General features: G+C 43.7%; 8 protein-coding genes across 12 annotated transcripts; 5 read left to right on the top strand and 3 right to left on the bottom strand.

Moving 5' to 3' along the window:
- Positions 1 to 317: 317 nt before the first annotated feature.
- Positions 318 to 2,419, top strand: LOC115768738 (N-alpha-acetyltransferase 20). 2 transcript variants are annotated; one of them, XM_030713422.1, is made up of 6 exons: positions 318 to 447; positions 515 to 630; positions 685 to 814; positions 875 to 1,011; positions 1,317 to 1,378; positions 2,013 to 2,419. In XM_030713422.1, exons 1-6 carry the CDS (start codon positions 395 to 397, stop codon positions 2,055 to 2,057), a joined length of 543 nt encoding a protein of 180 aa, XP_030569282.1. In that variant the 5' UTR covers positions 318 to 394; the 3' UTR covers positions 2,058 to 2,419. The 2 variants fall into 2 exon arrangements, 1 of the variants encoding a protein (XP_030569282.1); XR_004018617.1 differs by having other exon boundaries at positions 319 to 447; positions 1,317 to 1,887.
- Positions 2,420 to 5,776: 3,357 nt separating this feature from the next.
- On the top strand, positions 5,777 to 10,323 carry LOC115768746 (putative uncharacterized protein DDB_G0282133). The gene is made up of 3 exons (XM_030713433.1): positions 5,777 to 5,931; positions 6,867 to 7,827; positions 8,571 to 10,323. Exons 2-3 carry the CDS (start codon positions 7,017 to 7,019, stop codon positions 9,506 to 9,508), a joined length of 1,749 nt encoding a protein of 582 aa, XP_030569293.1. The 5' UTR covers positions 5,777 to 5,931; positions 6,867 to 7,016; the 3' UTR covers positions 9,509 to 10,323.
- Positions 10,324 to 11,357: 1,034 nt separating this feature from the next.
- On the top strand, positions 11,358 to 15,955 carry LOC115768751 (alpha-(1,6)-fucosyltransferase). Its single transcript, XM_030713439.1, has 4 exons — positions 11,358 to 11,953; positions 12,900 to 13,428; positions 14,409 to 14,833; positions 14,907 to 15,955. The coding sequence occupies exons 1-4, from the start codon at positions 11,664 to 11,666 to the stop codon at positions 15,544 to 15,546; spliced, it is 1,884 nt and encodes a 627-aa protein (XP_030569299.1). The 5' UTR covers positions 11,358 to 11,663; the 3' UTR covers positions 15,547 to 15,955.
- Positions 15,956 to 17,132: 1,177 nt separating this feature from the next.
- On the top strand, positions 17,133 to 18,061 carry LOC115768741. Its single transcript, XM_030713427.1, has 2 exons — positions 17,133 to 17,653; positions 17,741 to 18,061. Exons 1-2 carry the CDS (start codon positions 17,548 to 17,550, stop codon positions 17,974 to 17,976), a joined length of 342 nt encoding a protein of 113 aa, XP_030569287.1. The 5' UTR covers positions 17,133 to 17,547; the 3' UTR covers positions 17,977 to 18,061.
- A 73-nt stretch (positions 18,062 to 18,134) lies between these two features.
- Positions 18,135 to 29,216, bottom strand: LOC115768740 (phosphorylase b kinase gamma catalytic chain, skeletal muscle/heart isoform). Of its 3 annotated transcripts, none has more exons than XM_030713424.1 (10): positions 28,827 to 29,216; positions 27,328 to 28,117; positions 24,565 to 24,743; positions 24,212 to 24,496; positions 24,050 to 24,140; positions 23,845 to 23,981; positions 23,658 to 23,755; positions 20,915 to 21,538; positions 18,860 to 19,018; positions 18,135 to 18,759 (listed from the first exon to the last, which is right to left on the bottom strand). In XM_030713424.1, the coding sequence occupies exons 2-10, from the start codon at positions 27,417 to 27,419 to the stop codon at positions 18,625 to 18,627; spliced, it is 1,800 nt and encodes a 599-aa protein (XP_030569284.1). In that variant the 5' UTR covers positions 27,420 to 28,117; positions 28,827 to 29,216; the 3' UTR covers positions 18,135 to 18,624. The 3 variants fall into 3 exon arrangements, with proteins under 3 accessions (XP_030569284.1, XP_030569285.1, XP_030569286.1); XM_030713425.1 differs by lacking the exon at positions 20,915 to 21,538 and adding an exon at positions 22,517 to 22,600 and having other exon boundaries at positions 28,827 to 29,212; XM_030713426.1 differs by lacking the exon at positions 20,915 to 21,538 and having other exon boundaries at positions 28,827 to 29,213.
- Positions 29,217 to 29,690: 474 nt separating this feature from the next.
- Positions 29,691 to 45,722, bottom strand: LOC115768749 (pneumococcal serine-rich repeat protein). 2 transcript variants are annotated; one of them, XM_030713436.1, is made up of 6 exons: positions 45,632 to 45,722; positions 43,565 to 43,886; positions 37,980 to 41,125; positions 35,692 to 35,865; positions 33,725 to 34,040; positions 29,691 to 30,291 (listed from the first exon to the last, which is right to left on the bottom strand). In XM_030713436.1, exons 2-6 carry the CDS (start codon positions 43,863 to 43,865, stop codon positions 29,984 to 29,986), a joined length of 4,245 nt encoding a protein of 1,414 aa, XP_030569296.1. In that variant the 5' UTR covers positions 43,866 to 43,886; positions 45,632 to 45,722; the 3' UTR covers positions 29,691 to 29,983. The 2 variants fall into 2 exon arrangements, with proteins under 2 accessions (XP_030569296.1, XP_030569297.1); XM_030713437.1 differs by lacking the exons at positions 29,691 to 30,291; positions 45,632 to 45,722 and adding an exon at positions 30,771 to 30,840 and having other exon boundaries at positions 43,565 to 43,959.
- Positions 45,723 to 46,002: 280 nt separating this feature from the next.
- Positions 46,003 to 47,511, top strand: LOC115768739. Its single transcript, XM_030713423.1, has 2 exons — positions 46,003 to 46,469; positions 46,535 to 47,511. Exons 1-2 carry the CDS (start codon positions 46,438 to 46,440, stop codon positions 47,265 to 47,267), a joined length of 765 nt encoding a protein of 254 aa, XP_030569283.1. The 5' UTR covers positions 46,003 to 46,437; the 3' UTR covers positions 47,268 to 47,511.
- Positions 47,512 to 50,543: 3,032 nt separating this feature from the next.
- On the bottom strand, positions 50,544 to 55,296 carry LOC115768754 (tyrosine-protein phosphatase 10D; the record flags this gene model as incomplete). The annotated part of the gene is given in 6 exon segments (XM_030713441.1): positions 50,544 to 51,091; positions 51,176 to 51,837; positions 52,612 to 52,740; positions 52,812 to 53,070; positions 53,150 to 53,832; positions 54,870 to 55,296. Coding segments are annotated over 6 exon segments (2,667 nt in total), but the record flags the coding sequence as incomplete, so codon positions are not given.
- Positions 55,297 to 55,302: the final 6 nt, after the last annotated feature.

Raw genomic sequence — 55,302 nt, 5'->3', positions numbered from 1 at the left:
GACGATAAGAGTTTAAAAATACTAACGTACAAATAGCTCAAGCTGGTCATTTTTGCAATTTGTGGAGATGTAAATAAGAGAGCGACGATTCTATAACGACTTAAAGTCGTCATATTAATTGATTAATAAAATATTACTAAAAATGACTAATTTGTGACAAATAACAAGAATTGCAGACGTAAAAATGCAAGTCTCCGCTTGTTTGAGGCCCAACAGGGCAGCTTTGATCTAAACGGAGATAAACGGAGATTGGTAACACTGGCCGTGTGTTATCGATAGCGGTCAGTGTGGGCACACTGTGCAATCGATAGACAATGATTAATTATCCCTAATATATAGACCGCGACGTTGACGGGCACCGGGTTAATCCAAAACAAATATTAAATTAACAAAAATGACTACGCTGCGACCATTTACCTGTGATGACCTTTTTAAATTTAATAACGTGTAAGTGACAAGTGTGCACACAATGCAATTGGCATCCGTCCAATAACAGTGTGCTTGTCTATTTCAGGAACTTTGATCCGCTTACAGAAACATACGGTCTCTCGTTTTACACACAATATCTGGCCAAATGGCCCGAATACTTTCAGCTGGCCGAATCGCCCAGCGAGCACATCATGGGCTACAGTAAGTATTGGCTAAATCTAAACGCCATGCCATAAAACTAACTTGCCTTCACAGTCATGGGCAAGGTTGAGGGACATATGGACAATTGGCACGGACATGTGACTGCGCTGACTGTCTCGCCCGACTACAGGCGCTTGGGTCTGGCGGCGCTGCTGATGAGCTTCCTGGAAGACATATCGGAAAAGTAACTGGACGCATATATAAAGATATATATATTTATGTTGAAACTGTCCGTGTCTTGCAGGAAACGCGCCTACTTTGTGGATCTGTTTGTGCGCAAAAGCAATAAGGTGGCCATCAACATGTATACAAATCTGGGCTATATTATATATCGCACCATACTCGAGTACTACTCGGGTGACCAGGACGAGGATGCGTATGGCAAGTGCTATTCCACAATTTGCATACCCTGAACCCAATGGAAACTGGCTTGAGAGTAGGCAAACGTATCATTCAAGCATCTCCGACCACGACAAACTGGGTTGACCTAGTCAGATCCGTACGTCTGTTTGTTTGTGTGTAGATCCCATTTGCAACACGAAGATTTGGAAAAGAAGATCTCAGCTTAAAGATAGATAGGAAGCGAGAATGTTTGCAACTGCAGCTTGACGCTGGGTTCAGGGTATCTGCTGATCGGGCATGCCCGACCTAATCTGCCCTGTTATTAATTTCCGGCTCCTTTACAGATATGCGTAAGGCGCTGTCCCGAGACGTGAACAAGAAATCGGTTATACCGTACACACAGCCTGTACGATTGGAAGATATAGATATGAATTGATATCCACCCAATACTGCCCGCATTCGCATTTATGTTTAACTGAACATCATGATAATTTACCATATACGATTGCCACAAAATTGCATTCAGTTCGGCGTCGTGCTGCCGTTCTTCCAAAATTTTAGTTAATCAATTATCAAGCAACAACAGCAACAAAAAAAATTGTATCTAATCCGGAGTTCTTAAGTTTGCCGTTACACACACACACACACACACACACACACACACACACACACACAGACAGACACAAAGTTCTAAATCCCCAATCTATTGCTAACCTCTCGAAACCCAAAACCCGTACAAATCCAAAAGATACCCCCAAAAAAAAGAAAGAAAGAACAAATTCCAAGTTGGATTACAATCGATATTGCGTTCATGTAATCCGTTGTTATGTTAATAATACTTATTATATATATTTCTATATGACTTTGTTATCAGTTTTAAAAATGACAAGCCGATTGTAACTACTGAACTTCAAGGTAAATAATATAGTTTTGCATTATCAATGTCCAATTACAAAATGTATCTAACCCTATCTATAATTATGCATCTATCTATCTATCTATCTGAAGAGCTGCCCAATAATACGAGACATATTTTGCAGATAACAATGCGCGAGTTGCGCCACCAAATGCGGCACGAGGCTTAGTCCGCATCGAGGATATATCTTCTATATACCCAACAGATCATCTGGATAGGATCAGGCTGCCTTTTTCTTTGTTTAGCAACAAAATTATATTGAAAATTTGTAGTTTTGCAAGCGAATACACACACATGTTTATAAATTGATATCAATGTACTAGCAGTTATTACCCGGCGTTGCGCGGGCATAGATTGAGACTAGATGTTTTTCGAACTGAAATCAACAACAAATCGATATATTAAGCTTTTGTGGCTGATCTTGTGTAACTCATCAATCTGTCATTTCTTCAGTCAGTTAAATCAACTAAATTATTCATATATATATATCTTTGTGTGTGTGTGTGTGTGTGTCGTTTGCATAACAAAGAGGTTTTTCAAAAATAAAAGTAAATTACATTTTGATTGAAAATTAGAAATAAATAACTTTCAGAGCTCTACAATATACGTTTTAGATACATATTGAAAATAAATGCTCTTTTATTGAAGATTTCTAAAACAAACCGTTTCTCTTTATCTAGATTCAGGGATGAGCAAAAACCGGCTTCAGATCGAACCTTTTCGAGCCCGGAACTCCAATATTCCTTCAATGCCTTTAACTGAACCAAGTCGAAACGTACGAATTCTCTTTTACAAAAAGCTTGGCCTTTACATAAATACTCTAGGAGTTATTCCACTAAACTTGGCCCTCAGCTTCTGATGCCAATTTGGGGTTCAAAGCAAAATGTAGCCCGGCTGTTTCTATATGAAAATATCTACAGATAAGTTCTTAAATACAGTAGAAATATGATTTGTACCAAACTCTGGAACTGGAAACCGGGTTCCGGCATTAAGAACCAAATTTATATTCTTGCGTTTTTCGGAACCATCAAAAATTATATTTTGGATATATAGTCTTGATCGAATATTGGGCGAAATTATGCTAAAAAATGCTCGAAATTCGGACTCGAACTGTTTTCCCTGCAGAAAAAAAAGAACTCTGCATTTGGCTCATTTGCTTTGAGTCTCGCTCAAGTTAAACTATTTCAAATGGAACCATCTAAAAATTCTGGAAAATTGCTGTCACAGGCCTCCATTCCCAGGCAATTCGAGTATTGGCAAAATATAATTACAGCACTTAACATAAATATTAGATTTGAGCAAAAACATTGCTGCATTATTATTTTTGTACACGCAGGTCGAACTAGGTCTATAATTTATTCCTGACCTGAGCTATTAATTGATTTCTTGGCTTAAAGAAATACTTCAATATTAAATTAGATGAAATAAATTCTTCGATAAAAGGTTTAATTTTCCTTTAAACTTTTTTTTAATTTACCCATAATTTTTTTTTTTTTTTTGTAAATTTCTAGAGAGGATTAGCTTTTTTCTTTCCACTCACCCCTCAAAACTGTCGACAATTCCTATAAGCCATATTTTGCGAGAGGTCCCCAATTGGGTTCAAGTCCGAGCTCTATGAAACCTGAAGTTTTTCTGGAGGCTTTTCGTGAATTGGGACGTTGACCTGTTGATATATCCAATAATATACTTATAGCTCATCCAAAATAAAAATATCTAAATATCCTAGTTCTAGTTGGGATGATAGATAAACGGGACTTTCCCCTTATACCCCAAAGTAGTCCATATCATCGTGTTGTCGCTTGAGTCCCGCAAAGATCAATCGTGACTTGATGGGGACTAATGGAAGGTATATTTAGGATATAAATGGATCTTGTTTCGAGACGTCGAACTTCCCGTTTGCAACGGTTTTCTATAATGGTCGATCTACCCCCCTTCCCCCCTTAACCGACCCTCCCCCTTCCGGTACGATTTTGCCCTAAGAATCGGGATTTTTTAGAAAGTTTCCAATTCCTATCTCGATATAGTCTATCTGAGTTAATCAAAACTTGCCAAATTCTCACTGATCTGTTTGAACACATATACTTATGTACATATTTCCCATGAAATAGGTATAATAACGGTACTTCGAATGAAGAAGAAGACTTGCATAGGCATTGTAAGAAACAAGTACAAATACCATTAAAACATCTATGCGCACATATACATACATATGTACCTACTATATGTTGGAGGGTACACACATACATGCATGCATATGTATTACATTTGTACAGGGCTCTGTAAATGGATCTAAACAAATTTCCAAACCCAATATTCGCCGCTTCGGCAGTACGAAGAGCCGCGCACAGCAACGTGTGGATTGCCTTCTCCCTTTCGCGTGTGTCACGCTCGGCATGTGCATGTGTGCGTATCTGTGTGCGTGCGTGTGTGTGTGTGTGTGTGTGCGTGTATGTTCTGTATCTGGCGCTTTGTAAAAGCGTCGTACAGCTTGCTTTTGCTATTGTAGGGTATCTTTGGCGCAACGAAGCGGCCAACCATTTGTCTTCTCATCTAATTATCATTAATAATTTTGCAGTAGCAATTGTGGGCATGACAGAGCCACATTCAGATTCAGTTTGAGATTGAGACTCAGTTTCGGTTTCATTTTCACATTTCATGCATGTAAAACTCGTTTCAAGTTGAATTTTGTGCACGATGTGGCAACGCTGCGGCCCAGCAACAGCAACAGCAGCAGCAGTAGCAACAACGCTGAACATGACGGATACAGATGTGCCTCTGTGTGCGTCGTGTGTGTCTATGTGTGTGTGTGTGTGTGTGTGCGAGAAACCGAACATAGGGTAAAAATAAGCGAACCACAAACAGTCAACGGCTACAGAGCTAAATTGCAGCTGCTATACGCGTCGCCGACGACGGCAACGACGAATAGGGTAAGTAAAAAACAGGCAACAACAACAACGACAACAACGAATCATGCGGCAAAGCGCAAATGACGCTAAAGCAGAGACGAAAGCCGCAGATGGCAAAACGAACGAACGAAACGCGAACACGAACACGAACGTTACAGAAACAACAACGAGCGTACATACATTCAGTGTATGTATGAATGCAAGCATACGAAGCGATAAACTGTCAGGGGCGTTACGAACGGGGTACAGCAACATGTGTACATTGATAGATGACGGTTGGATGGATGTACGAATGCGTGTGTGTGTGTGTATGTACATGAATTGCGCATATATGTCGGAAAGTAATTAATTTTATTTGCCGCTGTTGTTGTTTGTTATTGACAGTCGCTTAAGTCGCAACAAGCACATGCAACAACCCCTATAAATGCTGGCTGCGACGCCGCTGACGCTGCCGCAGCCGCAGCCGCTTGTAGCGAACAGCGGACAAGCATTGAATACGAATGAACGTTCGAAAGTGGAAACGATGATAAAGCGGTGCGCACACAGTCGTGCGGCAACGAGGGGTGAGCTGCCGCCGTTGACTCTGCTGCTGCTGCTGCTGCCACTGGCAACTGGCAACTGGCAATTGAAAGATACAACTTCAGTTCCACTCAGAGTCATACGGGGCGAGCAGTCAGAGATAAGGCGCTCCTGCAGTTCGAAGTTTTGTCTAGCGCGCAAGCATACAGCTGCATCCTTTTGTTTTTTTTTCTTCCGTTCATTTCGTTTTTCGTGCGGCCCCTGCTCGGCGACGCCACTGGCATTCAAGGCAGAGGCAGCGACTACTGCTAGCTTCATAGCTGGCTGGCTCTGGCACTGGCTGTTTTGCTGACTGCCTCGCTGTGGACAGAACGAAAGACAGGCGGCAACTAAAGCGGCGGTCTCAAGCGAAATTTGTTTAATATTAAATACAAATACAAATACAGCAGCAGCAGGCAACGACGCTAGAACTATAATAATAATAATAATAATAATAATAAGAATATACATCATAAAAAAGAAAAGGCAACGGTGACGAAAACGGGAGACGAAACGGAGCTGCGCACAGGCTATACGAAAAGTTTTTTTTTTTTATTTGAAAAAAAAAAACGGCAAAAGGTAAGCAGCAGCTGCATTCGCATACGAATTACGAATTACGAATTACGAATATTCGCGTTCGCGTTCGAAATTCGCAAATCACAAATCGAAAATCGCATTTGGCTCTGGCCTCCCTCTGGGTAACCGTGTCTGCGACTTGGACAAGCAGCTCTCAAACAGAAACTGCAGCTGAATGATGTTATGTTGTTTAGTTGTTGTTTAGTTGTGGTGCGCAAATACATATTTCAATTCGTATCGTGCTTCGTATTATTATATCTCATCTTTTTTTTCTTTTCCAAAATACACAATATATATATATATGAAAAGAAATTTCGTTGCCCCGTTTCGCCTTAATGGTGGTAGTGTGTGCGTGCGTGTAGTATGTCTCTGTGTGTGTGTGTGTGTGTGAGTCGGTTTGTTGTGTATATGTGTGTAAGCGAGTTGCTTGCATGTGTGCGTGTGTATGTGTGCGCGCGTGTGTGCTTGCGCTTGTGTGACTGTGACTGTGTGCGTGCGAAAGACCGACGACGACCAGTAAAAAGAACCCGACTGACTGTTGGTGTGGACTGCGACTACTGCGGAGAGTAAAATTCGATTTGCTGTGCCCTGAAAAATTGCAAATTGCAAACGAAATGTGATTATCGGGTATTGAAAAAATTGCTGACAAATTGACCAAAAAAAAATTATAAATAAAAATCAAAAAAAAAAAAACAGCCAGACAGTGAATGTAATTAATTAACGGTGCATGCAAACAGCATACGGCAACGCTGTCATATTTTTTCTTCTTTTTTTTTCTGCTTCCTTTCTTTCTGTAAATGTTTTTTTTTTAACTGTAATGCTAATTTGTGTCGCATCCATTCTCTTGTTCTTACACTCTATTTTCATGCCAACGTTTCGCCGGCAACAAAAACAACAACAACAATAATCCAATCGAACCGCATCGATAACGATAACAGCCGTGGGCTAAGCGATAGACATACAGCAGAGAGCAGAGAGAGGCAAAGACAGCGTCCAAGCGGTCAGTAGCAGCAACAGCAACAGCAACGCTGCGCCACTCACTCATCCAATCTCCAATAGCACAACTGCATCCACATTGAGCCAGAATCATGTCGAACGGCAAGGCGACGGCTTCGTTCTTTGAGAATGGGAGCACCTCACAGTTCGAGTACTGCTATCAGCTGTATCCGCAGGTGCTGAAAATGAAGGCGGAGAAGCGCAGCAAGAAGCCACAGGAGCTGATCCGTTTGGATCAATGGTATCAGAACGAGCTGCCCGGCCTGATCAAGGCGCGAGGGAAGGATGCGCATTTGGTATACGATGAGCTTGTTCAGGCCATGAAATGGAAACAGTCGCGCGGCAAATTCTATCCACAATTGTCGTATCTGGTCAAGGTGAATACACCGCGCGCCGTCATCCAGGAGACTAAGAAGGCCTTCCGCAAGCTACCCAATCTGGAGCAGGCGATCACAGCTTTATCGAACCTCAAGGGTGTCGGCACCACAATGGCATCCGCCCTACTGACAGCCGCCGCACCCGATTCCGCGCCATTCATGGCCGACGAGTGCCTGATGGCCATACCAGAGATCGAGGGCATCGACTATACGACCAAGGAATACCTCAATTTCGTGCAGCACATTCAGGCCACAGTCGAGCGACTCAATGCGGAGGTTGGCGGCGATACGCCGCACTGGTCACCGCATCGCGTCGAGCTCGCCCTCTGGGCGCACTATGTGGCCAACGACCTCAGTCCCGAGCTGCTCGAAGATATGCCCCCGCCAGGCGCCGCTGCCGCCGCCGCCGCCAACACAAATGGCAGCCTCAGCAAGACGAACAGCAGCAGCAGCAAGGTCCTCGACGGCGAGGAGGACACCAACGATGGCGTGGCCGTCGATGTCGATGAGGAGAGCCTCGGCGCAGGTATGATCACATCCCGATACCCTACCGGCACAAGTTGTGCAAGGCATAGCTTAAACAACTGGCGTTCGCTCGTCCCTCTGTTCATGTTTCGTTCAGTTTTCTAGCTAACTTGACGAAACTAGCTTCGTTCTACTGCGGATAGAACATATATTGGAGATCGGCCTACTATATCATATGCCTAATAAGTTTGTCGGTCCATGTTTCGTTCAGTTTTGTACCTAACTTGACGAAACTTGCTACGGATAGAATATTTCGCTCAAAATTTCGCTCATTTTCTCGCCAGAAGAAGTGGATTTTGTGAAAACTGTGAATAGCCTCTCAAATAGGTTTCAAGATTTCACTTTTCTTTCCACTCGAACGGGTGGAAGTATCTAAAAGCGCGTTTCGGCTTGCTTTAGCTTAGCCCTTGCGGCTTTCACACGTTTCAGTCTTTAGACACTTAATCATGTTATAATAAGGATGAGTTTGAAACAAGGTTTCGCCCCTTTTTTTCGCCAAAAGAAGTGGAAGTGAAAGGGGTTGCGGAAATCGCGACTCAAATGAGTTGTTCTCACGCTGAGATTCCGATCAATGTCGATTCCACGACTTTTCCACTCTACAAACAATTCCGCTCTAACGGGTGGAATTCCCCAAATGCCCGTTTTGGCTTGTGTTTAGGACTTTGCTAGACATGGTATTTGGACTTCGGCCAGCCGAAGGTAAAGTTTTGAACCCCATTAATGGATGCCCTTCTTTTTGGACAGGCGGTCGCAACACTGCAACAGAGTCGGAAACGGAGAACGAGAACACCAATCCGTTGGCCCTGACGCCGCTGGGCAACTCCGGCGTGGCCAAGAACAACAACAGCAACAGTAACAGCAGTAACAGCAACAACAGCAACAACAACAACAACAGTAACAACAACAACACTGCCGCCGCATTGCAGGACGGCGACTCGAACTTTGTGTCGAACGATTCCACCTCACAGGAGCCGAACATTGATGACAACACCACGCAGACCACGGCCACCACATCCACGGAGGATGGTGATGGGCCGATGGGCGTGGCAACGCCGCTCGCCTCCGACTCGGAAAGTAATCTCGAGGCGCCGCTCAAAAGTCGCCTGGCAGCAGCTGGACCAGCAGCACAAGCAGCCGGCGGAGCAGCAGCAGCAGCAGCTGGACCAGGAGCAGGAGCAGCAGGAGCACCTGTTGCCCCGTCGCACAACAACAACAAGCAGATCAACAACAATGGACAAAGCGTTGCGCAGCCAACAGCAGCTGCAGCTGCAGCCTCAGCAGCTCCAACTGCTGCCGCCAATGGCAACGGGAATGGGAATGGGAACGGGAATGGAGTTCTTGCGGCAGCGGCAGCGGCAGCAGCTGATGTTGATGATGATGACGATGAGGAGGATGATGATGAGGAGGAGGACGAGGATGATGATGATGTTGAGGACGATGATGAGCTAGAGGCTGATGAGAGCAACAGCAGCGGCAGCAATTTGCGTGCCAGCAAACTGCAGCATTTGGCAGCTGCCGCTGCGGCCGCGACGACAGAAGCGACAGCGCTGACAGCGCCATCTATTGGACAGAAGCGCACCGCTCTCCACTGTGAGTTAGATGGGAATAATGCGTCTGCTGCCGCTGCCGCTGCTGCTGCAGGCGACAAATCGCCAGAGCTGAAGAAACTGCGCAGCGACTGAGCAGCAGCAGCAGTACCGTTAGGCCGCACGCATATCTGCGTATCTGGTGGAAAGACATATGTATGTAGTGCAGTTGGGTCCGACATTTGAGAGCAACATTACCTACACTTTGCCACAACAACATTCAAGAAATTTTACTATTAAGCAAAACTAATTATACATATAATATATAATATATATATACAACAAAGAAAACATAGAGAGAAACACATAACGAGAAGAGCAGTACACACACACACACACACACACATACACACAACGAGAGCATAACATAGAAGGAGAACGAGAAGCAGCACAGCAGCAGCACATAACATAACATAGGCTTAACAGCAAAAGAAGAAAAAGAAAAAACATAAAAAAAAAAACAAAAAAACAAGAAAAAGGAGAACCCATAAAAGAGATACATTTCACTAACACACCACACACAACACATGCACACACACACACACTCAACACTCACACGTTACTTAGGAACATAGTGCGGGCGCGAATTAGATGAAGTTTAAGTTGAAATTGAGGATTAAGCGAGGAGAAGGTTGAATTGAAAGATGACGACAATTGATAAATGATATAAAGAGAAATAGCCATACGGAGTCCCCAATTGCAGCAGCGATAACATAAATGATATGTGAAAGAAAAAAAACAAGAAAAACAAAAAAAAAACAAAATACAAAATACAAAATACAAAATACATAGTAACTATTGAATCAGAAACAAATTGATATTTTTACACAGTCAAATGAAATGAGAAACAAATGATGAAAATTTACAAATGCCGCAGTTGCCCACTACATACAAGAAACGGATGAAAAAAACAATAATTATAATAAAAGTAATTTATATAAGTATTTAAAATTAACAATAAATCAAAAACTTGTCGCATAAACTCAACACAATCGTCCTCCGGTAGATCGCCGCCTCCCTCTTTCATCGCATACACACGCGCACTATTCCTCTCTCTCTCTCTCACTCTCACCCAGACATAAGCTCACTTAAATTCACCACACACACACGCATCCATCCACATGCAAGCAAACGACGCCGCCGCCGTCGACGTCGACTGAGCAAAAACAAAAACAAGAAAAAAATACAAAAACTCATTTGAACAATGCGAAATTTTTGTGGTCGTATTCGTATAACATAATTTATAATTTATGTGTAAAACTATTTTTTTTTTTAAATACTATATATAATACTGAATTTTTTATAATTTATACGATAATAATTTTTCATTTGATTTAACAAACTAAATTTAATTTGCATACGCATTCATTTGGCATCGAACTACTTTTGTCTGTCTGTGGGGAAGTAGCCCAATACGATTGATTGGAATCGAAAGCGCAGCAGTTGCCAGAGCATCATCTCAACATTATAAACATTTTTCATTGATATAGCATAAGTCCAAATAAATTGTGAAATTATTAAGAGTACAACCCAGCCGGATGCACACCAATGAAACCTGTCGAAAGAATTTCTGAATTTCGTGCTCAACATTGTCAATTGCAAACGGTTTTCGAATAATTGGCACAGGCGCGTTATCGATTGTTATCGACCAGCCGCCACCAGCAAGCGACTAATTGGACAGTTAATTGGTCTACGATTTAGTTGTATGTTTGTGTTGCTTAGTTAAAGCAACTAGGCTTGCACGGCGGCCTATAGTGAAAATAGTTAGTGTTCTGATATAATTAACAAGCAGCTGCAATTATCGAATATGCGCATCCCTGGCGTATGCTACGAAAAGTACGGTTTGTTATCGATAGTATTTATGCGCTGTGCACGAAATATATCGCTGAAAGATATGGGCACTTATCGATACGCCAGCAACATCCCTATTTTGGTATTTTGTTATTTATTTATTAAAAGAAAAAAGAATAAAAAAAAAACAACTGTGTCATACGAGTGCCGTTGCGCTGTTCCAGCTATGAAGTGCCGCGCAATGTTTGGCAGCAGTCAAAACCGCAGCTAAATACTCGGCGACTATGCGACAAAAACGGCTTAAACACACGCTCCCAACACAACATTAACTAGCCAAACACAAACACACACAAACACACACACACACACACACACACACACATAGAGGAAAAGACGCCTCGAGAAGAAGGACAAACGGAACACAGAGTTGCGGATACGGTTAATTGCGGCACCGTAAGCCATGCTGCTGGTGCGTCAGCTGTTCGGCTCCTCCTCGAACTCGTGGGTGCGCGCCCTAATCATATTCGTGCTCGCCTGGGCGGTGCTCGTCTACGTGTTCGTCCTCAAGCTGACCAACAGCCAGAGCCATGGCCAAAACCATCAGGCGCTAGCACATGCTGCAGGCGCCGGCGGCGGCGTCGGCGGCGACAATGAGCACAATGCCCGCCGCATCAACCAGGCGCTGCAGCTGCTCGAGCACACGGAAAGGCGCAACGAGGAGCTCAAGCTGCTCATCGATGAGCTGATGAGGTATGTTGCTGCCACCAGGTGCCACATCATCAGCCCACAAGTAGACCCTAAGCCGCAACCCCAACCCCAAACCCCAACCCCAGCCCCCACTCGATTCCCTTTAAGCCCGCCTAATCCCCAGCAAAAGTTGCCCCATTAATGCGTTCATTCATATGCAAAAAAGAGGCAGGAAAATGTTGACTTCGGCTAGCCGAAGCTTGCATACCCTTGCTGAGATGTTTGAGTGTGTGATATATAGAGTTGTATATATGGAGACTAGCTATGTGACAAGTTTTCTTGTGCTATTTTGTGCAGTTTACAGAGCAGGCTTGCTTTATATAGAAACTTAGGGCTTGGTCCGATCTGTTCGATCTTCCTATATCTACTTAGCTAACGTATATTGAGCTGATCTAAGCCACATTAGGGCGCCCAATTGTCGGGTTTAATAGCGATAATCGAGCGATTGTACTAATGGGCTATACGATATGGTAGACTTATAGCCATAGATATAGTAGATATATAGATATGTTATAGTAAACCGATCTTTGATAGCGGTAAAAGAAGAACTAATTGATGTGGAAAGGCAGACAGACAGAATAACATACAGATTAACAGACAGAATAACAGACAGATTAACAGAATGATTAACATATATATTAACAGACAGATTAACAGGCAGATTAACAGACTGATTAACAGACAGATTAACAGACAGACAGTCAGTCTATTGAAGTTCATCCCAGCTGATTAGGAATAAAGATAATAAAAGCTTACCCAGATGCCTGCTCCCAATTGTCACAAAACGGTTGAGCATGCGGCTCGAGCCACTGCAAGGGTATGCAAATGATGCGCCGTCACGCTCGACACGTCGCCGACTGACGAATTACGAATCACGAAACACCACGCACAACCAATGTCTGTGTGTGTGCGTGTATGTGTCAGTTGTTATCTTGTTGACTTTTTGCAGCGAGCAACTGGATAAACAGAGCGCCATGAAGCTAATGCAAAGGCTGGAGAGCGACTCGCACGACAATGCGAAGCGCACGCTGGGCGACAATCTGCCGGAGGATACGCTCTTCGAGGTGGTCGCCGCGGAGGCGGAACCGGCTGTGCAGGCCGGGCCGGAGCACGGCCAGCTGCCCGGCCAGGCGGGCATTGAGCCCAGCCTGGAGTATGAGCTGACGCGTCGACGCATCCAGACGAACATTGCCGAGATCTGGAACTACTTTAGCAGCGAGCTGGGCAAAATCCGTAAAATTGTGGGCAACGGCAATGCCGAGCTGGAGGAGTCCATACAGCAGGTGCTGCTGCAGGGTGCCGAGCACAAGCGTTCGCTGCTCAGCGATATGGAACAGCTGCGACGTCTCGATGGCTACGAGCCGTGGCGCCAGCGGGAGGCCAAAGAGCTGAGCGATCTTGTCCAGCGTCGACTGCATCATCTTCAGAATCCCAGCGATTGCGCCAATGCACGCAAGCTCGTCTGCAAGCTGAACAAGGTCCACTGAAGCCTTCTAATACAAAGGCAGCTCATCCCAAGCACAGCTTTCATTCGCCCCAGCATGCTCTCATTCTCACTCTCAGCCTCACTCTCTCTCTCTCTCTCTCTCTCTCTTTTCCTCTCTTTCATCATTTAACTCACTTTGTTTCTTCCATTCCTCTTTCTCGTCCATTCGCTAACGTTGTGTCTTTAGCTCTCTTCCATTTTCCTGCCGCTCGACGCAAAATCTGCTCTCTCATTTTGTTTTCATTTTATTATTTTGTCCTCCATTTTGTCGCTCTCTTTCTGCTTGTTTATGCTCCTTCGCAAACGTTGCACTGGCAGCTTTTTCATTCTCTTCAGAAGATCCTCTTTTTTATATTTCATTATATTTCATGTTTGTTTATTTCATTCAAACTTGTATTATTCTGTCATAAGCATGCCTTTTCATTTCATTTCGTGCGCTCTCTTTCATTTTCATTTTCCATGTACTTTTCGCATGCTCTCTCTTTCCTTTTATCGTTTCATGCTCCTTTGTTTTTCAATGTTAATATTCTGCTCACTTTTAACTCTCATTCTCTATTTGTATATTTCCTTCATTCTCTCCAAAGAAAGCATCTGTTCTTCTCCATTCTGCTTTGCTGTTGCATTCGTAAACGTTGCAATGGAAGTTTCTTGTCATTTTATCTTCCAATCCGAGCTTTTGTTTTTGATCCAGTTTTACGTTTCCCACATTCCTTTTATAATCTTTTCCACTCTTGTTCTTCTCCATTCTCTCTTTGCTGTTGCATTCGTAAACGTTATACTAAATCCTTCTGTAATATATTTATGCTCTATATTTCTTTTACCTTCAATTCGTGCATTCCATTTTCCATTCTCTGCACGATAAACTGCCGTTCTTCTTCATTCTCTCTTTGCTGTTGCATTCGTAAACGTTGCACTGACACCTTTAAAAGCCCTTCCGATTGGATATTCATTTTGTGTGTGTGCTTCTTGCAGGGCTGTGGCTACGGCTGCCAGCTGCATCACGTGGTCTACTGCTTCATCGTGGCGTATGCCACGGAACGGACGCTGATACTGAAGTCGCGGGGCTGGCGCTACCACAAGGGCGGCTGGGAGGAGGTGTTCCGTCCGGTGTCGGACAGCTGCCACGATGCGGGCAGCTCGTATGCATACAATTGGCCCGGCAAGGCGAACACCCAGGTGCTGGTGCTGCCCATCATTGATTCGCTGATGCCGCGTCCGCCGTATCTGCCGCTGGCCGTGCCCGAGGATCTGGCGCCGCGACTGAAGCGTCTGCACGGCGATCCGATTGTCTGGTGGGTCGGCCAATTCCTGAAATATTTGCTGCGTCCACAGACGGCGACGCGCGACTTTCTCAACTCGGGCATGCGCAAGCTCGGCTGGGAGCGTCCCATCGTCGGGTAAGCTGCATCGCTAGCTACGACCACGTTCGACATCCTAATCCCTTTGCCCTTTTTTCCGTTTCTCCTGCAGCGTTCATGTGCGCCGCACGGACAAGGTGGGCACCGAGGCGGCCTTCCACGGCATCGAGGAGTACATGACGCACGTGGAGGACTATTATCGTACGCTGGAGATCAACGGCAGCAGCGTCGTCCGACGCATCTTTCTCGCCTCGGACGATGCGCGCGTCATTGAGGAGGCGCGCAAAAGCTATCCCCAGTATCAGATCGTCGGAGATCCGGAGGTGGCGAGAATGGCCGCCGTCTCCACACGGTACACGGACACGGCCCTGAACGGCATCATACTGGACATCCATCTGCTGTCCATGTCCGACTATCTGGTGTGCACGTTCTCCTCGCAGGTGTGTCGCGTCGCCTACGAGATAATGCAGACCATGTATCCGGATGCGGCATATCGCTTCAAATCCCTCGACGATATCTACTATTATGGCGGACAGAATCCGCATAATCGTCGCGCGGTAATCGCGCACAAGCCGCGCAGCCATGAGGATCTGCAGCTGAAAGTTGGGGATCTAGTCTCGGTTGCGGGCAACCATTGGGATGGCAATTCCAAGGGCAAGAATACTCGCACCAATCAGGGCGGACTCTTTCCCTCCTTCAAGGTGGTCGACAAGGTCGAAACGGCCAAATTGCCCGTCTATGCGGGCGTCTAGGCTCCATTCCGAATCCGAATCCGTTTTCGATTGGGCCTCTCTCTCTGATTCTCAAATCGCAACTCGTAACAAAATTCAAACGCAGAACAAAAACTGAAAAACAAAACAAAACAACTCCAATTTAACTCGAATCTCGTTTCTGGAACATGTGAACAAAAGGGAAGAACGCGATTCCAAATTGTTGCACTAATTCTATGCATTTTACGTAAGCCGCAGAAATTAATCAAATGTTGACAAGATAAAGAATATACATATAAAGAAATACATATGCGTCTGCACAAGCGCATATCTATGATCTAATTAATATATATATATATACGTATATATAGTATGTTTAAGCATGCCTGTTGGGCTCGAATACGCGCAATATAGTTTATCCCCTGTAACATAGACGTATGAGAAATAAAATTAGTCAAGTTTTAATTTTCTCAACTGTGTCGCATTCATTTGGGCAACGAAAATGTACCAAATGTACCACAATAGGTACTTTATTCAATGTACCATTTACCTAAAGGGGTACTTTTATAGGGGCCACGCCTACTAAGGGGCGGACACAGTCGAAAAAGTATGAGAAATAAAATTAGTCAAGTTTTAATTTTCTCAACTGTGTCGCATTCATTTGGGCAACGGAAATGTACCTAATGTACCACAATAGGTACTTTATTCAATGTACCTTTTCGTATAAAAGTGGTACTTTTATAGCGACCATGCCTATTAGGGGGGCTGACATAGTCGAAACAGAAATGTATTAGAAATAAAATTAGTAAAGTTTTAATTTTCTCAACTGTGTCGCATTCATTTGGGCAACGAAAATGTACCTAATGTACCACAATAGGTACTTTATTCAATGTACCATTTTCGTATAAAAGTGGTACTTTTATAGCGACCATGCCTACTCGGGGGGCGGACAAACAATCCCCATCAGATCAAGCCATGATTCAATCTACGTCCCTTATTCCAATCACAGTTTGACAGTCACAGCAACAGTTTTGGAGTCACTCGTCGAATAAACGAGCACTCGCCTTTCGACAGATTTAAACGGCAATTGGCAAAAAATATTTTATATATATTTGCAATAAATTTGTAATAATAATTTCTGTAAATATGTGCGAATTTAAGTGCTTTGAAAGTTCAACAAATACTAACTGGAATGAATTTCAATTAAAAGCCGTTGCGCTTAGGCAAAGGTACTTTTTCCAATACGAATTTGGTACATTTTCTATTGGTGCTTTTTTTGTTGTTGTTGTTGTTGTTGTTTGTGTTTGGTACAAAATGGCGGCCGTGCTGGCAATGTCAACGACCGACTATCGATAACAAATGCAAATGCAAGTTTTTATCGAATGCTATTTAGACGAAAGTTCAAAATCCGCGCCGGCGAAAGTGCGAAGCGCTGACTCACAGAATTATAAACAAGAATATTCAACGAAAATTCCCAAAAATGTAATAAAAAAAAACCGACAAAAAAAACCGAAAACAGGCGCCAATTGAAATGAAAAACGTGATAAGCGGCGGCTCGTAAACAAAACAAAATAAAAACAAAAAACAAAAATATATATATATACATACCTGCAAACATATATACATATATGTCAATATATATGTGTATAAATTGAAGCACATCAGAAAATTATTTATACGCGCAATATAATTAAGTACTCAGTGAACCGCAGGGAAGTCGCCACAAAAAAAAACAACAAAAAAAAAAGCGGCCAAACAGGCAGCTGCCGTTAAACCGGGCGACGGCAATGGGCGCGAGCAGGAGCGGTATATGCCTTGGACAAGGTCAAGTCGGCTCAGCTCGCAGCTCGCAGCTCAGCTTGCAGCTGGCGCCGTTCGATAAGCTGCGGCTTTTGATAACACGCGAACGTTGATTTCTGTATAAAACATTGCCGCCGCATCCCAATCAGCAGCACTTGCGGACTTACAGCCCAATCAGCAACAGCGGCTTTCAATTTCAATTCCAATTCCCCTTCCACGTTCCACATTCCACATTCCAATAAGATGTCGCAGCACAATTTTGTCGCTCTGCTCGCCTGCGCCGTTATCCTAGCGCTGGCCAGCCACAGCGCGCAGGCGGCCATTGCGCGCGCCGACTTCAGCAATCCCAGTAAGTATATGTCCAATTGGATTGACTGCAAGCTATCCGGCAGACATATATGTATATTTACATATTCACCTTCGTTCAATTGTTTAGCTTACCCGGGCAAGTGCGTGCTGGACTCCAATTCGATTATGTCGCCCGGTCAGACGGGCAAGGCGCCGAATCATCTCTGCGCTGGCGTCACCTGTTTGGATAACGGACATGTTGAGTTTCGCACATGTGCCGCGGTGGCGCCGCGCAAGGGCTGTAAGCTGCGCGACTTTGTCAACACTGATCGCAGCTTCCCCGAGTGCTGTGAGCGCACCTACGACTGCAACAAGCTGATTTAAATTTCTCCGTTATCGCTGAGCGCTGCTCCATCCATTTTTGGTGTGTTTGTTTTGGTTATTTTTTTGGTGTTTTTTTTTCGTTTTTTTTTTTTATTTATTTTGTATACTACAACATAACAATTAAAAAGTAAACGCTTAGCAATACAATTAAATAATTTAATAAAATCATTAACAGAAAATACATATGCATCTATGTATGTTTGTATGTGTGTTGTTGCTGTGGGCATTGGGCAAAAGGCCTTTGCTGTTAACTACACTGTTGATATTGTTGTGTGTCTGTGTGTTGTTGCTCTTTTACTTTACTATATACATATGCACTGTTAGCGTAGTTTTTATGTTATGCAACACAGTTCGTTAAACTCTTATACATCTTGTACATGCATACGTACGTACATACGTATGTGTGTATGTATGCATACGTAATCTGTGTGTGACAATGGGATTGGCCGCGCATGAACAGAACAAAATGAATCGGAAGAAACTAAAGGAAACCGTTTACTTTTTTGATAAGTTCTGCACGTTGTTTTGGTGTCTCTTGCTTGTTTTGTTTTGTTTTGTTTTTTTTTCTAATTATTAATATTATTATTTTCTTAGTAGTTTTCTTGTTTAGTAACTGTTGCGCTTTTGTGTGCGTGGGCTGGCCGTCTCCTATCGACTGAGATTGTTTATGTAGAGCGCATGGAGCTCGGTGCGCGGAGTATTCTCGAACAGGGCGGCACGATTCTGGCCCTCGCCCTTCTTCACCCAATGGCCGTAGACGCGGAAGGCGCAGCCATCGATAACCTGTCAGGGCGGATAACAACAAAATGGATAAACGGATAAATGTTTGGAACAGTGTTGTAAGGCGCCCGTGTGTGTGTGCGTGTGTATTTCGTGCACTTACCTTGCGCAGCACCTTGACGCGATACGGATCGCGTATGGCATCCTCGACATGCAGCGGCTCGGCCGTGTAGCGCAGGCGGCGTATCCTGATGACAGCGCGTATCACTAATATGGCAAATTGGAACTTTTTGCGCGCATTGAAGCGACTTTGTTTCCGCAGCTAAATATACACAAAAAAAAACCACACAGAGGATGTGGCTCAATTAGTTATGGGTTAAGTAATTCATATTTTAATTGTTAGAATTTTTGTTTTATATTCGTTTTTAAGTTTTAGTTCATACGCCTTGGATTAATGTGATTAACGTTAGCAGATTTCGATACAACAATTCGGTGAGCGTGTTTTTTGTTTTGGTTTGCAAGGTTAAAAGACTTTACACGCGAACACAGCTTGCGCTACAATAGTGTGAGTGTGTGTGGGTGTGTATGTGTGTGTGTGTGTGTCGGCTTAGTTGATGCATTCGTATTAGATTAGACTAAGCTGTTAATTACGTGCTGTTAATGCAGTGCATTTAACATATCATGTTAATGCGACTATGAGAGCGAGAGAGTGAGAGAGAGAGTGGGAAATACATAATTGACCACGGTGTCTCTCTCCGGGTGTGCTTGTGGTGTATTCGTGTGTGAGAAGCGAAAGCAAAAGCAAATCAACAAATAACGGGATCCCATCAACTCAAAAGTGTGCTGTGTTTGGGTAGTAGGCGTAACTGTTAATTCAGTGAGCGAGTGAGAGAGAGAGCGCATGCGGAACGCGCTCAAGGACAACACACACACAAATATATAGATATATGTACATAATTATAGACATACATATATATTAGATATATAGAGATATAGAATTTAACAATATGGCAAATTATATATATATATGTATATGTATATACTGTAAGGTAGCTAATTGTTTATCAATTGGATTTTATTTAATTTTTTTTTTGTTGGCAATTTGACTTTTTGGTTTACTCACAAGGGAGTCTCCACAACACCGACTTATAGACACACATCTTATAAGGGCGTTGAGACTCTGACAATATTGAGAACATGACACACAAAACAAAACGTGTATATCAAATCATACAGAAGGAGAAATTAAGAACAAAACAAAAAACATCGTCAGTGAATCGGTAAGCGTAATTATTATTTTTTTTTTTTTTCTATTTCTTGTTCTTGTTCAAATAGTATCTATGTGAATATGTGGTGTATGTATGCATATGCTCAGAGGTGTACTTAACAGTTACAACGGAAAATAACATGCATGCAAAGCCAAAGAACGAGAGAGTGAGAGAGTGTGCGAGTAAGCGAGAGAGAGCGACAGAGAGAGAGACAGAAGGCGTAAACTACAACAGCATTATGATTAGTGATACACAACAAATATTTATACGAGAATACCAGACAGATTAAACGGCAAAAGCGTTTTTGTTCTTAACACTTATTTTGTTTTTTTCTTGATAAATTAATAAATTGACTACATCCAGTTAACCCAAAGCTATGTATATATATATATACTACATACTATAAAGGTGCATATAATACAGTTTTTATAAATCAAATACGACTAGTAACAGCTAAAAACAAAAAAATAAATAAATAAATAAATTTGTTTATAAATATTATAAAATTAATCGTAAGTGTTACAAACTAAACAAGTGTTCCATGTACCAGGCTGGCAAATAGAGTATCAAAGAGAGCCAACGTTGCAGAAATGAATGAGTACGAAAGAGCGAGAGAGCAAGAGAGAGAGAGAGAGCGAGAAGGTGAGTGTGAGTGTGGTGAGTTCGTCCTGCTACATTTTACTGTGCTTAGGTGAAATGAAAGAAGCGATGGGCATTGAGTGTGTGTGTGTGTGTGTGTGTGTGTGTGTGTGTGTGTGGGTGCCGCTGCCAAAGAGTAAGTGTGTGTGTGTTGGGTTTTCTGATTGGATGATGGCACTAGTCAAAGTCAACTAAAAAGCGCGTTTCGTTTAAAGAGCATAAAGAATGCGGTGTACAAACTAAATTGATACGTTAACATAAATTGATTACAAAAACAAAAAAAAAAAAAACAAAAAATAGGAAAAACCTGCCTGCACTGATGAATACAATAAATGTTTTGCATTTGCATTTGCCGCACTCTCATAATTATCGTTATCGTTATCGATGCCCAACTGTTGCCGCGCCTTGATAACTGTTCCCGCCTGCGGTCGCTGGCGCTGCTGCTGCTGCTGCTGTAACTGTAACTGCTGCTGCTGCTGTTGCTGTTGCTGCTGCTGCTGATAGTAAACGGTGGCCGTCAAGGTCATCGAGGAGGCGGAGGCAGAGGTGGAATTGGACGTTGTTGCTGCTTTGCTCGCTGCCGTCGCATGGCCAGCAGCACCCGCTGCCTCCTGCTGCTGCTGCTGCTTGTCTGGATCCGAGGCAATGTAACTGTTGCTGCTGCTGCTGCTGGCGGCGACGTCGCGCAGGCGATTCGATGAATACGAGCTCTGCGGCGCACTGCAGTAGATGTAGGAGGAGCCAGCGTTGCCACTGTTCAGCTGGTTATAGCGAAAGGCTGCCTGATTGTGGCTAGAGCTGGCACCGTTACCGATACCGATGCCGATACTCGAACCGATACCGATGCCAGCGGTCGCAGCGTTGCCTGGATAATTGAGGTATTGTCTGGTATTTGAATGCAATTGCTGCATATACGTTGAATCGTTCATTAGAACCTAATTATCACATTTTGTATTGGTTTTTTTTTTTTTTCAGAGAAATTGAGTCAAAGTGCAGGCAGCGCGTATATGTTGGGTGTTGGGTTGGGCAAAAAACGCAAAGAAAATGAAGAATCAAAATTGTATAAATGTTAGGTTAGGTTATATCAAATGAACAAAACCACACAATAAACATAAAACTAAAAATATATCTCTAAATGATATATAATATATACATATGTGTACTCTATTAATTAGACTTAACTTAAACATATTTTGTTGGATTTCTTTCTATTTCCAAAAACGCGCCTAACTTTCTTTCTCTTTATATGCACCTTTTTTTTTTTTTTTTTGGTATTCTTCTCACTTATGCTAATAGAAGAGAGAGAGAGAGACACGCACACATGCAGCCAGTATAAGAGTATACAGCACATATACAGTCGTGGTGAGTTTCGTGTAAATGTTAACGCCAGATGCTAGACAGAGTTGGCATGCATGCACAATGGCTGCTGCTGCTGGGCTGTTAATGTCATCGTTATCGCTTATCGATAAATGTGAAAAAGAAAAGAATCGCAATCGGAATGCACACGCAACGGGAACAACGAACACATATTGATATTGAGACAAGCAAATAAATTGTATGTTTAAAGCAATTAAGAGAATTCATTAAATACATACATACTTATATGCGTAACTTTAGGGTGATGCAAATGGATAAATGGCACGCATTCAAAAACGATAACGAGCACGATTACGATTACGATAAACTGAAAAAAAACTAATCGATAAACACAAACAAAACATTTCGCTGTTAATCGAATCGAATCGAACACACAATGCAAATATATAACACAAAATGCAACAATTGAATGTGACTGTGTTTCGTTTTTTCTCAATTATTATTGTTGTTGTTATTATTATTATTATTATCTTGCTGCTGCTGCTGTTGTAGTTGTTACAGAGTATTTGGGGGTTAGTCCGGAAATAATTCGTTACCAGTGCGATTTCAGTGATGCGACTCATTCTTCTGGACTTGGTCGAGAGGCTGCGCTTGAGGCCATCAATGTTTTGCTCGAACAGCTTTTTTTTTCAGTGTATTTTTTTTTTGAATCATTTTTAGTGTTCGAAAATACATTTTGGTAAAACATTTCGATTCGTATTCGTGTGTTTCGATTTGGTAAAATAAACGTATATATATATGTTTTTTTTTTTTTTTTGTATTATATTGTTTATATGTAAGAAAAAGAGAAAAATGTACGTATATATAATAAAGTTGAAAACATAAGAAATGAAAAAAAAAACAAAAAAAAAAAAAGTAGATAGATAGATATATGTATAATTGGGGTTTTGCGTGGGCTTAACTTAAGGCAAAACATTGGAAATTTCAAAATAAATATTTCTAAAAAAAAAAGCCGAGGAAATGTAAGTACAGTGAACGCTCGCGTAGTGCGAAAGTCAGACATGATACATATATATATAGAAGAGAATTAAACTTGACTGAATTGTGTTAAGGAAATATATTTAAATTTGCTTTTAAAATCAAATATAAAGAAACGTTCTTCTTTGCGAGTGCTCACTGTACTTTCCAGTTGCAATACGAGTGCAACTCGCAAGGCGGATTATATTATTATTATTATGATTATTATAGATATTGTAAAGCAGTTAATAAAGGCTTGTGGAAATTGTGAGTCACATTTGTGTATTTGAGAGTGTAAGGGGCGCGGAAGGGGCTGGGGGAGGGGGTGGGGTATTAGAGACATTTGTCCGAGCAGTGTTTGCCAAAGAATTGCAAAGAAAGAAACAAAAACTGTAACCAGTTGAGAATTTGAATTTAGCTAGAAAATAGCTAACACTGGCTGGCAGACTTAGCTTTAGCTTGAAGCCAGATAAAGGCAACGGTAAACTTGGGATTTTATCTCTAGATAACTATGAGCTATGCCGTGCCGAATGTGCATAAACTTAAGACTAGATAAATATATATATATAGTTAAGGTGAGACCTGAATCTGAATGTGTAGCCGGAACTATGGCTAAATATGGCTAAACATACGGACTAGTATATAGTTGTATACGCTATAGTAATGCCTAGAGTCTGGCGTATGGGTCCGGCAGCTGGGCAGCGAATTGCCGGCACTTACCATTTGATTGAAGAATGGATGTCTTAATACTTCCTTGACGGTGATACGTTGCGCTGGATCAACGACTAGACATTTGCGTATCAGATCTTTGGGATCCTCTGTAAGCAACAATGAAATACATATAATAGCTATAGGTTTGTGTGTGTGTGTGTGTGTGTGTGTGTGTGTGTGTGTGCTGTAGCCTTGCCTGAAATATCAGCCCATTCGGGCGATGTGAAGCTATATTTGCCCTCCATTATGTTGCGCAGCATCACCATCTGCTTGCGATGCCAGAACGGCGGACAGCCGACCAGGAGCGTGAACATGATGACGCCGCAGGCCCAACTGCAACATAAACAGAACAATTGTTAATGCTATTCGGGCAAGGATTGGTCGAGTTATGCTTCACATACATGTCCACCTCCTGCGAGTAGCCCGGCGAGCCCTCGAACATGTTGCACTTGAGCGTCTCCGGCGCCAGGTAGCCCGGCGTGCCGCACAGATCTGCAAGGCCGAGAGAGAGGAAGACGAGTTAATACATATTTTGATGAGAATGCGGGCATTCGGTTTGGCACCTGTAAGTTTCTCGCCCTCGTGCAGCTGCCTGGCGAAGCCAAAGTCTGTGATCTTCACATTGTGATTCTCGTCGAGCAGTATGTTCTCCGGCTTGAGGTCGCGATGGACAATGTTCTTGGCGTGTATATACTCGACACCCTCGAATATCTGTCGCATTATTGTGCGCGTCTTCTTCTCGGAGAGCGTCACCACCGATGTCAGATAGTCGAAGAGCTCGCCCTTGGGGCACAGCTCGAACACAAGGAACACAAATGCATCCGACTCGAACACGTCCTGCAAATCGACTAACAAAATGTATATATTATCATTTTGGTAATGGCTCTAATTTGGAATTGTGGCTGGGCTCACTCACTTATATAGGGATGTCCCATCACCTGGCGCAGTATTGAGATTTCCTGTCTGGTTGCTTCGAGCATGTGATATGGATTCGTTTCGCCCGCCTCTGTCGTGGCGCCCAGATCAATTATTTTGGCCGCAAACTCCTTGCCCGTCTCCTTCTCAATGCAGCGTCGCACCGTCGAGCTGATGCCCCTGCAAAATTGCAAATAATCAATGTTATTAACGATCTTTAAACAAAGTATCTGCTGCTTCAAAGATTCGGAGCAGCTTGTCCAGGGATTTCAAGGGCTAACAGTCATCTATGTGCTGGGATTGCGGGGGGAATGCAGGCATGCTAAAGACAGAGAGAGGGAGAGGCAGGGCGTGGGGGGGGGCGCTGCAGATTGGCGCTATCTAATCCCGATAAGGTCTGAGGCCCTAAAAAGTTGCTTACATCAGTTACAGCTTTACGAGCTGCACACGTCGTAACCGGATGCCAGATACCTCTGCTCCATGCTCAGCATTTCTTGACGAGCTCAAGTTCAATTCAAGGTGCCATAGAGCAAATATTGACCGAGGGTAGGGCCATGCGCCAGGGTGCGAAAGATACACAGGTTCCAGCAGCGGGGGGAAGGGGCAGCTTTTATAGGGTCTAGCAGGAGGGCGATAACAGAAGGGCTATCTGCCAGGGGATTATCTTTCACAGGGTCTAGCAGAGGCGAATCATCCATGGGATCCAGTAGAGGAGTATCTTCCACAGAGTCTAGCGGGGAGGGCAGCTGCCAAAGGGTCTAGCTGGGTGGGAATCTTTCATAGGTTCCAGCAGAGGAGTCTATGCTGGGGCATATCTTCCATAGGGACTAACAGGTGACATAACCTGCACATGATCTATCAGAGGAGTATCTTTCACCGGGGATCTAGATGGAGGATATCTGCCATAGGGTCTAACAGGGGAGCATCCAGCAGCGGGTATATCCTGCACAGGGTCTAGCAGGGGCTGATCTTCCAGGGGGTATCATCCATAGGGTATATCCTGCACAGGGTCTAGTAGAGGGGGATTCTTCACTAGACTCTAGCAGAGTGTTAACTGCCCGTGGGGTATTCTCCATAGGGCCTGACCAGGGCTTTGCTTCCATGGGGTCTTCCTTCATATTAACAGAGCTCTCCCCCGCTCCCCTCCCCTCCCTACGCCTCTTGCCAACGCCCTCTACCCCCCCAAGGGAGGTAGGTAGCTGGTTTTGGGTTTAATTCCCATGAATTTTGGGGTACTACGCGACAGTTCACACGTCTCGAGCTCGAGCTCGAAGACGCCAACGCGTTGAGTCATAGCGCAATAATTGGGCAACTCGTTGCAGAAAAGCGAAATGGAAATAAAACAAAGAATAAAATAAAAAATCAAATAAATCAAATAAGAAATGAATTGAAATAAACAAAGTTTACAATTGCGCCAAGTCGGCACAAAAGAGCAACAATAAATCAACAATAGTTCCGGGCACAGACTGAACCAGCGAATGCTCTATCCAAATACCCCAAATGCCCGGATATATCCAAGTACTCGGAATATCTGAGAACAGAGAAAACTTTGGAAGAGGTTTTCCTTTACTTCCCAGAATAAAAAAAAACACAATTGCGATATCGATTTCATGGAATTGCGGCAAATTTATCGATTATCGATTATTTTAAAGCTCTTAAAATTCACTTTTCTTTCTTCTTCTTGTTACGAAAGTGAATCCATTTAGATTCTGTGAAAGTACATACCGAAAGTTGAGTTCTTTGGCTTCTAAAAGCTTCAATTTATGGACAAGAGACAGGATATCGATAACAATATAATGAAAATCGGACCAGTTATCGATTTTTGCATTTTTTAGTTTATTTGGAGACGAAAGTGAATCCATTTCGATTCTGTGACTATGCCAGAAACTACAGACCAAAAGTTGGCTTCTCAAGCTCCTAAGAAACTTCGATAAATGCTCAGCAAAGTGGTTATCGATAACGATTTAATTGAGACTGGGCAAGTTATCAATGATTCGAGAAGAGTTTGTGCTACTTGGAAGGACCTAAAAGAGGTTCTCGAGATCGAAGCGTTTATCTAGTCGAGGGAACAGAAATAGATGTAACTATTTATTCAAATTGTTCGATATTTGCGAGAATGGGGAATTGTATCCGATAAATGGAATATTTTTTATTCGTATAAACTATATATAACCTGCATACCAGGTTTGGTGTGGATAGCTCTCATAATCTTCGAGTTATCCTTAAAAAGAGCTATCCCAAGTCTCAACAAATGTTTATCGATAATATGGAAATGAAAGGAGTTATCGATAATATGTAGATAAAAAGAGTTATCGATGGTATGGAAATGGATATAGTTATCGGTAATATGGAAATTAAAAGAGTTATCGATAACTTGTAGATAAAAAGTGTTATCGATAATAAGAAAATGAAAGGAGTTATCGATAATATGGAAAAGAAAGAAGTTATCGATAATATGGTAATAAAAGGAGTTATCGATTATATGAGAACAAAAGGAACTTTCGATAATATGGAAATAAAATGAGTTATTGACAAGAAGAACTCAGAGGCTCGATCCGCGTAGCTTAAGGTGAGTTTATAAGACAAATTTCAAGTCTCCAGCTCAAGTAGTTCCGGATATCGAAGGACCGAGGGACAAAGGCGGGATCTGGATCATGTTTTTGAGATCGGGATGCTTTCTTTTTTGCCTTAACCTTTATGCTCTTTCTGTCCCTTTTTAATGCATAATAAACTTGTAGCTTTATTAAGTCAAGGTATTTCTTACCTGCCCAATATTTCTTTGGGTTCATATTTGGCATAGAAGCCCTTGGCCGCATCCTTGTCGGGCAGCAGATCGTCCTCTTCGTCTTTGGCCATTAGATCGAGTGAAATTTTGGCGACGTTCTCAGACGGCGCAGCGGCAACAGCGCACTTCACTTGTTCTTCTTTCACTTCTTCTGCTTCTCCTTCTTCTCGTTGTTGTTGTTGTTGTTAATTGTAATCCAAATCCGCAGTTGTGTGTTGGCGACAGAATCCAATTCAACAATAATCCCCCCACACCGTTAAATCTCGCTCTCTCTCTCTCTCTCTCTCTCTCTCTCTCTCTCTCTGTCGCTCTTTTGGCGTGCTGCTATTTTTATAAACGACGCGACGCGACGCGTTGCGATGCGATCAGTGCACGAATTGAATCTGTTCCGTTATGTGCCGACAACTGTCCGATGCCTGCGTTTGAGGGGGGGCTCTGCTGCGAGCGCTGCTGCTGCGCTGTTCAGTTCTCTTTTTGCTTTTAATTACCAACAAATCGTTGACGTTGGCGTCGCTGCCGCTGCTGCTGCTGCTGCTGCTGCTGCTGCCTCTGCTGCCGCTGCTGCTGTTGTGCCGGTGTTTTGCAGCTCTGGCTGGTGGCTGACTTGGTATAAGAAGAAGCAGTAGCAGCAATTGTTGTTGCTGTATAAGTCAAATGTGGGCTGCTGTTGCTGCTGTTGCTCTCTCATTCCCACTCGCTGGCTCGCTCACACTCAGCTGTTGTTACGGCTGCCGCTGCGGCTGCTGATTTAATTAATAACGAATGCCAGCTACAACAAATCGATTTAAACAGAACAACAACAAAAACAAAAAAAAAATAACAAAAAATCAAATCAAATAAAAAAGAATTAGCATTTCTTTTTTTCTTTAGGTTTTTTTTTTAGTTTTGCGCTTATGAATGATTACACAACGCGTGGCCCAATAAATGGCGACAATTGCGTTCACATGCTTAATTACATGCACTCACTCCCACTCACACAGACAGACACCCCCTTCCCCTCCAACACTCTCTCTCGCTCTCTCTCACACTCTCTTGCACTCACTATATTAACTGTTTGTTTTGATCAGTTTTATTGCACATTTACTAGCACTGGACGGACACACGGGCCAACAGACGAAACCGAACTCGAGCGTCGTCTCTGCCACAGCTGCTGTTGCAGTCGACGTCACAGTCGCTGCTTTGCTTGCGTGTTTTTGTTGCCGCAGGTGAGTTGGTCACTGTTGCTATTGCTTATCATTTGCACTAATTTTCTTATTTTTTGGTAAGTTGAAGGCGCGCTGCACATGTCCCAAGGGGCTGCAGATTTCAATTCGAGGTTTGTTCTCCTTTTCTAGCGCACACAACACACAACACCAGCGTACAGGCAGGCAGCCAGCCAGCCAGACCGACGCACTGTCTCCGCCTCTAGCGGGTACATTTCAATGTCAACTAAGGTTAAAAGTAATACAGTTGGCGAGGGGAGTTTGCATTGCACATACACCGGACGCACGAACAGCTGCTGCAGTGTTGAAACGTTGCGGGCATAATTAACTCAGTTGGTATTTAGCAATATTAAATAGGCAAACAAAAGCCTGTATTTTGGACACAACAATCACAATACTACCGAAACATTTACAAGTACCACAAATAAAACAGCTATCGATATCGAGTGCACATGCACCGATATGCCGATACAAAAACGCAATGCAACCCGCTCTTATCGTGCGATAGTTACGTGCCAGCTGTGCGATAGTCACCGATAGCCAACGATGTGGCAGCGCGCGCACAGCGTTGCCACTATAGAACAAAAACCGTTGCAGAGTTTGAATTTCTTGCTTCAATTACATTTGACATGTTTTTTCTTGTTTTTGTTTTTAATTTTGTTTATTTGACATACACGTATATATTTATGAGTTTATAGTTTTCTTTACGTTTTGTTTTCGTTTGTTTTTTGTTTTTGTTGTTGAATAGAATACAATTGTAAAAAATATGAAACAGACTTTATAATAATTGGGCAAATGTTTACAATTTTCTGTTGTTTTCTACGATTGAAGCAAAGTTTATGGAAAAAAACATTTAGTTTTTTGCTTAATGATTACGGTTTATTAATACTCCACAACGGGCTTGAATGTGGTTGTTAAATACGTGGCTCAACCTCGGTGTTTACAATATTTTCTTCTTTTTTTTTTGTTTTTTGCTTTTCTCTTGTTTTGTTTCGGTTTTAACATACACAATCGAAAGTAAATATATCGTTACATGTATATATAATATATAGGTATAGACGTAATACACAAAAAAAAAAAAAAAAAAAAAAAAAAAAAACAACTCGAAATACAAATACAAATACACTTGCCGAAATAAAAAAAAAATTTACGGTTGCTCAGTGCCAAAGATACATTACAATAATATATATATATATAATAGTAGTATTATGTATATTTTAATATTTATATATATATTTAAAAAAAAAAAATGTTTTCTTTTTCTGTTTTTGCAAACGCATTTTAGGCCTACAAACTTATCAATAATATCTATGTATATATATATATACGTATTTAAACGAAGCTCAGCGCGTTTCAGGATCTGCTACGGGTTCCGCTTCCGGTTCCGGTTCCGTTTGTAAATCTGTTTCCGGCTCGAAACGGAACTGGTTCGTTCAGTACAATAGATCGGTCTTTTGGGCGCCCTCGCTGTACACAATGCCGCCCGTCGGCGTCGGCGGCGCCGAGGTGGTCAGATAATCCTCGACATCGTCGGGCGCAGCCGCCAGCTCCTTGCCGTCGCTCTCCTCCTTGCTGTGTCCCTCTCCGCTGCCGTTGCCGTTGTAGCTGCCGCCATTTGTGGCTGGGCTGCCGTTGCTGCTGCTGCTGCTGTCGGGCGTGGCATAGCGCGTGACGCCCAGCTGGAAGAGGCTGTCCATGGGCGAGGCCTTAAGGGGGGTGTAGAAGCCCAGGGCCGTAGAGCCTGAAATAATGCGGGGGGGTGGGGAAACACACGCCCAAATTAGTGTTGCATTCAATTGAACTTAAGCATAAATTGTAGAGCATCTGAGCATCAGTGTTGGTTAATGTGCAAATTAAGGTGAAACAAAATTATAAATGTGTGTGCGTGTGTGTGTGTGGATTGGTTTCCAATTGGGGTTAGTTACCTTAGAAGTTAATATGAATTGGCGATTAGTTTTGTTTGCATTTGTGTTAGGCTTCAGTTGCTAACCAACACCGAAAGTATTTGCCAGTGTTGTCAACGAACGGCAGCGGTGCATAGAGAGGATGGATTTTGGTTAGAGGTGGGCTGTTCGAGCGCGAGAGAGAGAGAGAGAGAGACGTTGCTTTGCACTTGTTGCCGCCAGTTTCAGTTTAGTTATTTTTTTCATTTTACTTTGATTTCGTTATATATATAAACATATATATATATATATATATGCATATATGTATATATATGATATTATAGTTATAGCTTGTATATTATATAGATATTATTTCAAAGTATTCTGTGATTAGTTTTAAATAATATCTGCAAAAGAAATTAGTAAACACAAGAGAGAAAACAAAAAAAGGGTAGAGAAAAACAAGAAATGGTTTAAATGAAAATCGTATTTAGTAGAAGTATATATATATATATATATATGTACATATATTAGGTGGGAAATATTTGTTAGTGTGTTAGTAAAGACTTATTTATAGATCATGAGCAGGAAACTTGAACCAAATGCAATACGAAACGTGCCAAGAAGTGAATACAACTTAAAACTAGCTTAAATTCGTGTTAGGCATGAGGCGCAGCCAACTTAACGCATACATTATCTAGTTTTAGTGTTGCCACATCGTTAAAGTTTGTGCCACAAAACAGAAGAGTGTTGATAAACGAAAAAAAAAAAAAAAAGAAAAGCAACCTCTGTTAAAGCCAAAGCCAAAGCTCTACACATTTAAAATTACGATTAAAAAATAATAACAAAATTATACAAATTACAAGGAGTGTGGCGTGGGGACAACCAAAACCAGTCTGAGAACTGATTTTGACATCAAAAACGGGTTAGTTAGCGAGGACAACAATGCACCAGGTGGAAGGAGAGCCTTGTCCAACAACGTAGCAAGTAACGAGTAACGAGAGAGAGCTCGCTGCTTTTGGGAGCTTACATTTTAGGATGATACGATCATATTAGAAAGGTAGCAGGATTCCTGAACGCGGATTTACTCCAAGGAACCTAACAGGCAACGACGGGCCAGGCCCTTTCTTAATCATAGCGAGTAGGAAGTAACGAGTAGCGAGTTACGAGTGAATGCGCGTGTCTATACCAACCATGATACCAAAAAGGGATTACATATCTGTATCTGTTAACTGGTTGGGCGAGTAAGAAAGGCAGGCCCTTAACCATAACGGGTAAGAAGTAACGTGTAGCGAGTAACAAGAGAATTGGTTTCGCTTTGCGCAAGTGTAAACCAAACTTTATACTGAAGGGATTAAAGGGAGATATCTGAAATCTGGTTGGGCGTGTGAGAGAGTCGGGGCCTCAACCAAAGCGAGTAACGAGTAACAAGCAGCGACTAACAAGCAACCATATATATTAAAGGGATACGCTTGGGCCAGGGGGTAAACAAGGGTATGCGACTTTACGATAGCGAGTACCAAGTACAGCGAGTAACAATAATTAGCTGCCTTTGGCGTGTGTTTGAGTGTTTTAGCCAAATCAGCAACCGTTCGGATTAAAGGAATCAGGATGGGCAAGTGAGTGTAGAGGAGTGTCTGAGCCTCAACCATAACGAGTAGCGAGTAGCGAGCAGCGAGTAACGAGTCAGCAGCTCGTTGCTCTGTCTTAACAAATCGTAAGTTACCGTAGGGATTGGGATTAGCGAGTGAGTATACAACAGCCGAAACCGTAGCGAGTAACTAGACAACTCGTTGTGTGTGTGTGCGAGTTGTTAGCCAAGTTGGGAGCTGGGCTTACGACGAGTACAATTAAATAGCTTGAGTTTGCCTACGTTTCACAGAGACAGGATTGATCGGAGAGCAGTAAAGCAGAGTTTTGTGGAGTTGTGTAGCAGCTTGGAGCGTTTCCGCGACGGTTCAACTTTTGGATCAGACATAGTAGAGTGTATTGCCTGGTATGCGTGCCTGCAGCAGGGCTGTGGAGGCGTTGGGTAGCGCTAGCGAAGACGACGACGGCGTGGACGACAGGTGTGTGGCTACAGGCAGACTGCCGCGACGGCGACTCAAGGAGCTTCCATTGCTGCAGGTTGTTGTTGTTGCTGCTGTTGCTGTTGTCGTTGTTGTTGTTGTTGGATTGTGTTTAATGTATTTACTCGGCTGTTGTGGCTTGGCGGCATGCGAGAAGGAGGCAGCTTTACGCTTTGCCTGATGCGGCGGCTGCACTGCATCATTTTGCAGAAAGCAGGCATATTGCGGCTTTAACAGAACCGACGGTCTACGACGTTGTTGTTGTTGTTGTTGTTGCTGCTGCTGCTGTTGTTGTGGTTGTTGTTGTGGGGCATCCATTTGCTGTGGCTGTTGCAAGATAATACCCCTCCCCAAACTTGGGTAATCTGCAAATATGCGTGATGCTTAAATTGAAAGCCTGACAGGCTGCGCCGTTTGGTGAGGTGCTGGGGTGCTCAGGGGTCAAGGGTCACAGTCGGCTGGGAGCTTGAGATAGCATAGTTTTCTGTTTGGGGCTATAAGAGGGGTAGGGGCTTGGGGGCTTTGGGGGGGAGCTGGCTGCTTGGGCGTCCACCCACCTGATGAGCTGAATTAGTTTGCGAAATCTTTTGATCAGCTGCCTGCAAGGTGGCAACGCCAATTGCCAGCAGGGCGTCAGGCAGCAGCAGCATGCAGCCCTGGCAGCCCTGGCACCCCTCAGCCAGTCCCTAGACAAGCTAGTTGAATTGGACGAGTTAGCGGCAATCGCTATGTTAACTGTAACAGTGGCGTTTTCTGTAAAGTGCAGAGATTTTTCTTGTTGTTGTTGTTGTTGGCATGCAAATGCAAATGGAACATCGTATGTTGAGTATTGTATGTAGGTGTGGTGAGTATGTTATAACAGGATGCTGCGTGCATGTGAGGTGTAGAGAGAGAGAGAGAGAGAGAGAGAGTGTGTGAGAGAGCGTGTGTTTGTGTTAAAGTGTACTAATTGCTGTCTAACCCCCCTCCCCGCTGCACAGATGGCGCCAATAAAAAGTGTTAAAACTCAAGAGCACAGCACTACAAAAAAGACAGAGATATGTATATATAGACACTTATTAAAGAACAAAGACAAAGAGAGAACACAGATAGAGAGAGACAGAGAGCGAGAGAGAGAGAGAGCGAAAGAGAGGCAATTGCGGCTCTTGGCAGGCATGCATATATGCACACATATGTAGATATATGTATGTATGTATGTTTATGACAGGGTTGCCACACTTACCTAATGGTAAATTTCCCAGCATTGCGCTGGTCCCCGACGTCTTATGCGACGCGGAGGATGTCGCCGCGGCTGTCGGCAGCTCAATTATCTCATCGACTGTAACATGATGATGTTGTTGTTGTTGCTGCTGCTGTTGTTGCTGCTGCTGTTGTTGTTGTTGCTGGTGCTGCAACCTGAGGTGCTCCTCGTAGAAGAGCTGATGATGCTTGGTAACATTACCGTAGGGATCGGCATACGGCGGATCGTCAATGGTCTGCGATGCCTCGGAGGGATATTCAAACGTTGACGTTAACGTATCGTTAAATTGTACGCGGAACTGTAAAACGAACGAAACGAAAGAAATGGTTAGTTATATAAAAAAATAACAACAACATGTTCAATATCTGCCACATTGATGAAACGCACCCTAACCACACACACCCCCCGCTCCCCACCCCACCCCACAGGCCTCACCTCATAAAACCACTTTGAAAGAACAACGAGAAACCCCTAAAAAGCCACTTTTAATGCATTTTGATTAATAGCGACGGCAGCAACAAATAAATAAATAAGTTAACGTGATAACGCACAAGGAAATGAAAAACATAAATAAAAAAAATTAAACGACTTGGAATGGTTGCAATTGCTGTAGTCGCAGCTCGAATACCCTAGCTGGGCGATCGAACTGATGTAGCTCTTCGATCAAAAGCAAAGTATTTGAATTTTCTAAAAGAACAGTTATAGTTTAACAGATAAGCCGCATGTTAAGAGTTGAACAGCATGTTAACAGCTTAACAACATGCTAACAGCCTAACATGTTAACAGCATAACGGCATGTAAACAGCTTAACGACATGTTAACAGCTAAACAACACGTTAACCGCGCTAACAGCAAGTTAACAGCGCTAACAGCATGTTAACAACATTTAATCTGCGCAGATTACGAGCAGCTTCTTCCGCCCCTTATTCTTCTTCGGCTTCTTCCGGAGAAGAGCAAAGCGACGACCGATAAAATGAAACAAAGGCAAATGAAAGTGGCTCAAGTAAGTTTTCTTATGCTTCTTCATCTTCTGCCCTTAATACAAGCGTGCAAAAAATATGAATTTCTGACAAAGGGAAAAATTTAGAAAAAAAAAAATAAAAATAAATCAAATAAAACGAAACGAAATACTGGCCCCGCTCGCTTCAAAATATAATTGCTGTTAATTGTTTAACAACTGTTTTTTTTTTTTTTTATTTATTTTGACAGCGATTAAAAGTTAAACGAAAGTGAAATTAAGGCCAATACGCAGCTGCAATTAAAAATGCCAAAAAAAAAAAGAACTGAAAATGCCCGCAACTAGAATAAACATAGGGTATATCTAGTACAGTGAAAGCATGCTCGAGCGGACAAGCCTGCGATTAAAACTCTCCGAATCGATAAATTCTTAATGCTTAAACAAAATCAAGTCAGAAAATGTGTAACTTTGCAGTTTTTCAAACAAATTCAGAATTTGGGCTTGTCTGTGCGTTATGTTTTGCTCAAAATACCCTGTACTGAAGAACTGATAACTCGATATCCGATAAGAGCCGCTTATTATTACAATGCGACAAATTCTGCTTGCGGCTGCCGTTACAATCAATTGCTGGCCCACACACACACTGTACAACAACAACAACAACAACAACAACAACAACAACTAATCTTATCTTATCCTTTTCAAACAAAAACAGAACAAAAAAGAACCCACACTATCTGGCAACTCAAGTATTACGGTGAGTGGGCATTAGTCATGACTAACGTGCTAGTAGTACGTACTATCTTGTGTGCGTGTGCGTGTGTGTGTGTGTGTAGCACATTATGTAGTTAGTCACAATGAGGAAAATAACGGGTCGCCTTCATTAATGCGGAAATCAATTTGGGCAGATTTCGGCGTAAATGAAGAGTGCGAGAAGGGGTAGGGGGTAGGGGGTAGGGGGTCGGGGGGCAGGGGACAGTTGTCAACTCACCGATGAATCTTTGGGTTTCTGGCGTATGCTGGACTTGCCGTCGATCACAATATTCGCATTCTCGAACTCAACGTCGCAGGGCGAGGGCGGGCACATTGAATAATCATCGTAGTCCGTGTCTGTCGATGTCTCCACCGAAAGGTCGCCCAGCAGCACGAAGCCCGGTTCATTTGGCTGGAAAGTGAAAATATAACGAAACATTCGAATGAAACAACTCTTCTTAAAAGCTTCAAGTTATTGCTAGGGGGGAGGGGGGGGGGGGATGGTTATGGTTTCGAGGTCGCTCTGAATCACAGCTGTCCCATTTCTCGCCGAACCTAATGAACGGCATGTAACCAACAGCAGATAATAAAGTTCAGGCACAGATAACAAAAAAAAAAAAACATATACATATGTATGTATGTATGTATTATACATAAAGAGCCACAACAAGAACAACATAATGCATAAAGCAAAAGCGACCAGAATTGAACGTCAAAAAAGAATTGACAAAATTGAGTTCAGAGTGTGGCACAAAAAAACGGGTTTACCAGCCAGCAAGAGCAAGAAGAAGAGCGTCAGAGCAATCGCGTGCTTTGCGCGCCAGAGAGAGAGAGAGCGAGAGCGAGAGAGCTGGAGGGAGAACGAGTGTGAGCAGGCTTTGTGTGTTGAGCAGAGCGCTTTTGTTCAACACAGTTGCGTTCGAAAAACAGCTGTGCAAGCCAACGCGCCCTGCAGCCACCCTGGCCCCGCCCCCTCCCCCCAGCCCATACCTTGAACAAAAGCAATTCACCACAGCACCAAAGAGCTCCACAACATGCGTCCCGCTCGTTCAATGCTCTCCTTTATAAGTCATAATATATCTTTGTCTGCTTTAGCCTATGTGCACATACAAACATACATACATACATACATACATATGTGTGTATATGTAGCAGCAGGAAGCAAAGAACAAACGAAGAAATATCGTAATATGTGTATATGTATGCACATATTATGTGCATATGTATGTTTGTGTGTGTGTGTGTGTGTGTGTGTGTGTGTCGAAACGGGTTTTTGCAATGCAATCGCAGGCAGAAAGAGAAAGAATTCGCCAATCGCAGCAGCAATGCATCCAACATTTTTTAATGTTAAGCAAAGCGTCTGGAATACAAACACACCCATACTTGACAATATGTATGTTTGTATGTATGTATGTATGTAGACATGTTTGGACATTGATCAGCGAAACATTTGCATAATTCGAATTTATCGAACACTGCGCAACGCGGTTGTGAGCAATTTCCATGATGCGGCGATCGCGAGTCAAGCTTGAAATAGCTCAGACGATTGCATGCGCCTGCCTTCTCACATGGGCTGCGCATCATTCAAACATTTAGAAGGTCACTCGGCAAGCTGCGCCTCAGCGTCACGCGCAGCACACACACACACACACACACACACACATGTATACGTATACGTATAAGGAATTGAATTTCAGCTGCTTCCTATAAAGCTGGCGGATGCTAAAACTAGAGTTGGGCACGTGTCGTGCTTTCTTTCGTGACACAGAAATGTATGGGAACATTTTCAAATGAAATATTTATACAATAGAAGTCATAATAAAGCGTTTTTCTTGACAAATTGTCCAAGTTTTTTTTTTGAATTTACAAGATCGTGCGCATCGTGCTGAAGAAAAAAAAAATCGACACGGTCTCATCTCTAATTGAAACAAACAGATTACAGGATTCACTTGATGCGACATTTTACAGTTGCTTAATAGCTTTTGTGGAAGCGCACAATGTTTTGACATTCTTTACATTTTGTTGCTATTGTTGAACTTTCCAAAATGCGCATGATCTTCCACGCTCTCTCGCTTACGTACTCTCCCTCTCTCTCTCTCTCTGTCTCTCTCTCGCTCTGTTGGTGGGCGCTTTGTTTCGTATTTGTTTATATGGCAAGCGAAAAGTTGAGGCCACAAACACAAATTATGTACAAGTGTGTGTGTGTGTGTGTGTGTGTGTGTGTGTTTGTATTGGGGGCCTTGTTAAGGCAAGTCTGTGTGTGTGTGTGTGTGTGAGAAGGGGGCTTGCAAAGATTAAGAAGAAATATAATAATTCATACAGAAAATAAGCATGAATAATGCGCAACGGCGCCGCATTCCACGCAGTGGAGGGGGTGAGAGTGGACGACTTCGATTGCTGATAAGCAATGAAAGCAACAGCAAACAGCTGGCTAGGCCAGCGCCAGGGGCGGGGCGGTGTGGTGCGGGGCATTGTGGTGGGAATTGTATTTGTATTTGTGCGTAATGCGTGTTATGTGTTACTCACCTTTGGCAGTTCCCGTTTACGTCTGTAGATCACAACATCGCTTTCAATATAGTCCGGCACCTCCTTGCCGCTCTTGGAGAAGTTGAACACCATGGAGGTGTTGCTGTCCGCATGGGAGCTGCTGCTGGCGACGCCGACGCCGCCGCCTCCAATGCTATTGGCGCCACCTGTCGGCTGTCGGCGCTTGCGCAACGGCCAAATTGGTGAGATGCCGCTGCCCGCTGCCGCAGCGTCCAATTCGCTGCCATCCTTGGTGTTTATCACGGTGTCGAGACTAGTGGCAGAGGCAGCAGCGGCGGCGGCGGCGGCAGCAGCAGCAGCTGCGTCTGCAGCGAGTGCTGTTGATTTTTTCATTTCATTAATGCGATTCTTTTCAATCTCGCGACTGGTCAGCGGCGTGCCGCAGCCGGAACTGGACCCGGAGTTGTTCAGCAGCGGCCTGATGACACCAATTTGCTTTGTTGTTGTTGTTGCTGCTGCTATTACTGTTGTCGCTGTTGCTGTTGTTGTTGTTGTTGTTGTGGATTCGCTGTTATCGCTGCTGCGCTGCGACAGTTTTCGACTGCTGGAACTCGTGCTGGAAGCGTGCGCGTTCTCTTGCAAGGCGGCAGCAAATGAGCGCTGGGCGCTGCTGCTGCCGACGCCTCCTGCCTCGTCCAGCGGCAGCGCTGCCGGCGTTGCTGTTAACTTATCGCCAGCCTCGCCCAGCTTAACGCCATTGCAAACGTCGTCGCCGTCGCCGCCAGCTTCAGCTGCAGCGTCGCCGTCAACGTCAACTTTTTCGTTGCCTTCGTTGTTCTCATCGTCTCTGCTGTCGTCGTTGTCGTTGTCGTTGCCGTTGTCGTCGTCGTCGTCGCCGTCAACGTCAGCCTCGCCAGCTGCTGCTGCCTGCGTTCGCTGCTGATCGCTGACTAAGCGATGATTGTTGCTGCCAGCGCCCGCAACCGCACCCGCGCCCGCTCCTGCGCCTGCGCCCACTGCCGCACCATCTGGCGCTTCCAGCTGCATGCGTTTCATCATTTTGGTAATGCTCGTCACAGGCGAATCGTAGTCGCAGCTGGCTTCCAGCTGCCTGGGAATGATGTCTGGAACGACAGCATGAACATTGGTGCTGCCGACGCGCTGCTTGGGTGTCGAGGCAGCAAATCCTGCTGTCGGCTTGCTGCTGCTGCTGCCGCCGCTGCTGCTGCCGCCAGCGCTGTTTGGCTTCTGCTCCTTGATAATCGACTTGTAGCTGGCTACTTTGCTGGCGACGCCGCCGACGCCGTTGCTGCGCTGCGTGGCGCGCGGCCGACGATTGGCGCTCGCCTCGAACATTTTCAGCGTCTGCTTGACAAGATCCGGCGGTGGGCGTTCGGTGTCATCTATAATGGAGGTTAGACGCTTTGGGGGCGTGGCATCGGTGCCGCTGTGCAGACGCTCGCGTGCATTGTGTATCTTATCCTCGATGCTGACGCAGCTGGAAGTGCCTGGGGCAGCCGATGTGGCTGTGACTGTGGCTGCGGCTGGGGTCGTGCCAGCAGCGACTGCGACTGCGCTGCTATTAACCGCTGCCGCCTGATAGCCGGCGCGTTGCGTATTCCACGGCGACTTCTCGCAGAGCAGCGCCTCGACGGAGCGTGCGCGTTTCATTACCTCGTTGCCGCGCTTAAAATGACGCGAGCGCAGCGCGTTACCGTTAAGCGACGTCGACGCCGGCTGCTGTTGCTCCTGCTGCGCCGTCTTCTGCTGCTGCTGCTGGCGTAGCTGCTGCTGCTGCTGCAAGACGCTGACGCTTTTGATGTAACTGTTGCCCGTTGGCTTGGCGCTCAGTATGGGCGGCGCTGCAGCGCTGCGTGTCACATTGACGTTGACTGCGGCAGCGACGGCAATTGTGGAGCTATTTACCTGCTGCTGTTCCTCATCCTCGACGTCGTCGTTACGATCGAGCAACGTATTGAGGCTCGTGGAGCGCTGCAGTCGCTGATTTTGGCTCTGCTGGCGCGACTCGCAGCGCAGCGCCAGATTTAGATAACGGCAGCGCAGCTTGGACACAATGCCGGGTCCATAGCTGAGATCCTCGTGCTGATCGACGGCGTCCAAAAGCGTTGGCTGCAGCGCAGCGACGCCAACGTCCATGTCGGCATCGGCGCTTTTCAGATGCAGCTGCAGCTGCTGTTGCTGCTGGTGATGATGATGATGTTGATGATGATGATGATGATGATGATGACGTTGTTGGCCATTTTGTGTGGTTGTCTTTTTCATTTCTTGCATGGCGACCATTGTCGTTTTTACCGCTACTTTTGTGGGCGACGCGGCCGTTTGGCGTTCCAGTTGCTGTTGTTGCTGATTTTTAATAAACTTGTTGCTCTGCAATTTGTCGGATATTTTCGATTTACAATTTTTATCAATTAAAATTGGCGTATTGCTGCTGCTGCTTATGTTGCTGCTGCTGCTGCTAATGTAATTGCTTGGCGCTGCTTCAGCAACGCTCTGGCCTGGTTTGCATTTCGTTTGCAACTGATTTGCTGACGACGACGATGTAGCCGCTGTTGCTGCCGTTTGTTTCACATTTGCGCTGCCGCTGCCGCTGACGCCGCTGCTGTTGCCTATTGCTGTTAATGCTCCAGTTGTCGCTGTGCCAGTTTCAACTTCACCAGAGCGCACGCTCGCATACACCATGCTAGCGCTATTCACCTCAACGTCACGCTCACCGCACGCTCGCTCGCGCTCTCTCTCACGCTCACGTTCTCTGGTATCCAAATTTAGAATCTCTTCTTGCTCCTTACCAGTTGATTGACTTCTTGTGTTGAATAAACTTGATCGCTGCTTTGGTATTGGTGCCGCTGTCGCTGCTGCTGCCGCTGCTGATGCTGCCGTTTCTGCTGAAAAGGCCGTGGCTAAATCTTTGCCTTGTGTACTTTGGGCTGCCGCTGTCGCTGCCGACGCTGCTGCTGCTGCTGTTGGAATCGTCTGATGACCTCCACTTCCAATAAAACATTTCTCAGACTTTTCCTCTGTTGGTGAAGTCTTAAATGCTGCTTGTTGCTGTTGTTGTTGTTGTGTTTGGCTTACATTTCGTTTCACATGCTGCTGCTGCTGTTGTTGTTGTTGTTGTTGACTAGTTGTTGTTGCTGCTGCTGCGCTGCCTTCAGTCGCACCTGAATCTGCAATAAAATTGGCCATAAAACGAAACTCAAATTGATGACAAATTCAAGTCGCTTGTTAAAAATAAACAAATAGCAGCAACTATGTGAGTAACTGTAACTGTCGAACGTTTGCATTGAATTTTAGTTCAATTATCAATTGATAACATTTGATAAGAGCAGCTGGCAGGCGACCAAAATAACGGACAAGTGTCTGCTCGAATCAAGTGTGCCCGACTATCTCGTATACCCTGCAAAGCACCATTTCAGTTCGTTTAACATGCGCACATTTAGATATTTCAACTTCCTGTTATATGAACACACACACCCTCTCCATCTGCCCGACTAGCAGATACCCTGTTACGAGTTGCCGTTCGACTTTCCCTCTATACATAGACATATACATATGCAGGCATGTGCTTCTTCTTACTACTCAGCCTTCCAACTTATGGGTAATGCGATCTCAAGAAACTTCGGACTTCATAGTCCGATCTAGCTGAAATTTGTACTGCTTTAACATGACATTTAAACAAGTGCATATATCAAAAAAAAAAAAAAAACGAGAGGCTTACGTATCAATATCTTTGGGTTATTTGAAAAGTTTAAACAAATTTGCGAAATTTAGCTAAAATCTTCGAGATATGCTCATTATTAGGTATCTATATCTTAATGCTTTTTGAAAAGTTCAAACAAGTCGAGATTTAGCCTGAAGCAAAAGTGTATATAATCTTCGAGAAAACAAAGGCTCAAAATCTATATATATATATATATATATATCGATATCGGGCTAACAGAATAAAGTTCTCGATAAAAAAAGAAAAAACTGATAAATGAGATTGAGATTGACAGCGATTGATGATCCCTGTTACAAACACGCCCATGAAACCAATATAGACTCCTTTATAGACTCAATATCAATGGGTATACTGCCATAGAAACAATATAGCCTCCTATCTATGCACATATTATCAATGCATTTACAGGGTATTCAAGCAAAAACAGCCTCGTTCGCCGTTATCGATAAACGATTACTCACGCCCAGCAATAGCAGCTGTGCCTCTGCCTGTGTGTGTGTGTGTGTGTGTGTCGATATTCACAGGTGAAATAACAAGCAGGTAAAACAAACAGCTTTCAATATAATTATAATTTCAGTGCTTAATCAGCTCTCACTTATTAACGTGGCTAATTAGACGCCAGCTGCAAAGCCAATTGCAGGCTTACACATGTTATAATATATATATATATACATCTATAAAGATATCGATATGGATATATATATATATATGCGATTTCATGAATCGATATCGACACCTTTCACATGAGTGCGTTTGTTTTTTGTTCTGAATGAAAACTCTTCAATTACCGAACCGATCTCAATGAAAGGGCATTTCGCTATTCTGGCCGGCAGATGGCGCCACCTTATAGCGCATATATATGTCTGGATCTCGAGAACTACTAGAGCTAGAGACTTGAAATTTTGGATGCAGTTTCTGCTATGTATTGTGCACATTGGGTTTTTTGCAAACTATAGATAACTTGCCCAGTTTCCAGGTTACGATATGGAAATGGGATCTTTGAGCATATCTCGAAGCTTTTTGGAGCTTGTTAAACCAAATTTTGGTGTGTACACTCTTGTTTAATACGCACAGATCCAGAATATATTCCACTTATATTCCTTTGATTGTAAAAAAGGCTTTCGTCCTGAGCTGGGCTTAAGGTATCTGCTAGTCGAGCACTTCCAACTAGAGCTCTATTACGTCTTCTTTCAACTAGGTTCAAAATTTTGGTATGCGCACAAAAGAAATGACATTGGGCGTTATTGAAGCAGAAACTAGCTAATTGCATTAAGATTTTCATGTATATAGGGAAAGTATGAATCTTTCAAGTGCTCTTCTCGAAACTCGGAAAATATTTGGGGTATGCTGATGTAATTTAGTAAGCAGCTTAAGGAAAGGGTATTAAATAGAGCACCAAGAGAAATTCTAGCAGAAAATGAGTCAAATTTAAGGTAAATGCTTGCAAAAGGGGTTTTAGAAGGGTTCAAATCGGAAAGTATTTGAGCTTATAAGGAAAAGAGTATTTGTGCAGCTTAGGGAAAGGGTATTAAATATAATAGATGCATCAAATGGTTAGTTAAATGTTTAATTTCTAGCAGAAACTGACTTTAGACTAGTGTAAAGGCTTGCAAAAGCGGTTTTAGAAGGAACTTTGATCGGAAAGTATTTGTGTTTCTTAGCTAAAAAAGGGTATTAGCTGTAGCTTACCTTTGCAGCTTAGGGAAAGGGTATTAAACAGTAGTGGCCAACTAGTTTATTAGCTAGTTAAGCTTAAATTAAACGCCTAAAACCGGTTTAAGACAGGCTTTAAAGTAGGTTTTAGAATGAAAGAAGGGACTCAGAAAGGTTTTAAGCCTGGTTTTAGCTGCAAAGCCCTTACAGACTCAGGTGTGTGAAAACTCACCTGCAGGTTCTTGGAAAGCCGCACAGCTGCCATCAGCTGGCGGCGCCGCGGCTGTGGGCGAGCAGGCGGCGGCGGCATTAGTGCGCGCCACATTCGTTTTGCGGCGCTGGATCAAATCCTTCTTCCACTGCGGCATGTCCGGCAGGAAGCCGGCGCCGCCAGCGCTGCCCAACGGTGTGGTTGCCGGCGAACAGCTGGACATGCTCTCAGCTCCAGCTGCAGTTCCGGCTCCTGCTGCTTCTGCGGCCAAGTGCAGAGAGGGTCGCTTCTGGGGCGGCTGCTGTTGCTCCAGTGAAGACATGTTCGTCCAGTTTTGTTAGGGCTGCAATTGGCATTCTGTATTAGTGCATCGAACCAGCTAATGGACCCCGAAAGTGAGCGCACGCAAAGCAGACGTCTTGACCCCAGCGGCCAACGCAGCCGACTGAAGCGCGCCCGGCAAGGCCCAAACGCGTGCCAAAGTGCGGCTGCAAGTCGCAACTGACCACACAGATACCCTAACCCAAGCGGCATGCACGACTGTGCAGCGTTTTGGTTGGGAACTGGCGTTAGTTATATACATTTGAAAATATTAAATACTTTCTTTTTTTTAATTGTTTACAAACATAATTTAAGTTTGACTTTTGGCAGCGCATTTACAAGTCGACTTGACTTTTGTAATTGGATTTACTGTTATACTTTTTATTATTTATTATATTTAAAAATAAATCAACAAAATAATAAATGTTTTAATTTTGCTTTTTAATTTTTTTGCAAATTAAATTAAATTTTGAATTTTTATAGTGCATTTACAAGTCGACTTGAACATGCTTAATAGAATTAACTGTTATATTTTGTTATACTTTTCATCATATATTTTATATTTATATTTAAAAAAAAATCAACAAAAAAATAAATGCTTTTATTTTGCTTTTTAATTTATTTGCAAATTATATAAAATTTTGAATTTTTATAGTGCATTTACAAGTCGACTTGAACATGCTTAAAAGAATTAAATGTTATATTTATTTATTAAAAAAAAAAAATTAATAAAAAATAAATACCTTAATTTTGCTTTTTAATTTATTTACACATTTCATTGAATTTGGAATTTTTGGTAGGGCATTTACAAGTCGACATGACCCTGCTTGGAATTTCTCGTAATTGGATTAACTGTTTTTGTTTTCTTTTTCAATAAAAAGAAACCTCAATATTTGTTCATTGTGAAAAAAAAAACAAAATCAAAAGAGCGAAAAAAGAAGCAGAACATAAATGAAGACTATGCTAAATGTGAGAATATATGTAAAAAAAAAAAAAAAAAAAATGCAAGTGAATTACTTTTCGTTTCGTTCGTTTTCTTCTCTGCGCGCGATCGCTCACAGCGGGTGGGAGCGAAAGGGGGGTGAGCGGGTGAGTGAGTGAGAGAGAGAGAAAGAGCGAGTGCGGCAAGTGTCAAATTGAGAGCTCAGCTTAAATCATAGTTTTTTCATATTTGCCTTATGCTCGTGTGCGTGTGTGTGTGTGTATCTCAGTTGAGGCTGTCTCTCTCTGTGTGTGTGTGTGTGTGTGTGCAAGGGTGCAGAGCGCAGCCGAGCGGAGCAGGGGCTGCAAATCGCAGACGAAGCATAAAATAAACAAGCGGCAGCAGCGACGCTGCGCGCTCTGCATATTATCGATTTTTACAAGCTGCAAGAACTTTTGAGCTACACACACACACAAACACACAGGCATGCATACAGAAACAGTTAAATGCCTGCATACACACATTTATAGCTATGCATGTTTGTATGCGTGTAAGCAACTTTTGCAGTCGTCTGGCAATGGGTTGAAAAGAAAGCGTATAACAAACAAAAGCCGCACAAAAACAAAGGCGGCCAGCAAATTAATGAACAGCCCCCTTTTTTTGGGGTGGCCAATGGCTGGTGTCCAAATTAGCAGCTAAGAGCCGGGCTCTGTTTATTTACACAAACACACACACGCACACACGCACACGCACACAGAGACACACACGAACATGCTTCAACAGACACGCACGCACACATAGGCGCGAGCATAAACATAAACATTTTGCATATTTGAGTTGCTTACTTTTGCGTCCAATTCAGTGCGGTGGGGCTTAACTGGTATTTGTGCACATATGTCTGATAGTTGTTGGCATGGATATAATTGATAAGCAGCTACTTAAATAAATATTGTATACGCGCACTTTCTTTACACTGCTGCACTCGGTACAAATGCAATTAAGTCGCATTCGCTGCGCTAAAATGCTCCCAACAACTGAACAGTGTTGGGTTGTTTTTCACACAACTATCGGCTCAGCTATCGATGTTCGGCTTTACAGCGCCTATCGATATTGACACTAGCTTCACTACATACAGTTTATCAAAACGAAACTAAATATGCAATATATTAGTTTTAGGTATTTGGTTAGTAAGCACACACGTCAGCTTATGTCTGATAAAGCAAACAACAACAAAATCGTTGACGTGACAGTTTAAGCGCACGCGCTGCCACATTGTCTGAATATGATAAAATCGATAAAAGGAATTTGGCAGCAACTCATTTTTTTGCAAGCAGCGGTAATTATTTGCGTGACAGCTGCAAATGCAATATTTGCACACATTTGCAGAGTTATAGAGTATGATTTACAGCTCATGACTATTTGCAATTAATAAGCAAACTAAGCATTTTTACTTGCAAAATTGTTGTCTGTTCAAATAAGCGAAAGCGCGCATTTTACTCAAATTGGCAAGTGCTGCTACTCAAATTGGCAAGTGTTGCTACTCAAATTGGCAAGTGTTGGCAAAAGGCAACACACTTTACATGGAGTTGGCAGCACTGCTTGTGCATTTGAGAAATTCGTGTTTATGTTTGTCTTATCATTGTTGTGAAAGATGAGCATAAACTGGATCAAAATAACCGAACGGTAAGCGCACTTCAAGCATTTCATTTGTCCAAACAATCACTGAACGTGTTCGAATTGCCGCCAAGTGCACGGGAGGGCATCAAAATCATCAATGCCCTGCCCTACGATACCTTCACCACGGTGCTGCTCTACGTGCACCGTCAGATGAGTCCGGCGAGCGCTGCCGCTGCAGCTGCTGCTGCTGCGGGTGCGCCCGCAGCGTCGCCGGCTGTCAGCGTTGCGGGCAATGCAACGGCCAGCGGCACGGTGGGCACGAGCGTAACGACCACGGAACGCACGGGCAGCGGCAACGGTACGAGCCACACGAGCAGCGAGCCGGAGTATACGCTGGAGGAGCTGGAACGTTTGGTGGGCGTGGCACGCCCAGATTTTCTGCTGCTAATCAAAACGTTCTCGTACATCTTGCGGCGCATCTCGACGTTCATCATCAAGCCGAGCCATTTGCAGCGGGAGCTGCGCGACAAGCTGCAGCTGCAGGACGAGGCGAAAATCGATGCCATATTGCGGCTATGGGTGCGCCAGACGACGCCGATGCTAAACAATTTGGCCAGCGAACGTTACGAGTCGAATGTGATTGAGGATATGGCCTGGAAGCTGAACGTGGAGATTGCCTCGCATTGTCAGCAGCGCGAGAAGACGGCGCTGGCCGTGCTGCAGCTGAAGACGGGCGCCGGCGAGGACATCAACTTTGAGATGACGCAGCCGGAGCTGCAGCAGCTGTTCAATCAATTCGAGCACATCCAATCGGAGCTGGACGCAACGCTGGCCAACATGAAGAGTAACGAGGGCGAGCACTAACTAATTAACCGCACGATTCCAATGAAATTTATCTCGTTTCTTATGCCTTAATATTAGCGCTAATTGCTTGTAAGCTGTATATACATATTTAATTGTAAACCTATTTGTTTTTAGCTCTAATGTAGTTTAATTTCAAATTAACAAAATCAAATATCAAAAAAAAAAGTGCTCGATAACGTTTACGTATCGATAAGTTGTATGCGCCACATCGATAACTGTCCAACGTGCAGTGTTGGACAGCAATAAAATCCGTTGCAAATTCATTTGAATTACAATTTTCACATCTTTTTGTTTTTTCTTGCCTTTTAATATGCATTTCCATTTGGTTTCATAATTCTACTGATAAACATTACAAATTATTACAATGATATAGATGTACTTTTATATGTATATATATATATATATATATTGTATATATGCATATGTATTTCGTTTATATATGTATATGTCAAGTCTAGCTTGCAGACTTGTTAGTTATTCATTCATGCATATGTATTCTTTAGTTTATACTCGTATGTGTGTGTGTGTGTGTGTGTGAATTGCACATATGTGGCCTGTGGGCTGGAGGGGGGAGCACTTGTTTCGTTGTTAGTTTGTTTTTGTTTGAAATACAGTTAGGCTGTTAACTAGTCTAAAAGCAAAAACGTTTCTATTGCACATTATCAACTAATTTCAACAAAGCTGAAACAAATTGTGCTGGCAACTGAAATTTTACTACATTTGTTATTTTGTTTTTTTTTTCGTTTATGCTATTGCTAAATTGTTATTGTTACCGTTAGTTTAGTTACTGCTGTTGCTGCTACTTTTGTGTGTGTGTGTGTGTGTGTGTGTGTGTGTGTGTGTGTGTGTGTGTGTGTGTGTGTGTGTGTGTGTGTGTGTGTGTGTGTGTGTGTGTGTGTGTGTGTGTGTGTGTGTGTGTGTGTGTGTGTGTGTGTGTGTGTGTGTGTGTGTGTGTGTGTGTTTGTGTGTGTGTGTGATTTGGCACCGGCTAAATGCTTATGTTAATTCGCTTACTGTTAAGCTACAGACTCTAACTTAACATACTGTTCTGTTACAGTACTTATGCATAGATGCAAAAACAAAAACCAACAAAAAAAAAACATTACAAGTTAACTGTGTTTATGTTTTGTTGTTGTTTTGCTGTGTAAATGATTATCGCCTTTGCTGAAATGCGTTGGTCATTTGTTGTTGTGCTGTTATTGTTGTTGTTGTTGTTGCAATTGCTCGGTGTACAGCTGCTGTTAAGTGTATTTGTCTCTGCTAAGCTAACAGCGGCAGCGCATTAACAGCGCCTGGCGCTGTTAGCTTGCCGTAGTTTATGTTAAACGAAAAGCTTATTGTATTAATTCAAAATAAAAAATAAACACAAAATGTTTAACTCTGTTTTGTTCTTTTTTTTTTAAATACGTTTCTATATAATTAAACAATTATAACGTAGCACATACATACATCAAAATTACACACATATACAAAGATTTTGTTAATATATATATATGGTAGATAATATCATATAGTTTACGAAAAAAAAAAAACAAAATAAAATAATAATAATAGCAATAGACTACAAATTAGATGCCGCAACATGTTTGTTTTCTGTTTAAAACTATGTAACTGAATTATTGCAATTTTTTACATACATTTTACGTATATGTACACATGTATGTAGATATATATATATATATATATATATATATCGTGTATGTGATCAAGCAGTGCCTATTTCTTGATTCTTTTCTTTTAATGTTTAGCCTATTTATAGTTTATAGTATATGTATATAAAAAAAAAAACCTTTTAGCGCTCCTTTTTCATGTGTTTTTTGCTTTTTTCCTTTCCTCAACTAACATTTAGTGTACAAAAATTGGAAGTTACATATAGGTATATATATATATGTCTATATGCCCGTATATATGTATATATATATGTATAACATTACAAAAAATTGTGGCTAGCAATAAAAATATGTTGTCAGTTATAATAATATCGGTAGTATCCATTAGACAATGCAGGATTGGATTGATATATATATATATGTATAGGTATATATATATAGATAATATATATATATATGTATAGAAAGGGTATATAGTTGCCTGTGCTGCAGCGCGATCTCAACAGCTTGACCGATATATATATATATATATATCTGATCGCACTCTTGGATCGTTGTGCACAACAGATCTTTAAGATTGAATTGATAATATTTTTGTTGCATACATATATATATATAAAAATTGCTTGTATATATATCGCTCAGCCAAACCAGATAGATATCTGTATCATATATATACATATATATGCCATATATCGAGAATAATATCAAGCGTTGCCTTTCGAGTTGCTCTTAAGTAAATTTAATTATGTAGTTTTGCCACATGGATTCATCAGGGGGGAAGGGGGTAGGGTGGGTGGGGGGGGGGGGGGGGGGGGGGGGGGGGGGGGGGGGGGGGGGGGGGGGGGGTAATCTTTCTTCTGGCTCGATTCGCTTTTTACATGCCCGACTCCGCGATGCCCTCGTCATCTGCAAGCATTACACAAAATATTAGTAATTGTTATCAAAATGTTTAAGACATTTAACACAAAATTAAACAAAAGGGCAACAAATTAAAAACTTCGACGTGCCGAAGTTGAAATACCCTTGCAGACACTGGGCAGATATATATATATATATATATATATATATATATATATATAGTTATATAAGGATATTTTGTATATATAAGTTCGATCTCAAGCAGATCAGCTAAACATTGATTTGATTTTGTCCGATTTTCAATGAGCAAAGCCAAAAAAAAAAAAACTGCAATTTCCAACCATTTTCCATGTAAAATGCTTTAATAAATTAGCCCAGTTTCCACTCAAGAGAGTGAATTTGACAAAAGCTGTGAAAGCGGCTGCAAATGAACTCTTGCAAAGATCTCTGGAATTGAGCTTGAACCAGCAACTTCTTTTAGGCTAGCCCAACTTTGAGCTCAAGTATTCAACACGGAGGCTTGGATTTTGCTCAAATGAAGTTTGCGAACGATAACGAAAAAAAAAACGTTCTTTTTCGCGCATTTTTCACGCTTGCGAGCGGAATTGAGTTCGATTTTTGCTTGAAATTAGACTGCAAGGGCATAAAATAATAATAATAAATAGAATAATTAATAAAGCGTGGGAGACATGCGACAGCTACAACAACAAGTACAAGGAACACAAAACGTAACTCAAATGAGAGACATGCAGTGAAAAGAGAGAGGGAGAGAGAGAGTGAGCTAGCATGCAAGAGAGTGAGAGAGTGAGAGAGAGGTAGACAGAGAGAGAGAGATTGCGTGAAATATTACAAACCCATGAAAGGATTGGCATAGATGATGCCACCGTTGCCGCCGCCGCCGCCGCCGCCGCCAGCAGCTGCCTCCAGTGCAGCCAGATTGGACACACCCCCCAGACCAAGACCTAGACCAGACCCAGAACCAGTTGCGACACCTGTGACCCCCAACTTGCCCCCCAGCTTGCTGTAGCCATCCGCATCGCCGATGAGCGTGGCAATGTCCTCCTCCTCCGCATCGTGATCGTGATCGTGATCGGCGGGAGCCGAGGAATTGCCCAGGAGCTGGTCATAGCAGCTGACATCGGTGCTGATGACATCCACCTCGATGTCATCGTCGTCCTTCTCCAAGCTGTTGCGATTGCTGCCGCCGAGCGAGCTGTGCAGCGCATGCGAATCCTCGTAGCTGCCGCCGCCGCTGTCATCGTTCGCGTTGTTCGATTTGGTGTCGATGTGCGTCTCGAATTCGTCGTGCATGTAGAGCACATCTTCCGGCACCTCCTCATCCTCCTCCTCCTCCTCCTCTTCGTGGTCCTCATGCTCCTCCTGCTCCTGCTCCTCATCCTCCTCCTCTTCGTCGTCCTCTTCCTCCTCCTCCTCGACATCCTGTTCGTGTCGCTGCTGCTCCTCAGCCATTTGCTCCTTCAGCTGCAGCTCCACGCCCAGCTCGAGCGAGCGTCGCCGATAGACATCCTCATCCGGCTTGGGCTCCTCCTCGGCAAAGCTCAAGCGCACATTGTTCCGACCAACGGTTGGGATTAGCTCGTGGCTGAGACTGTTCTTGATATCACAGGAGCTGGCGCTGAATGTGATCAACTGCGATTTGCGTCTGTGCTGGAGCGTATTGTAGCCATTGCCCAAGGTCTTGCCAGCCGGCTCTCTGCCCTGCGAATCGATGTCGACACGGCTGCCCTCCTTGCAGATCATCGAGCTGGGCTTGTTGTCAACCAGAACAATCACAACCGAATTGTTGTTCTCGCTCTGATTGACCGCCGCCGAATGTCATCTGTCCGGCCCCTCGACCACGCCGAACGAGCTCATCGAGTTCGTTGCCATACCATGACCCAAACCCAGACCCAGACCCAGACCCACCCCGACGCCGACGCCGACCCCGAAGCTGCTCGTGAGGGGCTGCTGATCGTCGTGGATAATTGCGGCATTCGCGTCGTCAATGGCCTCCGCCTCGGCCTGTTGCAGCTGCAGCTGCAGATGATCCTCGATGGTGGCCACGATCGCGCCATGCTCCTCCAGCTGAGCATCTGCGCCTGTCCCACACCACAAGAACGTGTATTTGTGTGCGCGTGTTAGAAGAAATTCGCATTTGGGTTAGTCATGTTTTTGCACCCAGCACCAAAAGTTAAGATAACAAAAAAAAAAAAACAATTCCAGTCGAGTGCCACCGACTGCGCCATGCTCTGCTCACAGGCGGCAGTTAACACGACCGCCAGATACCCTTGACAAACATCTTTCTCAAAAATTTCAGCCTTCAATCAGTTAAAGAGAGAGAGAGAAAGAGAAGAGTTAAATGTGGCCTAGGTCTGCTAAACATATCGATAACTTTGTTAAGGGCTCTTCAATATATCGATAACTTTTCTAAGGCGGCTTGAACATATCGATTACTTTTCTCAAGGGGTAAGATCCATTCATATCCACACCTCATCCTCATATAACTAACTATGCAGTCTCTATAGAGGATAATATCGATAAGTATCGATTAATCGATTTATCGGTTATCGATTTTGAGATGATGAGCGCTAGAGTAATCAAATGTGCTAAGTGAGCCTTCATATTGTATAAATAGACCAAGATGTTTTCACTTTTGGCCAACCTTCTTCCATTGCGTTAGTACAGGGTATCTAACGGTCGTGCACTTTCGTCTGTGGCAATCTTACATTTTTCGTTTTGTGAACAGAGCATGGCATAGTTCGAATCACAAATGCTGTGCATCATTTGTGGGTTAGTGTTAAAACGAGGCGTTCGCAACGAGCGGCCCAGCACCAGGCAACAAGATGGATCCGATGTGGAATCGGTTCACCTACCTTCAAAGCCCTCGTTGTCGTCCATGACTCGGGCGGGACCGACAATGTTCTCCTTGCCCTCGAGCACCGCCAGCAGGCACTGGTGTATGCAAATGTATTGCTGCTCCGTTTGCACCATCCAAACGCGCTCTGCGAGTGGCGAGAGAGAGAGAAAGGATTTAGAGCTGGGTAGGAAGGTTGACCTGGAATTGGGAGCTTACCCTTGCGCATGGCATAGACTATGCCGAAAATGTCCACATAGTCGGACGTATTGATCTGCTGCAGAATGCGATCCAATGTGATGAAGGTGCCCGATCTGCCAACGCCAGCGCTGCAGTGCACCAGAATGGGACGCTGCTCGGCACCGATGCGATCCCGGAACGCGCGCACGAAACGCACCAGCGTCTGTGGAGGATTCGGTACGCCGAAATCGGGCCATGTAATGAAATGGAAGTGACGCAATATGCGCTGCTCACTGCCCTATAATCGAAAGAGAGAGAGAGGAAGGGAGAAGGAGTAAGTCAGGCAGTTGGAAGGGGAAAAAGTCCAAGAGACTTACCCGACACAACATGAACTCGGTCATGACCCAGTCGGCGTAGTGGCTGTCGTTGAGTATTTGCACCTTGATATCGCCGTAGAACACGGGCACCGTATCGTTGGGCCAGTATTGATCGCACTTTTCGCGGCCCTTCTCGAAGCAGCGTGTCAGCATGACAATCGCCCGCGAGTTGCTCTCCCAGCACATGCGCCAGAAGTCGTCGCGCGTGGAATGCAACGGTCCTTGGGTGACAATGAATTCGCGTGGCGAATTGTGGCCGGGCACATAGTTGGCATTGATATAGTCGGAGCCCTCGTCATCGTCGACGGGCTGCAGCTTGAAGCGCGAATGATCGTAGGGTAGAATGTTGGTGAAGCGATTCTTGGGCCGATTGCAGGGCAGGTCGGCGAATGTGCAGGGCTGATCCCGGCCGACATGCTTCAGCTCCTCGAACTCCTCGCTAAAACGGAAGTCCGAGTCGGCGGACATCAGGCGATAATGTTCCGCAAAGTTCTTAATCAGAATGGGCCGATTCTGTTCGATGACGCTGTCCGGCAGGGACATGTTATCATTGGCACGCGAGTCCTTGGTGGTCTTGCGGCAATTGTTGCGACGTCGCTTGTAGAAAACCAACGTGACCAGCAGCACCAGGATTATGGTCATCGGCACCGTAATGGCCACAATCAGCGAGGTGTTGTCTTGATCTGCAAAGAGCATTGAAGCCAAGAAGTTAGCTAAAGGCACATATCAAATGGAATAATAGCATTGGCTTTTGCCGGACGACAGCTTACCCGGCGAGCTCAGCAGTTCTATGACGAAGGATCATAGAACATGCAACAGGCAAGACATAGATTATAACAGAATGGAATTAAACAAAACACGCAGCTCAGTTAGTTTTGAGTGTTAGCTTAAACTATATTTCGATTGGGTCTAACGCAATGGATCAAGTACGATTGATCCTTTCTACAAGCTCTAGCTTCTATCATCGCTAAGACGACCCATGACCCATGACAAAGAGAGCATTTTCCAACTTCTTTAATGTGCTTGGAATTTTCTACATACTCCATACTCTGTACTTTTAGTCCCTACTTCCATCGAAACTGATTTTCCGCGAGGAAAGAAAGTATGCTCTATAGAATTTTCCATTTGTATGGATGTCTTCTAGGCTTCCCTCTTGGGAACGTTTCAGCCAAGCTACTTCCATGAATTGACCTAGTCGACCTACTCCTTATTCCTTAAGGATCTTCCCCACTCTCTGGCTTGTAGCTGGGAATTGATAATCAATCAGTCTGTTAGTCAGTCAATCAATCCTTAATGGAACCCTCTTGGGAACGTCTCAGCTAATAACTTCCTTGAATTGACCTCTTAGAAACGTCTCAGCCAAACTACTTTCATGAATTGCCCTAGTCGACCTACTCCTTATTCCTTAAGGATCTTCCCCACTCCCCGGTTTGTAGCTGGGAATTGATAATCAATCAGTCTGTTAGTCAGTCAATCAATCCTTAATGGAATCCTCTCAAGAACGTCTCTGCTAATAACTTCCATGAATTGACCTCTTAGAAACGTCTCAGACAAGCTACTTCCATGAATTGACCTAGTCGACCTACTCCTTATTCCTTAAGGATCTTCTCCACTCTCCGGTTCAGTCTGTTCCTCTCAAGAGCATCTCAACTAATTAGCTACTTCCGTGAATTAACCTAGTCGACCTACTGCTTATTCCTTAAGGTACTTGTCCACTCACCGGTTTGTATGGGAAAACTGTAGGCCGTGTCGGTGAACTTGTCGGGTCCGGTGAAGGCGCGCACCTTGACGCGATAGGTGGTGCCGGATTTGAGGGGTCCATTGCAGTAGCCGATTTTATGGTTGTCACAGTTCTCGGTGCCGATAGTAAAGTCCTCAACGGAACGATTCTCGAACGGGTAATAAGGATCGATGGCCTGGTAGGGCAACCAGACGCTATACGACTGTACATCCAGCCAGCTGGGCATCTCCAAGCCGGAGGCATTCTTGGCATCGTCCTCGGCCACAATGATCGTGTACATGCGCACCTGTCCGTTCTGGTCCGAGAAATAGTTCTTCCGGAAGCGTATCTGTATGGTCGACGAGCTGCGGTACACCTCAGTGGGCACCACCTGTGTGGCGGGTCGCGGCGGCGCCAATATGGGCATCGTTTG

This window comes from Drosophila novamexicana, unplaced genomic scaffold (genome assembly GCF_003285875.2).
Source record: "Drosophila novamexicana strain 15010-1031.04,08,12 unplaced genomic scaffold, DnovRS2.1 tig00002010-arrow-arrow-pilon, whole genome shotgun sequence".
Taxonomy (NCBI): Eukaryota; Metazoa; Arthropoda; class Insecta; order Diptera; family Drosophilidae; genus Drosophila; species Drosophila novamexicana.
Note: the sequence above shows the minus strand (reverse complement) of the source record. Positions and strands in the feature narration are given on the sequence as shown.

Bases quoted from the DNA above. Each gene is read 5' to 3' on its own strand.
- LOC115768738 (XM_030713422.1), top strand. From the start codon at position 395: ATGACTACGCTGCGACCATTTACCTGTGATGACCTTTTTAAATTTAAT. The intron at 631-684 runs GTAAGTATTGGC...TTGCCTTCACAG, and splicing joins CGAGCACATCATGGGCTACA to TCATGGGCAAGGTTGAGGGA. The intron at 1,379-2,012 runs GTACGATTGGAA...CATATTTTGCAG, and splicing joins TTATACCGTACACACAGCCT to ATAACAATGCGCGAGTTGCG.
- LOC115768746 (XM_030713433.1), top strand. From the start codon at position 7,017: ATGTCGAACGGCAAGGCGACGGCTTCGTTCTTTGAGAATGGGAGCACC. The intron at 7,828-8,570 runs GTATGATCACAT...CTTTTTGGACAG, and splicing joins TGAGGAGAGCCTCGGCGCAG to GCGGTCGCAACACTGCAACA.
- LOC115768751 (XM_030713439.1), top strand. From the start codon at position 11,664: ATGCTGCTGGTGCGTCAGCTGTTCGGCTCCTCCTCGAACTCGTGGGTG. The intron at 13,429-14,408 runs GTCCACTGAAGC...TGCTTCTTGCAG, and splicing joins TCGTCTGCAAGCTGAACAAG to GGCTGTGGCTACGGCTGCCA. The intron at 14,834-14,906 runs GTAAGCTGCATC...TTTCTCCTGCAG, and splicing joins TGGGAGCGTCCCATCGTCGG to CGTTCATGTGCGCCGCACGG.
- LOC115768741 (XM_030713427.1), top strand. From the start codon at position 17,548: ATGTCGCAGCACAATTTTGTCGCTCTGCTCGCCTGCGCCGTTATCCTA. The intron at 17,654-17,740 runs GTAAGTATATGT...TCAATTGTTTAG, and splicing joins CGCCGACTTCAGCAATCCCA to CTTACCCGGGCAAGTGCGTG.
- LOC115768740 (XM_030713424.1), bottom strand. From the start codon at position 27,419: ATGGCCAAAGACGAAGAGGACGATCTGCTGCCCGACAAGGATGCGGCC. The intron at 24,497-24,564 runs GTGAGTGAGCCC...ACATTTTGTTAG, and splicing joins GATGGGACATCCCTATATAA to TCGATTTGCAGGACGTGTTC. The intron at 18,760-18,859 runs GTAAGTGCACGA...CCGCCCTGACAG, and splicing joins GCGTCAAGGTGCTGCGCAAG to GTTATCGATGGCTGCGCCTT.
- LOC115768749 (XM_030713436.1), bottom strand. From the start codon at position 43,865: ATGTCTTCACTGGAGCAACAGCAGCCGCCCCAGAAGCGACCCTCTCTG. The intron at 34,041-35,691 runs GTGAGTTGACAA...TTCGTTTTACAG, and splicing joins AGAAACCCAAAGATTCATCG to TTCCGCGTACAATTTAACGA. The intron at 30,292-33,724 runs GTAAGTGTGGCA...GCATTATTTCAG, and splicing joins GCTGGGAAATTTACCATTAG to GCTCTACGGCCCTGGGCTTC.
- LOC115768739 (XM_030713423.1), top strand. From the start codon at position 46,438: ATGAGCATAAACTGGATCAAAATAACCGAACG. The intron at 46,470-46,534 runs GTAAGCGCACTT...ATTGCCGCCAAG, and splicing joins TGGATCAAAATAACCGAACG to TGCACGGGAGGGCATCAAAA.